The sequence below is a fragment of the Phocoena phocoena genome, chromosome 11 (assembly GCF_963924675.1).
Source record: "Phocoena phocoena chromosome 11, mPhoPho1.1, whole genome shotgun sequence".
NCBI lineage: Eukaryota > Metazoa > Chordata > Mammalia > Artiodactyla > Phocoenidae > Phocoena > Phocoena phocoena.
Genome location: NC_089229.1, coordinates 14,772,084 through 14,843,961, shown reverse-complemented (window position 1 = coordinate 14,843,961; position 71,878 = coordinate 14,772,084). Strand labels below are relative to the sequence as shown.

The 71,878-nt window shown below is 42.6% G+C and overlaps 2 protein-coding genes and 1 pseudogene across 2 annotated transcripts; all 3 read right to left on the bottom strand.

Annotated features, from left to right (window-relative positions):
- Positions 1–12,871: 12,871 nt before the first annotated feature.
- Positions 12,872–33,060, bottom strand: RTCB (RNA 2',3'-cyclic phosphate and 5'-OH ligase). Its single transcript, XM_065886761.1, has 12 exons — positions 32,882–33,060; positions 30,087–30,165; positions 28,858–28,925; positions 27,640–27,739; positions 25,401–25,557; positions 23,451–23,607; positions 22,062–22,221; positions 20,601–20,776; positions 19,909–20,097; positions 19,109–19,219; positions 17,589–17,708; positions 12,872–13,969 (listed from the first exon to the last, which is right to left on the bottom strand). Exons 1-12 carry the CDS (start codon positions 32,972–32,974, stop codon positions 13,862–13,864), a joined length of 1,518 nt encoding a protein of 505 aa, XP_065742833.1. The 5' UTR covers positions 32,975–33,060; the 3' UTR covers positions 12,872–13,861.
- Positions 33,061–34,381: 1,321 nt separating this feature from the next.
- On the bottom strand, positions 34,382–70,232 carry BPIFC (BPI fold containing family C). The gene is made up of 15 exons (XM_065887665.1): positions 70,109–70,232; positions 68,325–68,445; positions 63,325–63,453; positions 62,044–62,199; positions 61,860–61,923; positions 59,609–59,669; positions 57,172–57,263; positions 55,251–55,427; positions 54,002–54,055; positions 53,029–53,199; positions 52,328–52,395; positions 38,216–38,258; positions 36,686–36,749; positions 35,845–35,921; positions 34,382–34,977 (listed from the first exon to the last, which is right to left on the bottom strand). The coding sequence occupies exons 1-15, from the start codon at positions 70,230–70,232 to the stop codon at positions 34,813–34,815; spliced, it is 1,566 nt and encodes a 521-aa protein (XP_065743737.1). The 3' UTR covers positions 34,382–34,812.
- Positions 42,701–50,599, bottom strand: LOC136130645 (pleckstrin homology domain-containing family B member 2-like; annotated as a pseudogene).
- Positions 70,233–71,878: the final 1,646 nt, after the last annotated feature.

Below are 71,878 nucleotides of genomic sequence, written 5' to 3'. Positions count from 1 at the left end.
TCCCTTGGGGAGAAGAGAGGAGAAGAAGATTCTTTTATAAAGGAGAGGAGAAAATTGGGAGGGGCTGTTATAAACAAAGAATCCTCTGGAGGAAACTGGGAGTTCCAAGGATAGTAGCTTTTCATTAGCTGAGCCGTGACTGTCTCTCATTGGCTGGGCTGTCACTGGGCCGGGACAAATTCTTCTTTCCTCCTGCTGGGTAGTAAAGTAGTAACCTTCTTGCTGTTGGGGTCTGCAGTTGATGGCAAGTGGTGGGCGTGAGAGCTCCCTCTTCTGGCCTCCTGACTCCATTTAAATGAGGTTTCTGTTTTCTTATTATTTTTTTTTAACATCTTTATTGGAGTATAATTGCTTTCCAATGTTGTGTTAGTTTCTGCTGTATAACAAAGTGAATTACCTATACGTATACATATATCCCCTCCCTCTTGCGTCTCCCTCCCACCCCTCTAGGTGGTCACAAAGCACCGAGCTGATCTCCCAGTGCTATGTGGCTGCTTCCCACCAGCTATCTGTTTTACATTTGGTAGTGTATGTATGTCCATGCCACTCTCTCACTTTGTCCCAGCTTAACCTTCGCCCTCCCCGTGTCCTCAAGCCCATTCTCTACGTCTGCGTCTTTAGGTTCTTCAGAACCTTTTTTTTTTTTTTAGATTCCATATATATATGTTAGCATAAGGCATTTTTTTTTCTCTTACTTCACTCTGTATGACAGAATCTAGGTCCATCCACCTCACTACAAATAACGCAATTTCTTTTTACGGCTGAGTAATATTCCCTTGTGTTTATGTGCTACATCTTTATCCATTCATCTATCAGTGGACACTTAGGTTGCTTCCATGTCCTGGCTATTGTAAATAGTGCTGCAGTGAACATTGTGGCACATACTTCTTCTTGAATTATGGTGTTCTCAGGGTATATGCCCAGTAGTGGGATTGCTTGGTCATATGGTAGTTCTATTCTTAGTTTTTTTAAGGAACCTGCACACTGTTCTCCATAGCGGCTGTATCAATTCACATTCCCACCAACAGTGCAAGAGGGTTCCCTATTCTCCACACTGTCTCCAGCATTTATTGTTTGTAGATTTTTTTTTTTTTTCTGTACGTGGGCCTCTCACTGTTGCGGCCTCTCCCACTGCGGAGCACAGGCTCCGGACGCGCAGGCTCAGTGGCCATGGCTCACAGGCCCAGCCCCTCTGCGGCATGTGGGATCCTCCCGGACCGGGGCACGAACCCGTGTCCCCTGCATCGGCAGGCGGACTCTCAACCACTGCGCCACCAGGGAAGCCCAACTGTTTGTAGATTTTTTCATGATGGCCATTCTGAACAGTGCCAGGTGATTATTTCATTGTAGCTTTTTGTTGTTGTTTATTTTTATTTATTTATTGGTTGCTCTGGATCTTCATTGCCCCACATGGGCTTTCTCTAGTTGGACTGAGCGGGGGCTACTTTTTGTTGCGGTGTGTGGGCTTCTCATTGCAGTGGTTTCTCTTGCTGCAGAGCTCAGGCTTTAGGCGCGTGGGCTTCAGTAGTTGTGGCGCATGGGCTTAGTTGCTCCGCGGCATGTGGGATTTTCCCAGACCAGGGCTCGAACCCGTCCCCTGCATTGGCAGGTGGATTCTTAACCACTGCACCACCAGGGAAGTCCCTCTGGAGGGTTTTTATCATAAACGGGTGTTGAATTTTGTCGAAAGCTTTCTCTGCATCTATTATCATATGGTTTTTCTCCTTCAATTTATTAATATGTTGTTTCACATTGATAGATTTGTGTATATTGAAGAATCCTTGCATTCCTGGGATAAACCCCACTTAATCATGGTGTATGATCCTTTTAATGTGCTGTTGGATTCTGTTTGCTAGTATTTTGTTGAGGATTTTTGCATCTATGTTCATCAGTGATATTGGCCTATAGTTTTCTTTTTTTGTGACATCTTTGTCTGGTTTTGGTATCAGGATGATGGTGGCCTCATAGAATGAGTTTGGGAGTGTTCCTCCCTCTGCTATATTTTGGAAGAGTTTGAGAAGGATAGGTGTTAGCTTTTCTCTAAATGTTTGACAGAATTCGCCTGTGAAGCCATCTGGTCCTGGGCTTTTGTTTGTTGGAAGATTTTTAATCACAGTTTCAATTTCAGTGCTTGTGACTGGTCTGTTTATATTTTCTATTCCTTCCTGGTTCAGCCTCATAATGTTGTGCTTTTCTAAGAATTTGTCCATTTCTCCCAGGTTGTCCATTTTATTGGCATATAGTTGCTTGTAGTAATCTCTCATGATCCTTTGTATTTCTGCAGTGTCAGTTGTTACTTCTCCTTTTTCATTTCTAATTCTGTTGATTTGAGTCTTCTCCCTTTTTTTCTTGATGAGTCTGGCTAATGGTTTATCAATTTTGTTTATCTTCTCAAAGAACCAGCTTTTAGTTTTATTGATCTTTGTTATCGTTTCCTTCATTTCTTTTTCATTTATTTCTGATCTGATCTTTACGATTTCTTTCCTTCTGCTAACTTTGGGTTTTTTTTTTTTTTTTTTTTTTTTTTTTTGTCTTTCTCTAATTGCTGTAGGTGTAAGGTTAGGTTGTTTGAGATTTTTCTTGTTTCTTGAGGTAGGATTGTATTGCTATAAACTTCCCTCTTAGAACTGCTTTTGCTGCATCCCATAGGTTTTGGGTCGTGTTTTGTCATTTGCTTCTAGGTATTTTTTGATTTCATCTTTGATTTCTTCAGTAATCAAATTATTTAGTAGTGCCTTGTTTAGCTTCCATGTGTTTGTATGTTTTACAGTTGTTTTTTTTTCCTGTAATTGGTATCTAGTCTCATAGTGTTGTGGTTGGAAAAGATACCTGATACGATTTCAATTTTCTTAAATTTACCAAGGCTTGATTTGTGACCCAAGATATGATCTATCCTGGAGAATGTTCCATGAGCACCTGAGAAGAAAGCGTATTCTGTTGTTTTGGGGTGGAATGTCATATAAATATCAATAAAGTCCATCTTGTTTAATGTGTCATTTAAAGCTTGTGTTTCCTTATTTATTTTCATTTTGGATGATCTGTCCATTGGTGAAAGTGGGGTGTTATAGTCCCCTACTGTGATTGTGCTACTGTCGATTTCCCCTTTTATGGCTGTTAGCATTTGCTTTATGTATTGAGGTGCTCCTATGTTGGGTGCATAAATATTCACAATTGTTATATCTTCTTCTTGGATCGATCCCTTGTTCATTATGTAGTGGCCTTCTATGTCTCTTATAACAGTCTTTATTTTAAAGTCTATTTTATCTGATATGAGAATTGCTACTCCAGCTTTCTTTTGATTTCCATTTGAATGGAATATCTTTTTCCATCCCCTCACTTTCAGTCTGTATGTGTCCCTAGGTCTGAAGTGGGTCTCTTGTAGACAGCATATATACAGGTCTTGTTTTTGTATCCATTCAGTCAGTCTATGTCTTTTGGTTGAGGCATTTAATCCACTTACATTTAAGGTAATTATCAATATGCATGTTCCTATTACCATTTTCTTGTTTTGGGTTTGTTATTGTAGGTCTTTTCCTTCTCTTGTGTTTCCTGCCTAGAGAAGTTCCTTTAGCATTTGCTGTAAAGCTGGTTTGGTGGTGCTGAATTCTCTTAGCTTTTGCTTTCTGTAAAGGTTTTAATTTCTCCATTGAATCTGAATGAGACCCTTGCTGGGTACAGTAATCTTGGTTGTAGGTTTTTCCCTTTCCTCACTTAAAATATGTCCTGCCACTCCCTTCTGGCTTGCAGAGTTTCTGCTGAAGGATCAGCTGTTAACCTTATGGGGATTCCCTTGTATGTTATTTGTTGCTTTTCCCTTGCTTTTAATATTTTTTCTTTGTATTTAACTTTTGATGGTTTGATTAATATGTGTCTTGGCATGTTTCTCTTTGGGTTTATCCTGTGTGAGACCCTCTGTGCTTCCTGGACTTGATTGACTATTTCCTTTCCCATATTAAGGAAGTTTTCAACTATAATCTCTTCAAATATTTTCTCAGATCCTTTCTTTTTCTCTTCTCCTTCTGGGACCCCTATAATTCAAATGTTGGTGCATTTAATGTTGTCCCAGAGGTCTCTGAGACTTTCCTCAGTTCTTTCCATTCTTTTTTCTTTATGCTGCTCTGTGGTAGTTATTTCCACTATTTTATCTTCCAGGTCACTTATCCGTTCTTCTGCCTCAGTTATTCTGCTATTGATTCCTTCTAGAGAATTTTTAATTTCATTTATTGTGCTGCTCATCATTGTTTGTTTGCTCTTTAGTTCTTCAAAGTCCTTCTTAAACGTTTCTTATATTTTCTCCATTCTATTTCCAAGATTTTGGATCATCTTTACTATCATTACTCTGAATTCTTCTTTGGGTAGACTGCCTATTTTCTCTTCATTTGTTTGGTCTGGTGGGTCTTTACCTTGCTCCTTCATCTGCTGTGTATTTCTCTGTCTTCTCATTTTGCTTAACTTACTGTGTTTGGGGTCTCCTTTTCGCAGACTGCAGGTTCGTAGTTCCCACTGTTTTTGGTGTCTGCCCTCAGTGGGTAAGGTTGGTTCAGTGGGTTGTGTAGGCTTCCTGGTGGAGGGCACTGGTGCCTGTGCTCTGGTGGATGAGGCTGGATCTTGTCTTTTTGATGGCAGGACTGCGTCCGGTGGTGTGTTTTGGGGTGTCTGTGAACTTATTATGATTTTAGGCAGCCTCTCTGCTAATGGGTGGGGTTTTGTTCCTGTCCTGCTAGCTGTTTGGCATGGGGTGTCCAGCACTGGAGCTTGCTGGTTGTTGAATGGAGTTGGGTCTTAACGTTGAGATGGAGATCTCTGGGAGAGCTCTCACCGGTTGATGTTACGTGGGGCCAGGAGGTCTGGTGGTTCAATATCCTGAACTCGGCTCTCCCACCTCAGAGGTTCACGCCTGACACCCAGCCGGAGCACCAAGACCCTGTCAGCCACACAGCTCGGGCAGCCATCCTGTCATGGAGTCACCTGAGGGTCGGGCGTCCTGTTGGGGGCTCCTCTCCTCGGGCCCCAGAGACTCCTGAGGGGCAGCCTCCTGTCAGGGGCTTCCTGGTCAGGTGCAGTTGCCTGAGGGACGGGTGTCAGGTCTGAGTCATGTGGGGTGTTGGGCACTCGCCTTCTCTGCTCCAGAGTGCGGCATCGGGGGGTTTGGCCGGCGTCTTAGCTCTGTTAATTTTCATTCACACTCCCAAACAAGGTCGAGGTCTGTGTTTTCCAACACCACCAAGTAATTCTCTAATTCTCAGTGGACACTGGTTGTCCTACAAATATAACTCAATTCTGACACTATGTACCTGGAGACAGCATCAGATCCCACAGGTTAGGGGCTCTGTCCACAGGTCTTCCCCCACTTCAGATGCCAGTCACAAGTCCGGGTTGTCACCTGTGCTTCTGACCCACTGGCTATAAATCAGAGGTTCCCATGACCCCCTTCCTTGGGTTTGATTAATTTACTAGGGTGGTTCACATAACCCAGGAAACCAGTTTACTTACTAGATTACTGGTTTGTTACAAAGAATATTAAAGGGTGCAAATGAACAGCGAGATGAGGATACAAAGGGAGAGGTCCAGAAAGGTCCTGAACACAGGAGCTTCTGTCCTCGTGGAGTTTCAGGTGTGCTACCCTATTGGTACGTGGATGTGTTCTGTTTCACCAACGTGGAAGCTCTCTGAACCCCTTCTGGGTCTTTGGAGGCTTCATTACACAGGTATGATTGATTAAACTACTGGCCATTGGTGATTGAAGTCCATATCCAGCTCCTCACATTCCCCTGGAGGTCCAGGGTTGGGGCTGAAAGTTCCAACCGTCTAATCACGTGGTTGGCTCCCCTGGCAACCAGCCCCCCTCCTTAGGGGTTTTCCAAAAGTTATCTCATTGGTATAAACTCTGATGTGGTTGAAAGGGGCTTGTTATGAATAACAAGACACCTTTATCACTCATCACTTAGGAAATTCCAAGGGTTTAAGAGCTCTGTGCCAAAAGCCAGGGGTGAAGACCAAATTTATGTTAGTTGTTATAGATCACAATATCACACAAAGACACCACCCTGCATAACCAATGAATCAAGAAATCAACGTTGGTATATCCCTACTGGCCAGTTTATAGATTTTATTCAAATTTCACCAACTGTCCCAACAATGTCAGTGTTTCCTTTTTGGTCCAGGATCCTATCCAGGAATATACATTGCCTTTAGTTGTCATGTCTTTTCAGACTCCTTCCGTCTGAAACAGTTTGTCAGCCTCTCCCTGTCTTTCATTTCCTTGATGGTTTTGAGTGCATAGGCTTTCGTTCTGTAGGATGACCTTCAACTTGGGTGTTTTCAATGTTTGCTCATGACCAGATTCAGGCCATGCGTTCTTGACAGGAACATCTCAGAGATGGTGCTGTGTTCCTCTCTGCCTCACACCAGGAGATGTGAGTCATCCCACCATTGGCCATGTTAACCTTGATCAATCTGCCAGGTTTCTCTACCTTAAATTCACCTTTGTAATTGATTAGTCTTTGAGGGAGGGAGAGGTATTCTCATATTATGCCAATATCCTGTTCATCAAACTTCCACCAACTCGCCTTCATGTTTATTGACGACTCCTATCTGCATCAGTCACCTCCACAGTGGTTGCCAAATGTTGATTCTCTATCTCCATTAGTCCTTCCGTATTTATTAGTTGGCATTCTCCTATAAGGAAGAGCTTCCTCTACTTTCTCAATTAATTTATTCATTTATTTTTATCAGTATCGACTCATTCAGTAGGTTGTCACCTATTAATATTATTTTTGATAAATACTGTTCCTGAGTGTTCAGATTGTTTCTAACTTGACTGGGGGTAGAGAAACCCCTTCAAGCTGGTTCCTTTTACATGTCCCCATTATTCATTGAGCTTTTCCTTATTTTCTGGCACAAGAAGATGTTCCAGTCTTTATCCCTCTCTCTCTCTCTCGCACACACATCCTTGTGATTTGACAAAGATGACCTCGGTAAACCTTATGAGTTATATGCAAACTTTTGTGTGATTGATTGTACATTTTTCTGGGGAGAGATCTAGCTTAGCTTTTACTGGATTCTCAAAGAACGTCCCTGACCTCCACAAGTTTAAGGACCACAACTAACATCTCAAGAAATGCCTATTGAGTCTTTCAGATCTACCATTTTTCAGGTTCCTTATTATTGGGTAGCTTGGAGGGGTGTTATTTCCTTTTGCTATCTCAATTACGTCCGCCCTAAAACAATCTCCAGCTCATAGGAAATGCTCAATAAATGTTAACTATTAAGATTATTAGGGAGGATTCTCATGCTCTGGTGCTAGATTTCCTCAGTCTGAGTTCTGAAAAATCTCTTTCTCCGAAATCCAACAATCCATTTAGAGTCTCCCTTCTCAGCCCCTGTAATACATCTTCAGTTGCCTCCTCCATGGTCTGAAGCACCTTAAATTCAATGTGTCTAATGCCAAACTCACGACCCTCTTGAAATCAGTTTTCCTCAGCAATCTCTGTTTCTGAGAGGGGAGCCATCCTTCTTTCAGTACGTCAGGTGCGAAACTGTGGATTCAGCTGACTCCTTTCTTCCTGCCTACTTCCATCATCTGATCACTGTGCCAGCCAGGAATCTTATTGTAAGAAAATTCAACTCAAACTGACCTAAGCACAAAGGTACACTTTTTTCCTCTCACATAACTGAAAAGTCCAAGGGTATCCTGCTTTTGGGAAAGGGTAAGTCCAGTTCAAATCTGCTTTTTGAGCTCTGCTTTCCCTTATGTGGGTTCCAGTTCTCAGGCAAGTTTGCTCAAATGGCAAGATGGCCAGCAAGAGGCCCAGGCCTACATCATATCCTCTTAGCAACACCAGGGGAAAAAGGGCACCTTGCTCTTGGGTAACAGAAAAAACTCCCAGTTAGCTTTTATTCTAACTGGATCATGTGCCAATTCCTCAACCAATTCCTGGGGCTGGGGGCTTGGGGTGGAGGAAGTGATGCAGGTACCCAGGTGTGAGTCTAGGGGTGGAGTCAGTCCACCCAACAAACCACATGAACTGAGAATGGAGGCGGAATAGTTCGCTAAGAAACATATGGGTTCTATTACCGGAAGAAAAGAGGATTTATGTGGGGCAGGCTACCAGCTAATGCATAGTCTCAGAGATGGCAGATAAGCATCTGAACAGGTAAGTGATGTAGGCACTGAAAATGAAGAGAGGAAAGCATTTTAGAGATAGCCAAGCATTAGAATAAGAGAGGTGAGAATCAAAGAAGACACTAATTTCTGGCTTAAGTGATCGGCTGGTGGTAGTGTCTTCCCTGAGACTGGGAACAGATCTTGAAAGAAGGAAAAATGATGAGTTGAATTTACGTGTTGATTTTGAGGTGTCTATGGGATCTTTAGGTGGAGCTGTGCAGCAGGTGTGGGTTGGAGAGGTGAACGTGGGGTCACCAGCCATGGGAGTGGTTGACAATGAGCCATGAAGTATGTGCACAGTGGGAAGAGGGCCAGGATGTAGCCCAGTGAGAACACTTTTTTGTTTTAAATAAAATTTTTATATTTTTTGGCTGCACTGTGTGGCTTGTGGGATCTTAGTTCCCTGACCAGGGATCAAACCCGTGTCTCCTGCAATGGAAATGCAGAGTCCTAACCACTGGACTGCCAGGGAATTCCTCCAGTGAAAACGTTTTAAGGGAGTGTTCCAAGAGTGATTAATAGTACCAAATACTACACAAGGCAAATACAAACAAAAATTGGTCCATCTAACTAGCAACCAACTGGTGACGTTGGTGAGTAGTTTCCTTGGAGTTGTAAGGGCACAGCCAGGATTAAGAAGAATCAAGGACAGCATGGGAGAAGAGGAAGTGGAGGCTTAGAGCACACACACCCCTCTGAAGTAGCGTGGCTGTGTACAACGATGGGCTGGAATTCAGTGTCTTTTCCCTACAACACGTATTCTTCACACTTATCAGTCAATGCTTAAATTGCTTTGAGTTGCTTTTGTTTGAAAAGTATGCACATCTGTTCCACATTCTCAACTAGACTCTAAGTTCTTGAAGGTAGAATATGACAATCTTTGTGAACTTCCTTAGGATCTAGCACAGTGCTCTGTTCACGGTTAAGAATAAAACTATTGTTGATTAATAAATACTGATTTAGAATCGAGAGCAAAGGGGTCTCCTTCCCCCAGTAACTTGGGCAAGTGTCTTGGTGCCTGATTATACACAAATTTTTCTCCCATTCTGGGAAAGAAACATGTAGCAACAGAGGGCAAATGTTTACAGGGTCCTGGGGTCCCTAGAGATGCTGTGTTTTGAGGGCTACCTGACATTTGCTGATTTGTGGGCTAGGACACAAAGCAAAAGGAGAGGCCTGTTTTATACACATTCATCAAGCAGAATAAAACCTTCATAGTCCACACAGAATCCTTAATGGTGGTCAAGATCTCTGACCTGCCTCAACAAGGCCAAGCAAGAAGACTAATCCCATTTGAAAGAAATTTCTGTGAGTGCTCCATGTTAAAAGTTCCAGACTGGTCTTGGCTGGTTCTTGTACTGATTAGAAAAAGCAGGACAAAGTGGTTAAATGAGGCAGTGTGACATCAAGAAAACAGGGGCAATTCCCTCACTGTCCAGTGCTTAAGACTCCGCATTTCCATTGCAGGGGGCACGGGTTTGATCCCTGGTTGGGGAACTAAGATCTCACATGCTGTGTGGTGCAAACAGAAATTTAAAAAAAGAAAAAAAAAATTAAACTTGGGAGTCAAAACACCTGGCTCTCTATGCCTGGCTTTGTCATTAGTTGGTGCCCTTGGGCAAGCTTGCCCTTGAGCAAACTGTTTGATTTTTTTTTTAAGTTTTATTTTTGGGTCTTCCCTAGTTGCAGAGAGCGGGGGCTACTCTTTGTTGTGGTGCGTGGGGTTCTCATTGTGATGGCTTCTCTTGTTGCGGAGCATGGGCTCTAGGCACACAGGCTTCAGTAGTTGTGGCACACGGGCTCAGTAGCTGTGGCACATGGACTTAGTTGCTCCGTGGCATGTGGGATCTTCCCGGACCAGGGATCAAACCCGTGTCCTCTGCATTGGCAGGCGGATTCTTAACCACTGCACCACCAGGGAGGTCCCCAAGCTGCTTGATCTTTGAGGCTTCGTTCTAATTTGTAATGATGCGATAATACCTATCTTGCCAACTTCATTAAATTCCAGTGAATGGCTCACACAATCCTCCCTCCTTCCTTTTAGATAAGAAGTGAACTTTTTAGAGAGATACACATTCCACATACAGAATGCAGTCCATCTCAAAAGGCTAGAGGCCCTGGAATATGGGGTTGTTAGTTTTTATGGGCTGGGTAATTTCATAGGCTAATGAGTGGGAGGATTATTCCAACTATTTTGGAGAAGGGGTGGAGATTTCCAGAAATTGGGCCACCACTCACTTTTTGACCTTTGATGGTCAGCTTAGGAACTGTCATGACACCTGCGGGTGTCATGTCATTTAGCATATGCTAATGTATTACAATGAGCATATAATGAGGCTCAAAGGTCCACTGGAAGTTGAATCTTTCGCCATCTTGGATCTAGTTGGTTCTAACCAGTTTTTGTCATGTCCTATGGCTATGTCATTCTTTTAAAGGTTGTGTCCTGACCCCTCCCCTCCTGTTTCATCCCCCGCTCAGAGATTTTACTCCCACATTCTAATGGGAAGCAAGGGGCAATGGTCAGTCTTCTGTAACTGCTTCAAGGCTGAGTAGGGGCGTCGACCCTGCCTGTCAGTCCTCCCTCATTTATTAAGGACTAAAACCATATGTAAAAATGTTGGGTAAACTGCAAAGCAGGAATGGTGATTTTTTTTTTTTCTCTGACCCCTCACCCCAGGAATGATGATTTTTAATGTGTTAAGCACCTACTATATGCTTGGTACTTTGTTCATTTACAACATGTCTGTCCGCAAGGTACAACTTCAATCACTACTCAGTTCTCTATGACATGTTCCCCTTATAACATTATCTTCTCTTCGGATCACTGGTGTTTCAGATATTAGTTTTAAAGCAAGATCTTTTTTTTTTTTTTTTTTTTTGTGGTATGCAGGCCTCTCACCGTTGTGGTCTCTCCCGTTGCAGAGCACAGGCTCCGGACGTGCAGGCTCAGCAGCCATGGCTCACGGGCCCAGCCGCTCCGCGGCATGTGGGATCTTCCCAGACCGGGGCACGAACCCGTGTCCCCTGCATCGGCAGGCGGACTCTCAACCACTGTGCCACCAGGGAAGCCCTAAAGCAAGATCTTTTAAAGATCAGAATCTATCATAACAACTTTGCATACTCCAAGGTGCTTGATTAATAATTAACAGCATCTTCGAACTCAACTGATCCAGATAGACCCAAATCATGCTCTCTGGACAACATGAAAATCCCACATAGTCAAGCAATGGAGCAGATGTAACAATAAGGACATAGGTGAGAAGTACGGACAGAGAGGCTATGTTAGTTGTGTATTGGAATAGCAGGCACAGAGAGTTGCAAACACTCCAGCAATATAGGTGATGCTTAAAGGCAATTTTCAGAAATAGGAGAAAGAAACTTTAAAATGAACATGAGGGGAAAAAAGCAGTGTTATGCAAACAAAATAGGAAAACCTAAAAAAAACCCCTTCAGTTCCTGAATCTTCAGTTCCTTGTTGCTCCACAAAATATTCACAAAATTAGAAAACTAGTGAATGTTCATATTTTGTTTATATCTCATGAACTGGTTTTCCCAACCATATGCTGATGACAGGAATGATACAGCCCATCATCAATGTGTGAACGGCAGTGCTTTTGAAATATTAATGATAAACCTACTGACTTTAGAGGCCTGAAAAAGGGACCAATATGTGCATAGTAATAAGACTCATCTTCATGCCTGAGAAAACCAGACAGTGCCTTATCAAAGGGCTTTCCCAGCTGCGTCCATGTGCCCAGGCATGGGGTTCTTTTGCTCAGGGCAGTAAAAACAGTCCGTTACATCAGCTTCATTTGAACATTCACTTTTAAGTGGCTTTTTGCCTCAAATGGGAAAATAACATCTTTACAACAAGGAAAACAATGTTTGTAGTTTTCTTTTTGAACTCAAAATATTAACCATTACTTTCCAAGGCCATTAATAGGGTCAAGTTTGGTAGAAATGCTACATATAAGAAAAGCTTGTAATACAGAAATGCCATGGCACAAACCATCCTTCTCTATTTCTCCTCCTCACCTGCTCCCCTCTTCCCTTCCCAAAGAGTGACTTTCAAAGCATCCAATAAAACGCAACCTATGTATTTAAGACGACCTGCAGCATTTCTTGCACTGACATCAGTTAGTTTTGGGAGAGGACTTTGCTATGAATCAGTTTCAAACAACATCATTGGGAAAGCCCAGTTAGAGGACGTCCGCTCAGACACTCAGTGTTGCCTCATCTCTAGAGAATCTAGCACTTGCCAGAAGCCTGTTTCTCATCTTTAAATGCCCTCCAGCGTTCACAGGTAACCTACATCCTTAAGTCATCTGTGCACAACAGTTGCTGGTCCAATCTGGAGGCATAACTAATGCATAATTATCGCATTACGATTACTAACTTACTGATAACTTTCAAACTCTACCATCAAAACCATTAAAGTTACCGAGTGCTCAGAGTCAAGACATGCTATTCATATCATACATTTTTCAGAGGAAGTCTGCTTTTCTCTAGCCTTCCAAACAGCATTTAGAAGACACTCCAATGGGGGGTTTTATTATATGTTGAGAGATAAGTGTTAGAAAAGAATATCTTTTAGGGTGCATCTCTGAAAGCAACCAAGGAGAAAATCAGAAAACAGAAACACTGTCCAAAGTGAACCAAGAAAAAATACTAATTATCCTAAGCCATAAAACATTCAGCACAAAATATAAACAACGTATTACAACTTTATTAGATTCTTCTATTTTACTGGCTATTTAGACTCAACTATGGCCTTAGTGACCTATAACATTAACATCTTTGGGTGTCACAGTATGTATAATACCTAATCTGATTAGGTGGCACAAGGACTAGCCAACCTGTCAACACAGAGTAACCATTAACATCACAGCTGCGGCCTTTTGATGCTTTTATAATAATTCAATCATAAATGTGAAGATATCTGTATTATCTGAGGGTTCTCTGCTGCTGCCATGCAAGTTATTATTCAAGAAAAGTCTGCCAGACTAGGCCTAATTAGAGATACACACGGAAGTCAGAAGTCCGCCTTACAGTTAGAATGACAAAGGCAGCAAGTCTATGATGAATTACTTTCTCTTTTGGGTCCCTATCCCTACGCCTCCACACATAACTCCTCCATAACGTGTCTCATTACCCATCTAACATCTTGCTATGACCCTTTTATATGCTCCAAGTAAGAATGGTATTTAGGGTTTTGCTCAGTGCAGGGGAAGGGGGTATATGAGTGGCTAAATGGATAAACTGACAAACGGAGGGCAAAAAGAAACATTCCCAAACCTTCCTATTTAATACAATGTTCTTCATGACACCCCTCAGGCTGGAAACAAAGGTTGGTGTAAAGAACTTCATTCTGATGATTAAAGACTTGTATGACTGAGTAAGGCAGTTTCTTGACTTACCCCCACCCCCTAACAGACTTTCCTAAAAACCTGTGGGATAATCAGGGAGGAAGCATATACATCCCTTTCCAAATGGAGGCATTGTGACTCCTCCCAGAAGGAAAGTTTACAACATTGGTTCCTGAATCAGGAGCCTCCCCACCAGCCATTCTGGAACAGGCAGCTACACCTGCACACCCTGGAACCTGTCAGGTCTTGAGTCTGATGTCTGAAGAGCATTTCAGTCCACGTCCACTTCAGTGAGGGTCAGTGGTGTCCAGTGGCTGCGGTCAGGGTTCTATCCTTTGATAACAGCAATCGGTGTCAGTTTAATGGCCTTCTTGCTGATTCCGGCATCATGGCAGGTGTTCACCACATCAGTCACATTCTTATAAGACTCAGGTGCCTGCAGGGGAGGAAAAGTCTACTTAAAATGGAATCTTTAAAAGCATTAATGTTCACTTGTAATTTAAAAAATGCACATTCAAATAGCACTGAGTTGGTTTTGTTTTTTCTTTTTTTGCCTATCAAATAGGCAAAGGTTTAAAAAAAGATTAAGCTCAGTGTTGGTAAGGGAGTAGTATGATAATACTCTCATCTTGTTTTATATTTTTTTCTGTATTTCTCTAAATTTCCCCAAAGAACATGTATCACTTGCGTAAGTAGGAAAAGCAGTAAATGTAACTGAATAAAGCATATACACTAATACCCAAATGGAAGGAAATGTACCAAATCATCCTATTAGTGGTAACTGTCTTTGGATGGTGGAGTTATTGGCAGTTTTGATTTTCTTTTATTAGATATTTCTACAGTTGTCAAAATTCCTGGAATGACCATGTATAACCTTAACAATAAGGAAGGGTTATTACATTCATATATATAACTAACACTACATATGTGCATGCATACATGGGTATACATACATACACATATAATTTATTTCTGTGAGTTTCTAGTAAGACCTCCCCCCTTCCTTCTGTCTTGCCACCATTAGAACAAATATCACCACACACACCCTTTATCTCCATTCATGTCAACACAGCAAGCTTAGGCCTCTCAGACTGATTCCCGTGGGGGCTCTGTACACACCCCTTTCTAGCCCATCTCCTATTCCCTTCCAGTTTCTGAAACATTTCCACTGTGGCCTCTGAACTCCTTCCATTGAGTCAAAGGCAAAGAACTTCTTCCTTTCTTCTTTAAACATTCCCTTCACTTTCTTGTTCTTGCTGAAACATGGACCTCCGCTGAGGATATTACTTCTGCTTCCAACTTTCTGAAGTGGTAGCTGTTTTCTCTCCCAAACTGGGTCATGCCATTAGGTTCAGAGGTGGGACAGGTGTCCTTACTCTTCATGGTTCCTTTCAGACCATTCTCCCTCCTTTCTCCCAGTTTTGAATGTTGCAGTCACCATTTATACCACCCACTACTCTTGTTGCTGCAATCATCTGCTAGAGTCTGATCCCCATTGTTACTTGAAGTTTTGTAGCTCCTGGGTCACCCTCACCCTCTCCTGCTATAATTCAGAACGATTTCAATATCCAGGAAGAGGATTCTTTCAGTAACTTGGCTTCCTAGTTTCTTGATTCCCTCTCCTTCAATGCTTACCTCTGCCATTCTCTCCCAGAGTCATCCCCAAGAACTCGTCATTACCAATGATTACAACTCCTCCACAGTCTCAGCTCCCAGCACCCCAGACAGCCTAGGTTTCCACCTCCAACAATCCTTTAACCCCACGAGACCCACAATCCCTTTGCAACACCCTTCAACAACCTTGCTTCTCCTTTACTGTGCTGTACTTGCAACTCTGGTTAAAGGAAACTCAATATCTATTTCATGCCTGAACCTATACAGTTGGATGTAGCTGAAAAACACCCAACCACTGAATTTAAGCTCAAGTGGGCCCTTGACGCTGTCCTGGCAATCACCCAAAATTTCACTAGGCCAATCACTTTCTTAGATGATGATTTTATACCTTCTCCTGCATCCTCACTCTCAGTTGCTGGCCCTACTTCCTATTACACTGAAAAAAACAGAAACAACCAGAACAGAATCTCCATAAACTCTCTTACCATATCTTCCCTGACTACCAGCATCTGTACCTTCTCTCCTTTTATTAAGGATGAATTACCTAAGCTCCTAGCAAAGACCAACCCCACCAGATCCCATCTCCTTTCATCTACTCAAGGACACTTCTCTAGTAATTCCCCACTCTTTCCTCCATCTTCGATTTCTCTTCTAGATTCTTCTCAACAGCATGCAAACACATCAGTTAGATCATGTTATTCTTCTGCTCAAAATTCTCCCAAGTCTTCCCCTCATCTCACTCAGAGGAAGAGCAAAAATCCACTTGTAAAGGAAAAAACAAGGACCCACACGATCTGGTGCCCCTACCTCTCTAACCTCCTCTCCCTCTTGCTCGCTCCAGTCACGCTGGCCTCCACACCGTTTCTTGAACCTCCAAGTGTGATCTGGCCTCAGAGTTTCTGCACTTGCCATCCTCCCTGCCTGGAAAGCTTACCCCTAGATACCCACATAGCCTGTTCCCTTACCCCTCTCAGGTCTTCACTCAAATACCACCTCACTACACCCTATCTAAAACTGCACCCACTCCCAGTCTCTCCCTATCCCCCTTCCCATTTTTACTTTGTAGCACTTACCATCATTCTACACACTATACATTTTACTATTTGGTAAGTTTCACAGGAAAGGATTTATGTTTGTTTTGTTCACTGCAATATCCCTAGCACCTAGAACAGTTCCTAACTATAGCAGATGTTTAATAAGTATTAGCTGGATGAGTGAAAAAAATCATATGTAAAATGTGCAACTAAAAAGTATACCAAATGTTAATAGTGGTTATCTCTGGTTGGTGGAATTCGAGATGTTTTCTTCTTGGTATTTTCTAAAACCTCTTAATTAAAATCAGGTGAAAAATTAAGTTGTTAAAAAATAAAGCTTTGGGGCTTCCCTGGTGGCGCAGTGGTTGAGAGTCCGCCTGCTGATGCAGGGGATGCGGGTTCATGCCCCGGTCCGGGAAGAACCCACATGCCGCGGAACGGCTGGGCCCGTGAGCCATGGCCGCTGAGCCCGCGCGTCCGGAGCCTGTGCTCTGCAACAGGAGAGGCCACAGCAGTGAGAGGCCCGCGTACCACAAAAAAAAACCCAAAAAAACAAACAAACAAAAAATAAAGTTTTGTCATACTCTTTAACGCAGTAATTCTGCTTTTGAGATTTCACTCTAATTATTAAAACATCTGGAGGAAAGATTCAGGCATGAAGACACATAGTACAACTTAATTTAGAGTAGCAAAGATGTGGAAACTACTTGAATATCCACTATGGGCAGAAACTTACAGTACTTAGCTAGCAGAATATTTCTCAGTCGTTAAAAATGACGTAAACAATATTATAATAATGTGTTAAATTTTAAAAAGGACTATAAAACGTTTGTAAACTATTTTATAACCAGTTTAAAAAAAGCATTTAGGGAAAAAAATGGCAATAAGCATCTTAAAAAAAGGAGGTAATAGTTATGTCATGGCACAGAATTTCTGGATGACAATTTTTCTTTTCTCTTAAACTTTTAAAAGGAAATTATGTTGCTTCTAATTTAAATATGTACATATGTGTACATATACATACATGTAATTTAAACAAAATCTTTGCTCCCTTATGAATCAAAAAAACCCATTTTCTCAAACATTTCCCCCCCACCTTTTCAAATTTGCTTTCAAATTTAACTGTTAAGTATACAGTTGTGCAAAAGAAAGGTTAAGATGAGTCAGCTCAAACTAAACTTAAAGCTTGTAATATGCAGACAAAGACTATACATGAATAGTAAAAATCATTCTTGTGGACCCAGCTCGTAATTAACCTCCAAACAAAAGAGAAGACAATGATAGACTGTAACTGAGGTTATTTTTTAAAAAACCATTTCTATTAGCAATACTAAAAATTGCTGTCTCTGGGTACTGGCATAAATTATAAACAGTTTTATGCTGAATACTTATCAAAATTTCACTTACCTCTTCCATAACCAGCTTGGGTGAGGCAACACGGATTGCAATTCCCATGTCTGCCAATTTGTCTAGGACGTCCTGGAAATCTAAATTACGCCTTGACTTTGCTCGGGACAGTGCACGGCCCTAGATTGGGAAAGTAATGAACTTCATTTATAAATTCTGAGCTCCAATTTATGTTCAATCCCAGCAATTATTTAAACCCTTAGGATCATATGCCTTTTCCCTGACTTCTTTTTAAACTAAAAGAAGAAATAAGAGAGTCTTTTTCTATTTAATCAACACTGTAATGTGCTTTTTGTTTTAAGACTCATCCTTTTGGAAGACAAATTTACATCTACAAAGCATTTAGTATTTAAAGACTTAGTTTTGTGTATCTAATCACTACTAATTATCAATTACATATAAATATGTTAATTTAAAATTGTAATCAGTATGTCTATCATCACAAAAACTTTGTGCTCTTTGTGGTTTAAAACAGTTTCTCCACCTTAGCACTTACTGACATCTTGGGTGAGGTAACTGTTGTGGGGACTGTCCCATACGTTATAAGATGTTTAGCAGCATCCTTGCCCTCTACCCACTAGATGCCAATAGCACAATTCCCCTCCCCCACTGCGACAACAGAAAATGCCCTGAGACACTGCTAATGTGTGTGGGGAGATGGTTTTGATCACTGGGTTAAAGTTAGGAGTTGGGAGGCAACTGAAAACGAGAAAGGATCAGAGGAAAAAAAGTAGGGTTAATATATACGAGAGGGTCTGTCCTACTGAGAAGGTATCATAGACAGTTTCTATTTTCCACTCCATCACCAGCTAAGAACTTTGATGGCTTAGAAGAGCAGCTGGATAACTGGTTTGTGGGCCAAATCTGGCCTATTACCCGTTTTTGTAAATACAGTTTTATTAGTACACAGCAATGCCTATTTGTTTATGTACTGTCTATGGCTGCTTTTCTACTAAAATGGCACAATAGAATAGCTGCTACAAAGATCTTATGGCCCCCAAAGCCTAAAATATTTACTGTCTGGTGCTTTATAGAAAGTTTACCAACCCCTGGCTTAGAAGAGGCAATATATTGAAATAGGTATGCAGTCTACACATGGGTCCTGATTTGCAAAATGGGGCATATCCTCCAAATCTCGAGTAGACCCACCCAGTAAGGAACAAATTATGCTAATGGCTAGGTCTGTGAATCATTGAGATACATTTTGATGTAAATTTGCATCAGGTAAAGTTTTATCAGTTACGGTAGTGTGATAATTTCTCAATCTGGATTTTGTGGACTCACAGAGTTGAGGAACAGTCCCTGGCCGTACAATGACCCCACTAAGGTCGAGATACTTGGTGACCTCAGTTAGTTCACTAGACAGTATATATTACGGGGAAAAATTCAGGTAGAAGACAAGACAAACCCAAACCTCAACTTTGTTAATGCTCAACCAAGTACATTTACCTGTCAAAATGCAAAACAATGACTACACTGAAGAGAACATTTCTAAGTAATTTTCTGTTTTCATAACTCACCGCTCCATGACAAGTTGTTCCAAAGGTCTCGGTCATGCCCTGCTCAGTGCCAGTGAGAACATAGCTACAGGTTCCCATGGTGCCGCCAATGAGCACAGGTTGTCCAGTGAGCTGAGGAAGCACACAAATCAAACATGTTAAAATTTAGAAAAGCAGGAGCTTCCTATGTCTGAGATTTAAATTTCCTCTTGCATTGGAGGACTGTGGAGAAACCAGGCCCTTTAAATGCACTGCGCTCACAACTATATTAAGATATTATTCTGATTGTTTGATAGTTGAGAGGGAAGGGAAGAGGATGGAAGGAAAAATGTGAGGACCAGGAAGGCAGCAGAAGACAGCCTGAAGGTAAGAGCAAAGCAAAAACTCAAATTTGTAGTGAAGTGTTTTTAGGAAGAACCATCCCGAGCAAGGCATCTTCCCTCTCAGGCTTGTTTCCTCATCTGTGAAATGGTAGGTTAAGGGTCTTTCTAACTCTATCACAGCCAGACACCAAAAGGATAAGAGGAATGAAACAGACTGAGTTTAATCTTAATCCTGTCTTCTAATCATTCAAAGGCCTTAAAAAGATAATCTTAGTGCATCTTAATGCAGTAGAATATTCTCCATGCAGCACTACAGCACACTGCAAGCACAGATGATGGGGGGAGTCATGCTTCAGAGAAGACTGGAAATCACTGTTCTCATGGATGACAGACTGTTTTCTTTTCACAATTGCTGCTTTCCTGTTTAAATTCTTACGTATTTAGAACTGTCTAAATCATGCCCCCACTGCTTAAAACCACAAATGGCTCAGTACGTACTTGGTAATCAACCGCAATAAGGGGATGGTGAGGAGGGAAAGCTCGGGTGGATCCCTTCCTGTGTACTAACAGAGTCCGTTCCTTTCCATCCACCACATGCTGTTCTACTTTGGCAATATTGTGAGAAACATCATAGATCACATGTAGGTCCAAGTCATCAGGGGTTGTGTTGAAGACCTTGGCAAAAGCCTAAGAGAAAAAAAGCTTATGTTAAAAGTGGCAGAACCAGCTCTTCAGAACTTATCTTATTGATTCTGGAAGGTCTGTTGGAAGGGAGTGAGGGATTTAAGAGTTCAAAAATAGCAGAATTATTAACCTTCATGTAAAGGACAAAAACTGTCTTTAGACCACAGAGCAAACTCCACTCCATAAACTCCAACTAGTCTTGACCAAACCCATCAGAGGTGCTTCTTCTTCAGCCTTCTGAATCTCAGTGAACGGCACTTCTACCCTCTCCGCTGCTCAAGGCAAATTCTAGGAATAATTCTGGCTTCTCTTCTCCCCTCTCCTGATACCCTGCTGAGTTAGCTTAAGGACACACCGAAAGCTTGGACACTTCACCAATATTTTGAATATCTATTACATACATTTCCAAAACCAAATCCTACAGGCTTAGATTTGAATACACTATGTTTTAAATTACTTAATTTCATCATGTATAACTGGGAACAGACAAGCAACCTCAACTGTACCTGACGGGTTAAGAAGGTCATGGAAGAGCGGTTGACCCAGGCATAGTTCCCAGCCGCTGCCATTCCCTTCAGGTAGTCCTGACCCTCTGCGGAAGCGATTCGAGCACAAGCCAACTGACGGTCATTGACTATAATCTTGTCTCTCTTCATGGCTTTTTCCATAGCTACCAGTGCATCTGAAAGGAGAGAGCGCAACAAGTCCAAACCAGCCAGCTTTCCCTTTATAATTCAGATTTATTGCAGAAAGGTGGGCTAGATTCAAAACCATTCTACAAAGAAACAAGTAAAATACCATTTTCCCTTTAAAGTGTTTCTGAGCTCATCTATTTATTGGTCAAGATATATTTACTGAGAATATTCTGTCAGAGCTATGTGACACAATATATGCAGGCTCCAAAGAGAACACCTGCCCTCGCGGACTTGCAAGGGGAATGCAAGGTGGTCTGAGTTACTTACTCTCTTCCTGGCATGTGCATGAATGAGAAGTAATAAAATACGTTTTATTGCCATCACGGTTTTTAAAAATAATTTTTAGTGACTTAACTTAAAAGAACTGGAGATAAGTTGCTAGACCTTCTGCATGCAAATCAAATCCATGATAAAGTGTAAAGCAGAACTCAGTAGAAAGTTCAGAAATACTAGTCAATGCTCCATATATTTGCTAGACAAAATATTCTAACAGGCCAGGCTGGCACAAATTTTTAGATTCCCATAAAATTAAATGTACATACAAGGATGAACCATAATTGCAATTTAGAGTTTACAGTAATTCCCATGTGTCTATATAACTTTTCCTATATTCATAAATCCTTTCACTCATCATACAAACGGTCCAAAGTGACCTTTCTATTATTTCCCTGCCTCCTGCTTTTGTTCACACTGTCTTTTGGTCATGAATGTTCTGCGTGTGTGATTGTTCAAACCGCACATGTTATGTGTCCATGAAGTCATCTCTAAAATCTTTTCCCTGAACACTTTATTTTGTCTCTTCCACACTATCTTATCAATTACTATACCTTCTGTCTTTACTTTTTCTTCTTAATGAACATGACATCTCTCTCATGAGACAATTTGAGGGCGGAGCCCTTGCTATTTCATCTCTGAATCCACTATAACACTTAATCTTGCCATACAGGTAGGTGTCTAAGACATATTCCCGCATATATCATAAACTCTACAATTTGAAGTCTTTACTGCTCTTTCTTGGTCAGACAGTAATAGTAACCTGTAAGAGTAAATATGGTAACTGGAGCCTTTGACAACACCATATGAAATAATTATTATTCCCATTTTTTTCGGACAAGTAAGTTAAGGCCCAGTGCAGTTAATTTCTGCTAGTTAGGAAAACCAGGGTAAAAACCCGCACAGTACAGTTCCAGCACTTTCTCCCTTTAGTCTCTATATGGTTCCCCACAAAATGTACATTTTAGCACCAAGCCAAAAATTTGATCCAGAAAATACCTGTGGCTACTTGGTGGCCCAAGCCTCTGCTTCCACTGTGGATCATCACACACACCTGTCCCTTATGGTCGATGCCCATTTTCTTAGCAGCATACTCATTGAAAATCTCATCCACAACCTGGATTTCTGCATAGTGGTTGCCTGCTCCCAGAGTCCCCAACTGCAAATGTGAGAATGTCTGATAAAATAGCTGCTATTCAGGTTTGAAAAAATCCATTTGCAAAGCAAATAGGTAAAAAAACCCAATAAAAATAAAAAGATAACCACACATATAGCGTTAACAAAAAAACTTCTAAGCTTAGAAACGCTTCATTCACTTAAAGTAATATTCCACACAACTAAAATAATGTAGACCAGTTCCTGCGTTTATTATATCATTATCTGCTTGAGGCACAGCACATTAAAAGCATCATAAACGAAAACTCAAACCACCAAATAGCTCACAGGACAATTTAAACATCACGGAGAGAAGGGTCAAATTTTGGGGTGAACTCTGGTGAATGCTGACTCTTACACAAAGTCCAAGTTCAAATGATTTTTGAAATATCTGTGAGTTCACTGACACCTACCACTATCCATCACTGGAAGAATATATCCCATAACTGGAGCTAACAGATGCTTTACGGACCCAAAGAATGGCAGTGTTGGAACAGTCTTAGAGACTGCCTAGTTTTAACTATCTCAATTTTTGGATGAGAAAATGAGACCCAGACAGGCAAAAGAGACTTGCCCAAGGTCACAGTGAATTAGTGGCAAAGCCATCACAATTTGCTGTAAATTTCAAACATCTGGTATATTTTTATTTCATGGACACCATGAACCGACAAGGTATCTGCTGTCATCTTGGATGCTAGAAAACTTTCAGCCAAATCTGTAGATTGTCCAAGTTTGTACATATGCAATTTTGGTATACATTTTTTTTTTTTTTTTTTGCGGTACGCGGGCCTCTCACTGTTGTGGCCTCTCCTGTTGCGGAGCACAGGCTCCGGACGTGCAGGCTCAGTGGCCATGGCTCACGGGCCCAGCTGCTCCACGGCATGTGGGATCTTCCCGGAATGGGGCACGAACCCGTGTCCCCTGTGTTGGCAGGTGGACTCTCAACCACTGCGCCACCAGGGAAGCCCTGGTATACATTTTAAGCCTTATAATCATATCCCATTTTCCTCCCATCCACTTCTAATTCATGATATCTTGTTTTATTTTATGAATATCTACAAGCTCCTGATAGCTTTTTAAAAGATTAACAATGAAGCATAAACAAATCTGTGTTCCTTTTGATGTGAAAAAAGCTGGGGTATATTTACTACATGGAAGACAGATTTTTTTCTTCCTCCCAACAAAAACAAAATATGAAAAAAATGAACATTTCCCCTGCAAAGTGAGCGCTACCTGGGGAAGGCCTCTCTTTTTGGCCCTGGCAGAGACCTTACTGGGGTCGGCTTGCAGCATCCTTCCGTACTCCTCGCAGTGCTCCTTGTCTTCAGCCCAGGCATAGCCTTCCCTTAGGGACCAGTCCACACCCATCTCCAAGGCCTCCTCCAAGTCTCTGAGTGAGTAACAAGGTGCAGGTCATTTCACAGCCAAGGCAGATCAAAATCTAAAGATGACCACATCTCAAAGGGCAAAAGAAAGAACTATATTGACTACTGCCTGTGTATCAGGCATCGTGCTAGATGTAGTTCATGCTCTCAGCAACTCTAGTTTTTTGAGGAAAAGCGGTTACATAAATAATTGAATATTAAAACTATAAATGCCAATGTTCTTGATATTTACACAGCCCCTCATACTTTTCAAATCTTATTTATCTCTCTGATCCTGAATTCTATGAGGCAGTGATTAAGCAGCCACAGAAAATTTATAACCATAATCAAGTATCATTATCTGCCACCAACTTTACTACAGCTACACTAACTTTTCATAGTAACTTATGAAAAATTACAACTAACAAACAAAGCTATCTCAATGTCCTCAGGCAACACAGGTTAAATTTTTTTTTGCGGTACGCGGGCCTCTCACCGTTGTGGAGCACAGGCTCTGGATGCGCAGGCTCAGTGGCCATGGCTCACGGGGCCAGCTGCTCCGTGGCATGTGGGATCTTCCCGGACCAGGGCATGAACCCGTGTCCCCTGCATCAGCAGGTGGACTCTCAACCACTGCGCCACCAGGGAAGCCCAACACAGGTTAAATTTTAAGGTCTATTCCCACCTTCACAGAAGTACTACATCGCTTTACTGCACCCGCACTTTGAAGCTGAGGTGCACAACGTTAAACCCTTAGAAGGAAAAAGCTCTGATCTTCACCTAAGGTCTAGCCCTCTTACAAAATACCATCCGGAGAGATTACAATGATCAATAGGCCCTCCCACAACAGCCCATTTCAAACATTACTTATTAGGACAAAATTCCTACCTAAAATATTTGTAAAGATGCTTGGAATTTATTTAGATGTTCCAGGTATGCTTTTCAAAGTGGGACTGCATTCAGGGACCACATAAAGTCACAGAATAAGCATCTTCCAAATGTATCAATTTTACTCCAAGTTTTTTTGTTTTGTTTTTTGGTAAAGGGATGTTGTATAACAGATAATAGCTAAAGACATTTTAATATTAATGTCTGTACATATATTTGAATAGAATGCAAAATTCACATGAACTTTTAGATAAAACAGAAGATATTAATGATACATACTTATGAAGCACACCTTTCTGCAAAGTGTAAGGTGCACAGCTTTACACGAGCTATGACAGTACATCAACGGCCATGTAAAAGGCCACTGTGCTGTAGCTGTACATTGAATTTTCTACTTTGGAAATACACAACATCTTAGGTGAAGAACACACTCAGTGCTATCATCCAAAAAGGAAGGTTGTCAATACAGGTTCACTGACAAAGGACAGTGGGGTTCAGAATACAGCCTCTGAAGCCAAAGGATCCTTGGTTTGAATCCTGACTTTACTTACTAGCTTATTTATTATTATCTCTTTAAACTTCAGTTTCCTTTCTTGTGAACTAGGAATGATATTAGGGTTATTATCTACACAAAATGATACACACCTACACTACAGCACAGTGCTCTGCACATAGGAAGTGCTCAGTAATCATCAGTGGATATTATTCTATTATGAATTCTACCATATGTCAAAGGCTGTCATGATGAACATGAGTTGACTAATGTCTCTAATGAACGTTACAGACCTCATGCTTAAAAAAACAATTCATTACCACTTCTTCAACAGTGACTGAACAATCCCCATCTCCTAAGTGTCCTACACTGGAAATGAACGTGAGGGTCGTGTGATTATTATCGCTCACTCCCTTTACTGGCAGCTTTCGTTCTTACTTGGCATTCATTGGGATGACGCCTTTCGACCCCACCCCAACAGGAATGTGGTCGAACATAGCTTGGGCAAGTTGCTCCTTCACAGGCTGGACATCACTTTCGTCTAAATTGGTTCTTAGCAAGCGGACACCACAGTTGATGTCAAATCCGACGCCACCTACAAAATAGAGAAAAGTTAGTCAAATATTAGCAAAACCAGGTAGTTAGGCTTTGTTACCTGTGGTTTCCCACTATTAATAAAGGGTTTAAAAGACAGCCACTCTTTTAAAAATAGTTATGTTTTAAAGGAGTCAACAAAGTGGTTCTCTGTGGGTCAAGTCTGAGGACAACAAAATTTAAAGTAAATACATACTAAAGGTACTTTGTGGGTCAAGGAGGCAGTGATGAACAAGTAACATCTAGACTAGAGATTAAAATTTGAATTACATGCTTCTCTTTTTTTCTTGATCACTCTTGTCAGGGGTTTATGAATTCTATTGTCTTTTCAAAGAACCAACTTTTGGCTTTGTTGATCCTTACCACTGTATATTGTTTCATTAATCTTGCTCAATTATTTCCACCTATCTACATTTTCTGGGTTTAATCAGTTGTTCTTTTTCTAACTTTTTGAGATGGATGCTTAGACCATTGACACTGCAGCCTTTCTTCTTTTCTAATTTGTGCACTGAAGGCTATATACTTCTATCCAAGTATGGCGTTAACAGTAACCCACAATTTTTAGACAGGTATTTTTTAAATTAACATCAGTTACAATTATTCTGTAGTTTCCATTACGATTTTTTGTTTTTGACCCATGGGTTATTTAAATGCATTGCTTAACTCATAAACATAGTTTTTTTTTCCCCCCAGGTTTGTATTGTTATTAGTGATTTCTAACTTAATTCTGCTGTGGTAGGATAGTATCCTCTATATCAGTGGTTCTTAGGTGTGACCCAAGAATTCTTTCAGGCCTTTAGGATTAATTGTATAACAATACTAAGACATTATTAGCCTTTTAAACATATTCTCTCTACTGTACAGTGAAGTTTTCCAAAGGCTACATGACATGTAGATAACATGCTTGCTCTGAGGGGTAATGAGACATGTCCTTGTGTATTACTGTTTCTAAACTTTCTCAGTTTTAATTTCCAGTAAGGTAAACATTGATAAAAGCCTTCGAGATCAACCCTCAATAATTTTAAGAACGTAAAGGGGTCTTGAGCCCAAAGTTTGAGAACTGCTGATATATGATTTCAATGCTTTGAAACTTGAGACATGCTTTACGGCTCAGTATATGGTCAGTTTTGGTAAACATTCTGTGTGCACTTGAAAAGAATGTGTACTCCACAGTTCTTGGATGTACTGTAATGTGGATGCATGCACAACCACACATGTATATGAGAGATCAAGGTGTCAAGTTTGTAACAGGATTGTTCAAATCATGTGTCCTTACTGATTGAAATCTGCCATTTCCTCAAGAGAAAAATAGTGCTAAATGTTGGGCTCACGTATCTGCACTTTTCCTCTGGATCTTAGCCTCACAAATTCTTACTACCTCTGTAGATTTTTATGGTTTCAACAGATGCATTTTTGGCTCTGTTTTAAAATTTTCACGCAGCTTTTCTCGTTGTTCTCGGCAAAGGATTGCCTGAAATGACCTTGTCCACTGCTGCTGGAGGCAGAACTCTCAAGACACAATTCAACCTTTCATCTTTTCATCAGCCTCTGAACGCAAAGATATTACTTCAAGTGTGAAACATTTTCAGTGAAAGCACACCACAGCAGAAAAGAAGTATACAAGTGACTAATAATGATGCTAGTGAGTAAAAACTCATCAAGTACTTCCTATGTGTCCAGCATTGTTCTGAGTATTTTAACAAAGCTTAATGAATTTAATCCTCACAATAATGCTATGTAGTAAATAACATTATTAACTACAATTTGCCTAAGAGATAACTGGGACACAAAGAAGATGTATAATTTGCCAGGGAAGTATTTTAGTTTCTTTTGTAGGCCATGTCTGAATAGTGCCTGGCACACAGTAGGAGCCCAAATAACTTTAAATAAATATATGCTTTACTTGGTATTTTAATAGCCTCTGAGTGTCCACAATTAATTCTCTCAGTAAATGGGGAAAAGAAATGACAGAATATGATGAGGCTGACATTCACACACCAAGTGCAGCCGTGCTCTATTTTAGAAAGGCTACGATTCTGAGAGAAGCTACACACCTGACAGCAGACATGCACAGTGACCTTACCTGGGGATACCACTGCTTCAGGGTCATTCATATCAAAAGCTGCCATATTCCCAATAGCAAACCCATAACCTGAATGGACATCAGGAAGCCCAATGGATCGCTGAAAGAGAATTAGAAAATAAAATACAGTTTTCTCACTGGCACTCTGGCTGCCTGATAGACCTGACACTAACTCTCAAATAGGCTGGGGGGCTGAAGCCTTCCCTAAATCAAGATTCTGTTTTCATGAAATCTTCTCTATTGGTGGAAATTAGGTGTAAAAAATTCCTAATCATAAAGCCAAATATAGCAGGAAAAACTTTTTTACCAAGTCTGACATTAACTAAGAAAATTGAAAAGAGGAAAAACCTTAGTACTACATGATACAGGAGGACCACATACTAACTTTAACGCATTATTACATTTTAAAGATGATTGACATATTGTGGTCATGTCAGGCTGACAGGAGGAAAATACCTGATTTACACAGGTCCTCAGTGTTTAAGCAATCAGAGACAAATGTAATCCATTTGATGGTATGAAAACTGTACAATTTCTACATCTGGGGCCTAGAAAAGGATACTGACCCAGGAAGAATGGAGGTCAAAACATGGTAGGAATACAAGCAGACACCTGGACACTTACGAGTTCCTTAAATGCACGAGCCATGTCTTTTCACTTCTCCTCCCAAGTGCCCAGCAGAGAAACTGGCATAAAGACCTCAAAAAATGTCTGTTGAATGGATTTAACATCTAGCTCTAATGGTGGAATCTGAATGTAGACTCGGGTGAGGGCCCCACTTGTACCATCCAGTTCTATCCCCACCATCGCCACCACCCTCCTTTTCCAATCATATCCACAACAGCTATATTGCCCTTTGTCCCTCCCCTCAGTCCTAACCCTTACAATTCTTGCCAGTCTTTCTCCAATCAACCTCTTAAATGAGGCCACCGTGAAACTTTCACTGGTGGCAAACTGATATAAGAATAATGTGTACAACAAGAAAACAAAATCTACTTCAAAGGTTCTCAAACACTTATAGATTCTGGCTAAAGGCAACCAGAAACTGAGATGTTACCCAGACTCAGTTAATTCTTTAAATTCCATGGTTATTTCTAGATGTTTGAAGGTCACCGTCTAAATGACACCACTATCAGTTAGGCATGGCCATTCATCCATTCAACAAACTTTCAGGCTAAAAAAAAATATGAGTGATTAAAACTGTAAACATAGACTCACATGAACAATCCCAGGCAGGGCGGCCACATTGCCAATTTGTTTCATGGCTGGCAGGAAGCCACCAACACCTGAAAACAAAATGTCAATATTAGAAAAGAGGACATATTTAATTTTTAGCTGAAGTGTATTCACACTTTTCTAGATTGCGTTAATGAAGGGGTAGTGGTTAGGACTGCTAAAACAGCAAAGCATAAAAGGGTGTCTGAGATGAAGTGGAAAAGAAGGCAGCACATGCACAGGAAGGTAGTGAGGGCAACCAGAATAATTACAAACATGCTGTCAGTATTCTGTGCATACCATGGAGGACTGCTTGCAAATACTGTACAGGGAGATGTAAAACATAATCATTATACCTTATGTTGTCAGTATAAAAAAAGGGTTCTTTTAACTGTTCATAATATATATCCAAAAAAAGTACTGGTTGTATTCTAAGTGACAAAGAAGAGCAATTTGGAAGAGTTGGGAAAACACTGGATGGAGAGTCAGGGGATCTGGAGTTCTAATCTCAGCTCTGTCACTGGCTGTGTGTCATTTCAGCCAAGTCAGCACACCCTGGTGGGGGGCAGGATGAGACTTATTTATTTTAGGTTTGTTGACTAAAAAAATAAAAGGGTTAAAACTAGATTTCTATTCTACCATCACCACTAGAACATTATATTACAGTTTTATACATTTATCTCTAAACCTCCCTGTAGTCTTGCAAGATAGGTGTTATAAACTCTCTTTTACAGATGAGAAAACTGAAGTTCAGTGAGGCTAATCAGTGCACTGACTTTGTAATCAGACACTCCTGGATCTGAATTCTGATTCTGTCACTGAGAGACTGTGCAACCTTGGACAAATTAAAATGACTTAACTTCACTCAGCCTTGACTTAAACATCTGTAAAATGGAGATATCCTCTTAGAGTTACTTTAAGAATTACATGAGATAACCTATGTAAAGTGCCTGGCACATAGTAAGTGCACAATAAATGGTAGCTCTTGTTATTACTGTCCGAGGTTAGGTGCAAAACCAATCAGGTCCATCCAGCTCCAAGTGCTTTCTACAAGGCCAGGTGGCTAACAATGCGATCATGAATAAGTAACGGGTTCTCACCTCATTTGAAGTCTTGATCATTCCTTGACAACACTTTTGTATTTTTAAATTATAATTACTTGAGTTACCATTTTTCAGGCCACAAGGGAGACACTACTTGTACTGCCACATGTCAAACTCTAATTTACTTACCACCACCTCGACAGGCATTCCTTAATTCTTCAAACATTAATTTTTCCAGAGCATCATTCACATAGAAAACTCCTTCAACCTGGTACCAAAGAAAAGGAAGAATTATGTCTGAGCACATGGACCTGATGTATATAAGTACAGGATAGAATACAAACACTGTAGGCAATATTTATTTTGCTTTACTCTTTGTAAAACACTTTCACGCTACCTTAAACAAGCAGAAAACTTCTTACAAGATGTTCCCATCTTTATATCTTAAAAGTGTATTTTACAATGTTCACAAATCATTTTGTTTATTCTCCTACTCTCATAGGCCACATTTAAAAGTTCAACAGGTAAAATATTTTGTGTGTGTGTGTGTGATAAAGAAACGTCTTCCAACAATGCTCTAAGGCCAAAGGTCTCAGTATTCTTGTGCTTCTAAAATATCAGTAGGTTTTGAAAAAAATAAATGAATCAAAAACTCAGATCTAAACATAAAAATGCAGTCATCTGACCTAAGTGTACTTTTTCTAGGTCTAAGACAACAGCACACTACACTTTACTGTGTCCTATTCTGCTTTACATATCTGTACTTAGGTAAACAGTGAGTAAAAAAATTTTAACAGGTAGCTATATAGCTGTGTGCTTAGTTTTACCATCTATGTAATTTTAAGGGGATAAAAAAGCTTGACAATAGAGGCACACAAAGGGCAATGGAAGACATGATTATGTAACACCAAAGGACAGAACATTTTAATCAGAGATCAAATATTATGAAGGATCTGCCTAGCATTGAAGAACCAAAGATTTAACAATCATCTGGACAAGGAAATTTATTTATCAGAAAGATGACTTCTGCACCTTACCACCGCATGAATAACAATACCAGTTATGGAAAATGTCTCAATTTTCCAAAGGGCCACATTTATTAGTTCACCAAACACTTGCTGAGGACTCATTATGTGCCAGGCACTGTACTGTGCAGTAGGGGAGATACAGAGAATATGCAAGATCGTGATGTTGTGGAACTTCTAGTCTAGCGTGAAGCTCAGACTAGAAAATGTAGAGTGCAACGAGGCAGGTGCTGTAATAGAAGCACAGAGTACTACGGAAGAATCTGATGAAGAAGGGGCTCAACAGTCTAGGGAGGCGGTAGCCGGGGTGGGGGTGCGCTTCACAGTTTGTTAATTTTTTGTGAACACTGAGCTGGCTCTTTAAAGACAAGAGACATTACTGGAGCAGCAGCAACACATTTAGGAGCTGAATGGAAAGATGACGTAAAGATGGGAGAGAAGTATTTTTAAGGAACAAAGGAATTTTTAGTGCAGCACACGGTTCTTACAGGAGGGATGGAGATTAAGCAAGAGAGAGAGGGAATCGTAAGTGAGAAGTTCACTACTCTCATGAGACTGGGAATACAACACAAGCCTACCATACAGGTCAGTAGCTTTTTAAGAGCAATATATCAAGATTTCAACTCTCCCTTCCCAAGGGAGGGGTGGTAGTAAAGTGTTGTTCAAATAGTTAAACTGGAACTGCCTAGCAAAAATCAGACTTGTCCCCCAGCTGAATAAGCAGGAGTGTGTACATCAAAAGTTAAGCCAGAATTGCTGACGGAACATAACAGTGTGTGTTACAATCCTCTTAGGATGGTCATACGCTTTTTATTTTCTACTTCATGCAGGGAACTGGATTCCATAAAAAGAAACTAGTCAAAGGAAAAAACAGAGCAAAAGGGAGGTTTGCGACTATGGGCTTTTTCTCCGCTCAGCGTCTAGCTAAGTGCTTTGCTCATAGGGGGCGCTCAATAAGTTTTAATATTGAGTAAAAGGGTGGAGCGGCTATCAGGAACTTTTACCAAGACGCAGGATCACAAACCTTCAATACACTTGCAAGGCACCTAAAGGGATTTCAAAAGCCGTCTAACAACATATGCACCAAAACCTCACAAATGCCTTCTTCTTCACTTTAATGGAAGACCATAAGCACAAATGACAAGGAAGCCCAAGAGATACAGAGACCTGGCTTTCAAATTCTCTGGTATCGGGCTCCCAAGTCTCCATCGGGAATACGTCATCCTGTCAGAGGAAAAATAAGCGAACTGGACATCACGTCTTAGCTGAGCTTCTACTGGGTGAGTAGTAAAGGAAGCCGTTTAACCGACTCACGCTCAAAGCCCTACTAAAAAGTGCATATTAAAAAGAAAAAACCTGCCCTGTGAACTTTCTAGGTTGCCACGAGAAGCAAGATCGTTGTATTAAAACCCCGCGCGTGTCAATTAAAAAAACAACAACAAACCCAACACAGAGCAGTGAATGCTAGAAACTTGGTTCAGGGAACACAGGTCAGTAAACGTTATGTAAATGACTGGTATGACTCAGAGAAGCGGAGTTCAGTCCCAGCAACTGCACCCCGGACTGGCTGTGCCACCTAGTAAAAGCCCACTAATGTCTCTAAGGCTCAGGGACGTAACACATCTCACGGTGCGTTCATGAGACTTCTGTGTGAAGACGCTTTGCAAAGGCCAATTTCGTATTTACTGGGATTCCCTGGACGCACTCCGGTTTGCTGGTCCTCGCGGTTCGGGGACCTCTCCATCCGTGAGGTGGGGCCGGCATAGGCTGGGCAGCCCCGGAGGCGGGAGGAGTGGGTGGGGTGGGAGTTGGGGGATGGGAACTTTGCTGTGGGCGGGGGCCTCTCCGGCGCGCGAGAGGTCGGGAGGGCTCCGAGGAGACCGGGCCGGGTGGGTAGAGGCGCGCCGCGGGCCCCCAGCCGGGAAGGCCCCGACACCGGGTCCTGCTCCCCCGCCTCACCTGCATGTTGGGCACGAAGCCCTTCTTGATTCTCCAGCAGCTTTTATTGACCTTTTCCAAGAACTGCAGTTCATCGTTATAACTGCGGCTCATGGCGTCGACAAGAGTGGCGAAAACTCCCGGCTTCGCTTTGAAGAGCCGCTGCCGCGTTGTCCCGCTGACCGAAACACCAACTTCCGGAACTCAACGCGCAGGCGCGGCCAGCTCCGCGGCAGGATGGGCGACGGCTAGCGCCGAGGCTCAAAACTCGTCGCACCAATCGCTCTTTTTTTGTTTTTTTTTTAAGTTAGACTGTCCTCTAGCGTTTACCTTTTTGGATGTTAACTAGTCATTTTCTTCTAGGCTAAAGCTAAGCTAAATGCAGTGCAGTAGTTTTTAGTATGATCTAGTTATCCTTCGTTTTGGAAGTGTTTTCCAGCACTGAAAAACACACTGAATCGGTATCAGGTCCAGTTGTTCTAAAGAATCCATCTGCTTGGAGTTTACATCCCTAGTAGTGAGGGGGAAGAAATGTCTGCAGCCGAGAAAGAGAAACATGTTTAAATAAATACCACAACGGAAATTTTGTAATGTTTCAGAACGAATTTGTGAACACATTAAATAACTTTTCTTTCAGAAAAGGGCATTCCAAAGAATGAAACGTGACAGCTTATCATTTATTCCAACAACACTGACAGGGGCTTCTATTACGGGGGTATCTATTGCTATTTTATGAGCAATACGAAGATGGGTAAATGGCAGTCCCTATGGATAGCCAGAGCTTCCCAGTCCAGCCCTCTGTGATGACTAAGTACTCCGTGATCGCGCTTTTATCCAGTGTCGCTTCTTCACAGCTTTAAGTGCCTTCGGTTTCTAATCCTACCTCACGTAAAGAACAGCGACTTTGAAATCAGAAAGGCTTCGATTGAATTTTTACCTCTGCTGTTTACTGGTTTTGTGTGATTCATCTCTTTTAACCTTTGTTTCCTTATCTATAAAATGGGATCATAATTCTTCACAGAGTGGCTGTGAGGATTAAATGAAATGACACTTGGTAAGCCCTCCAGTAAACAGCTCTCTTCCATTCCCCCACTGGATTGTCAGCACCACAAATGCAAAGTGTGGTTTCTATTCATTTCCTACATTATCCATACGGGTTCCCCTTTCCTCCTCTTCTGCCCCAATTTCGCCCCATTGATTGGTTGCTTTAACTTAACCTACTGTGATTTATCTAGGTTTAGTACTCTTCACTGCCATTTCATTTAATTTGAAAGGGAAAACAGCCTAAAACTTAAACAAGTGATACAACTTCTAGAGTTTCCTGTGTTCACTCTGTTTCTCTCTGGAAACATCTAAAGAGACAACATATTCCCTTTTTAAATCAAGGACTTAAAATTCTTGAATTCTGTACAAGCTCAGTTTGTGTTAACGTTAAGGACACTAAATTTTCTTCTTACCAGTCTTATTTTATTAAAAAAAAATCTGGGGCAAGAAAATCTGCAAATAAAAAGGCAAAATTGACATTGATAGCAAACAATTTTAATTAAATACAGGGGACAGTAACAGTAAATATAAAACATAAAATCCAATATGCAGGGAGGGGGGAACCCTAGAGAGTTGAAGAGGTTGAAGGGATCTCCGCTGATAACAACTGATGCAAATCTGTATTTAAGAGTTTCTCATGCACCTCCTTAGAAGTACATGTCTCATTCTTGGCCCCAGAATCTCACAGACACAGGAACATACAACATGCACTCAAACATGAACACACATTCAAACATATACCCCTCCACACACATGGGAACACACACATCCTGACTGAGCTCTTTCACCCAGTTTGCCTCCCTCTACATCCATGAGGGCTTGAAAAAGAAAACTTCCAGCAATTCTCAGTGGCTTTACAATTCCTGTGTGTACCATCTTCCCACTCTGGCTTTACAGAAGCTGTGGGATTAAGGACGATTTACTTCCTGGAGTGGACTCCAAACAGGCAACCAAGGGGCTGGCTTCCCCCTCCACTGTCCACTTATCAGGTTCAGAGCTTCCCAACCATGGAAACCTGGCTGCTGCTTTAAGGACGTTTTATACTTCAGGTCAGTAGAAATCAAAAGGAAACCCTGAAAAGGATGCAACAATGAAGATGATATCAAACTTGGGGCACCTGGAGCCATAGGATGTCTGAGTTTGCCTGAGGGGTTGGGGAGATGTGGTTTCTTTACCAGGTCCTACTGTGCAATACCCTTCCTAACCCCTGTCCTCCTTGTGAGGGCCTCAGACATAGGAACAGGCCATTTTGGATTCTTGTCACCTTATGTGACTTAAGCAGTTATAGAAAGGGACATGGGGAGGGAAGAGGGAGTGCAGGGTAGTATATAGGATTGGAGAACTCTGTCAGAATCTTATGTTCACCTCCCCAAACCAAAAAGCCCCAGAAAGGAAGAAACAAGGTATTCTGAAGTTTGTTAATAATGATTAACCAGGAAACAGCTCACAACAGATCCCTGAACCCAGAGGAGGGTCTTTGGTTCAGGCAAAAGTTTACTGACTGAGAGAATCAGAAGAGTCAGTCTAGTCTCAGATATGCCCTTTTCCAGGACACAAGCCACTTCACCTCTCTGGATCTTACTTTCCTCATCTATAAAATGGGATTAATAATCCCAGCCTTACAAGTTGTCTTGTGGAACAAATGAAATAACAGTGCACTAGTGCATCTTCTTGTAGTGTGGTGTGAATAAACTTGGCTTCAAAGGGAAATCAGACTTGGTCTGACGGGGTTTTTTTCCATTTTGATCTGATTTTTAAACTCAAGTTTAAGTGCTTTTCATTGTTAATTATGGGCTTTAAGAGCTAAACATCTTATTTATGAAATTCCTCGGGCTGGGAAAAAACAAAGCAAAACAAAATAAAACAAAAAGTAAGCAAAATAGGAAGAGGTATATTTTACTATGAAAAGAAATGGGGCAATTAACATTGACAATTCTTACCTCAAGAACTTCAATATCTGAATTGACGAGTGAGATTTTGTGTGGATTGGGCAGAGGAAATCCTTGCTGCAATTTTGCTAAAATATAGAACAAGATGTAAAATAATTGGGCATGGGCATGGAAGATTTAGTAAACCTTTTAGTAAGAGAATAACAAGAAACTTTTAGATAATTTATCTTTCCATTCTTCCTGGTTCTGTGTCTTCATTCTCTCTGATATGTCCCTAGCATTTCCCTGAAAGAATGGCTAATTAATCTGTGCTTAATAAAAATGCACCTGCAACTATGGGCATTTGGATGGCAGAAAAATGCTGGCAACTTGTCCAATTTGTATTTTGAAAATACCTTAACTAGTGGGTCCTGAGAATATTTTGATCTCCAGTACAAAGCATATTTTAACCAAGCCAAACTCAAGATGCTACAGTTTGTGAACAATTGCTGTGTAGGGAGAAGGCCTAGGATTGTCATTCATTGAAACTGTGTCTGTCCAGATGGTGGTCTTTGCATAAGAACCACAGAGACACCTTCTAAGGATCATCATCTCATTTCTGGTTGACCCGAAGGAGACTCTTGACTGCCTAAGGAGAGTGGTTTTAATCTCCTTAACTCAAACAGAGTTAGCTGTTCTTGCTGAGTCTGCAAGTAAGAGTTGCTAACAAGGCCTGGACCTGGAATATCTAACTTCAAAACTGTATCGTTGTTGGTACAAACTCTGTCAATTCTGGTGCTGGCCTCGATTCATAAGAACACATTAGAAGTACAAGCTTCAGGATGGAAAGTCCCAGACAATCACCAACACTTAGCCAATGTCAGTGTCACATTGTTTCCCAAGAATCCCTTACCATTGGCCAGTGGGAGGACTCCGAAGTGGAGAATGGAAGACAGAATATTCTCAAACCTCAAGACCTAAAATGAAAGGGGAAACTGAATCAGTTGTCAAATCAGGGCATTTTGAAAGCACCACACCTGGTTTGGACATGTACTCTCCCAGTCTTTATCAGGACTGAAAGCAATAATTAGCATCTCCCCATAGAGATACTCTAGCTTTCCGGACACTGAAAGCTATTTTGTGGGAAGCCATTTTACAGGGTTTCCTAATCTTTTTTCCTCTTTGAGGATGGACATTTTGGTTCCTCTCTACAGTAGATCATGGTGACAACAAATGCAGAGGGACCACATGGTGGCAGCAAACATAACAGCTTAGATACTTATCAGGTAAGATAATCTTGAATGACTAATAGATATTCCAATTAGTAGTCTTCCATTAATTTATTGGGAACCCTGGCCACAGGAGTTTCCTTGGATTATATTATGCTCTATAGCTAATAGCAGCACCAGAACATGCAATTTATCTTTAATAAACATGGTAGTTGTATAATCTTAGCAAACTGCTGGTTCCTGGGAAGATTTAGGTATTAAAAACAAATGCACTATGATGAATATCAGTTCATTCAGTGAATATTTTTTAAGCATCCTATATGCTTAGCAATAATAAGAACCTCTTTGAAGCTTAGCAAGGGTGGCTCTGAAGCAGATGTCCTAGGTTTATCTCTTGTTTTCACCATTTTACTGTGTGATGTTGGGAAACATCTGTCTGTGCCTCAATTTCTCAACTGTAAAATGAAGATAATAGTACTAATCTCAGGGGGTTGTTATCAGGATTAAACAAATTAATATTATGTAAAATGCCCAGTATATAGCATTGTCATTTTTCAGAGATGTCTACAAACGCTGCCAAACGCCTGTGGAGGGGAAAATTGACCCTCGTTGAGAACCAGCGCTCTAGAACATAAGCGTTGAGAACCAGCGCTCTAGAACATAAGTGACATGAGGGTAGGGGCACCAATTAGTGATCTGGCTGATCTTCCTGAAGCTTGGGGAGGGGGGTTTCCAAGTCGAATGTTGGGATGACCTCTTCCAGTCAGGAGGTCACCAGGCTAGACCCTCCGAAGAGGCACCTACACAACCTCCTAAAATCAGGCACCTTGACCTAATTTTAGGAGATGGGTAGATATCCTTTTAAGAGCAAACCTAATCGTAGTCTAATAATCATATAGAGCATCATCCTTTGGTAGTCTGAATCTTAAGTTTAACTCTAAAGGATTATTTTATCCAAAAAATGAAATGTCTGGGTCCTTCTCCCCAGTATTACACAGTCTTAACAGTCTTTTGAGTTCTTTTGGAAGTCTTTTTGAAGAGATAAAAGTAAATTGGAGAGTTTAGTAGTTAACAGGCTTGGTGGATGAGTAGCTACATAAAGAATTTTAAAGTTAAAACCTACAATCAGAGGCAAAGAAAACAATCATCCAGCTACTATATAGGAAAATTCTCATTTTTCCCTGTACGGGGACTCTGAGAGCTCTGATTCCTACCTCAATATGGCTGCGAAGGGACTCTGGCAAAGAGAGGCGGAATCTGAAAACAAAACAAAGCAACAAAAACCAATGGGAAAAAGTTAAAGGAGGGAAGACTTAAAAACAACCGTATCGGAAGAAAGAAACAAAAAGGAAAGGGAACTTTTTTTTTTCTTTAGTTCAATAAGCCGTTATTCAAAAAACTACACAAACTTTTAAGAACATAGTGTTCTAGTACATCTTTACCCCTATATTTGCTGCTTAAGAAGAAGAGCAGGGGTAACAGAAAGCTTGGATTTGTAACCAGGATGGGTTGCCCAAGTGCATTTGCTATATGCAACTTACCGTTGGCCACTTGGAATGCAGAACATTCTTAAGAAACAGTGTTTAGGTCTTCTTGCTCTGAACTCAACCATGTACCTTCCCCGAGTGAGGCCGGTCCCTTATTAATAAATATGACAATGATGATGATGATGGTGGTAGTGCCACTGCAGGACGTGGACTATTCTGGGAGCTTTGTAAACATTCAAAAATTTAATATTCATAATGACCCTGTAAGAAATGCTACTATTACTGTCCCTTTGGCAGACAAGAAAACTGATGATCAGAGAGGGAAAGTAAATTTCCCAAGTCACAGAGTCAGCAACTGATAGGTGCAGGTGACAAATCTCACTCTGTTTGACTCTTAAGGTCTATGCTCTGTCTAGGCCACACCCCTCTGAAGGAGGTATTACATGTATAATTTTTTTAGCGGCTCAGTCAGGACACATAAGGGAAACGTTAGCTGTGATGGCTACCTGATATGAAAGGCAGTATAGTATAATTGTTAAAGAATAGGGACTCTGTAGAATGCCAGAGTTTGAATCCCATGTCTGCCTCTTACTACATAGAATTACTTACTCTCTCTGGATCTTAGTTTTCTCATCTACAAAATATGAATAAGAATGGTCCCTACCTTATAGGACTATAGTGAAGACTGAATGAAATAATGCACATAAAATGCCTAGAACTGTGCCTAGCATATCCTTAGCACTCGATCAATGCTGTTATTATAACTAGGAGAAATGCTAACAGTTAGGCCAGCACATAATGCCCTTGATATTCTTTGTCAAATACAGAACCTTTGCTATAGGTCCCATTAGCAGGGAGTCCCTCACCTCCCCAACACAGCCTGTCCTGATGTTTGATATTTTGTAATTTTCATGATAAAGCTAAAGGCCAACATTGCCTCTTTCCCCATTTTTCCAAGGACCGATCCACAGGTAGTCCTCCCAACATACACACTCGATGTTCAATGCAATAGTAATAGTAATATGAAACAATAGTAATCAATAGAATTGTACTATGGAGCAATAGTAATCCACAGGGAGCATTCCTTCATTTTACACGTGGGAAAACTGAGGTCCAAAGAGGGGAATATTAATGGCAGATTTGGGACTGGAACACAGATCTCTTGATGCCACCCCAAAGCTCCCTTCCATTATACGATGTTGACTCATCTTGTTTTCCCTATTTAGCTTCCTATGGCTCACTTTTGCCCAGGTCTAGAGTCTTACTTCTGTATCATCCCTTCAGTGGAACTCCCTGTTTTCAGTCTCGATTCTCTCCAATCCACCTTCCACACCATCCCCAGAGTGAGCTACATTTACACGCATGTCTGACGAGGACGTTCTCCGGCTCAATATTCTTTCCTGGTTATGATAAAGTCCTAGTAATTCATACAGCACAGGAGGCTTTCTGTATCCTGACTCCCAGCTGCCTCTCTGTTCTCATCTTTCATTCTCTACCTTGAATTTTTTTTTAAGTTTAGCAATCATTTAATGTATTAACATTTTCACTTATAAACATACAATTTGCATATACAGGGAAAAATAGGTTCTGAGGACACAACAGAATACTAGAGACTGGCAAGCAATCAGAAAAAAAGATCAACCTAGGGGAAAAAAATGGAACTGCATCCCATGCTGGTGTCTACATAAACTTGGGAAGCAGAGAGATAGATCACACGGTATCACAGTTAATGCAGAAAATAAATGTGGGTCATTTTGTCTCAATGACAGGAACTTCTCCCATGATCCAGATCTTGGGTCCCGGTCTGGCCCGTTTCATGAATGATGATCTGAAACAAAATCACGGGTCTCTCCCCTCTCTTTACATCTAAGACCCTGAAGTTAACTCAAGGAATTAAAAGAACAGAGCTAAGAAACAAGCAGACTGGCATGTGTGCAATGTCAAAGTCCAACTAGTTAAAAGTACACACGGAAGTAAAATACTGACTAAACCTGAACAAGTTCCTTCCAACTCACCTAACTTCTTGATTTAGGATTACCTAAGTGTTGGCATCTATGAGAGTTGGGGCCAGGGAAATGAAGTATCTCAGCCCATCTTTATACCGAGCATGCATTTCCTCTCAGGATCAAGTCACTAGTGACATTGAACTTCCAGACTCAACTATAGTTGCCCAGTGGGGCTGGCCCCACTGGGGACAGGGACTGGAGATGCGAGGGAATACGTGTGCCCAAGCTCCAGTCCATAGCTCTCCCCCTTCTGACAGAGGGAAGCCAGGGGAACACAGGGAGACCATCTGCTTCAAGGGCATTTCACTGACATAACTCAGTATCTGTGGTTCCGGTAACTCCAAGTTCAAAATTAATACCCTGATGTAACATTAAAAACTGAGTTTAGTGTTTTGTAAGTAAAGCATACAGCTCAAATAATGATTACCATCTGAACAAAACCATTCTTATTACATACGATGTAAAATAACTAAAGTAACATTTTTAACCATCAAAACCAGTGTTGTCACACATCACATCTGGCAACTTTCCACCATGTCAAACATCCAAAGAGATGACAGCCAAGTATACTTCTTTTCAGCTGGAAACAGACTCTCCAGAGTCAACAAGTGCAACAGAATTGACTAGGAAAACAGACCTGTGGTCACCACAAAGTTCATTTGGCATCTGGTTTCGTATGGAGGTAGATCTATTTAAGTCTGCCTTAGAGGTGGAGTGCGTTGATCAGTGGAACAAAAGACTATGTATGTAACTGGCCACATAGAATACAAACAGAATTTGTGCTACTAGGAGTGTATTTTATGGAAAATAGGGCCACATGGAATACAGGGGCAGAGACCTTCAATGTGCTAAACTGCCTTTGTAAAAGTACATTTTTTAAAGCATGCAGGACAGAAAACTGGAATAATTGAAGTTTTAAAATTTACATAAATAAAGAAATAACAGAAATGCACGACTCTCAGTTTTCCAGAGCTTCACACATAGTTGGGGCTCAAATTAAATGGTTTAAGCTTCTCTGTAACATTTGAGTCAAGAATAAAAACAAGGCCGGTGTCCTGATCAGGTGGAGTAATACCTTGAGCAGGTTATTCATGTCCTTAGGCCGCAATCCCCATCTGTAACCTGAGTCTCCCCAACCATGCCACCCATGGGGGCTGCACGCACCCCAGTGCTTGGGGACAGCCACAGAGCCCCAGTCCTGCACAGGACAGGAAACGGGCTCTTTAACAGCCTTCAGAAGGGTGGAAAAGAGGATCCTCAGTGCAGCCCAATCCCCTGAAACGGTAACACTGTAACGATGGCTCTCATTCCACTTTCCTCACCATTCTCTTAATATTACTTTCTCAACAAGTAGAAAAATAAGCTATAAGTAGGCTGAAGTGGCAATAAAAATAGTCAAAGTAAACACTAAAAACACGATGCCTCTGGATAAAGCAAATCTACCTCCACATACTTGTTTGTAATTGTTTTGCCTTGTTCAAGTTTTAAATGATAAAGCCCTAAAACGCTGAGACTCAAGTCTACTCCTAATTTGAGATGTTTTCCAAGGATCGCTACCAAAAACAAACTAGTAAAAATAAAATGAAAAGGCATCATTTTAAAGGGGGGGATCTGCCATCCCGCCCATCATCCTGAGCAGTCAGCTTTGCTGGGAGCCCACAGAGCCCCAGATATGCTGTGGGCATATCACACCGCTGCCTCAGGAAGGTTCCAGCCTACAACTCCTGAAGTAACGTGCAGCCGGTTCTGGTCTGAGGTTTCAAAGTCTGGCATTAAAACAAAACAGCTGCAGTTCTTCTTGCCCTAATCACTCACTCACTCATACATCACCATGTTACTAGTGTAATACTAAAATAAACTATCCCTTAAGCACTAAGGCCTAACTGTAAAAGGAAAATGGCCTTTCCAAACAGGTGTGTTCAAATAAGGTATTCTGAGAGTGCCATAAAAAACTCCTAGAATGAGCCAGTGCCCCCTATTAAATAGTCCACATTTTAGCTAAACAGCAGTCCAAAGTCTTCTCTGTGGTATTTATATGGATTAGTTATAAGTATGATGTCACTACTTTCAAAAGAACTACTAAAACTATTATTAAAAACATTTATAACAAACAGAAATGCCCTGCAAAGTATATTATTGCACACAGGGTATCAGAAGCTATGCACATCCAGGTTCCAAGGACTCTAGGAGACCCAGAACAGAGACCCTAAGGCCATGCCTGTGGCTGCTGCAGCCAGCATGCCCAGCGCCAGGTCACTGTCATTGTCTCAATACCGCTCACAAATGATGACTTGGTTGGCGGGCTGCTGTCCATAAAGTCCTGCATATGGGTACTGATAGGGTACAGCATAAGCCTGCCTGTTTGCAGCATAGAAAACTTGAGCTCCCGGCAGGTATGCACCACGGCATGGACCATAGCCATCTGCATCAGGGGTTGGTGCCACCTAGGCTGTGTAAGGAGGTGGGGAGGAAGCCATGGCAGTCTCATCATACATGACTTCTGAGCCAACGTGAGCTGTGTTTGTCCTGGAATCCTGAAGTGTAAATTTCCAGGCCAAACAATCATCTGTGCTTCCTGCACAAAGACCGATGGTTTTCCCGTCTCGGCAAACAACCTGCAGCAGTCTTTTGCCTTCCCATCTGGAGGCCGAATATCCTGACATTCACGTCCCATGCGGACGTTGATGCAGTCCACTGGCATGTGCATCTTATCCTCTACACTCTGCCGAGTTTGGTAATCATAATAGGTCAGGTGACCATCTGACCACAGGTCCAACCAATTCTCCTTCCAGCGCTTCAAAATAGTACTCTGTCTCAGCAACCATCCACTCTTCACAAACGCTGTCTTCTCACCTGCAAATCCTCTGGCCGCAGTCGTGCACCGAAGCAGGGCGGGAGCGCAAGGTCACTGCCGGGCCCCTCAGCTCCGACTGCCTCACGCCCTCTACCTTGAACTTTACACTCAGTAACTCCAAACTGCTTAGCGCTATGCTGTCTTTTTCATCAGGTACTACATACCTGAGTTTAAAGTATATTGGCTTCAAAACACATACCAAAAACTCCTGAAAAATTAAAATTAATAAATGTCTACAACAAGTAACATTATGGCCGCTAGTCACGTTAACTCAACCTGACTCATAGTTAAATATAAATTATATTTACTGTGGAATGCATTTGAATATGTGCAATATATATTGGGATGGAGTCTCCAAAAATTAGAGTGGGTAAGGCCATAAAGACCTTCAAACGACCTTGAGGTGTTTCCTTGCATATTCCATGATATTTCTGGTCTCTGTGCTTTTTGCTCATGTGGCTCCCTCTTTCTAGAATTGCCCTTCTCCTTTCTCTTTGGCTGGTTAACTCCTTTTATTTGCTTAAGATTTAACTCAGGTGTGACCTCTTCCGGGACTCTTTCTGTTATTTCATTTAAGGAGCAGATATTCACAGAGGAGGTAAGTTTGCTTATTATCAGCCAATATCATGTTAGCATGAATTAGCTTTTGAGATTTATTCAAAGTGACAGCTAGGAGTAAAAACCAGAAAGACTGTTAATTCTGACAAGGATCAGAAATGGTATCAGAGGCACTGTGGCTCAAATTGATCTTAGTAGAAAGTGAGGACCAGAATCATTGGGGCATCTTTGAAGGAAGTAAGCTGAGCAGTTGAACAAACATTTGCAGGCACTGCTGCGGAAATGTGGGTGCCTCCCCCTGGTCACCCTGCCTCTTACAATGGGCAATCTAGAGCAATTTAGAAATTAGGTCTACATAAAATGGAACACACTTGTGAGTTTCCTTTCTTTTCTTTCATCACAACCCTAAGCCATGATTGGTTATCTTAAGACCACCTGAGCTTCCCGCAAACCAACTATCCTTTCCTACTAGGGCCGTATGACTTTTATCTATTTACTAGTCTCTAGGCATATTTACTAGGTTAGTTTACTAAGAGACAAGTCTAACTGCAGAGAAACAGGTGGAGCAAAGAGCAAACTCTTCCCGTCCAGGTTCTGAAAAACACACAAGCTCAACTCAGACCACTAGGTGGCGAACAACTTCACTCCTTTGACATTTTATCCTTCACCTGGCACCTAACCTGTTACTTAAAGCCCTGCTACTAGCAGCTAATTTTTATTACAGCACCACAGAGTAGCTGAGGAGATAGGGAGCTCAAATATGTCTACCTGGCATATAAAAGTGTAGTTTATTTTTAAAGCTTTGGAGAAGGTTTACTGCTCTGATTGAAAACCAGAGCTAAAGTGCAAACTTTTAAGCATGGCAAAAAGCCCTTCATAATCTGAGTCAATATAGCAACTATGATATAATGAAGGCCAAGTGGACCAAATCACAGGCATTCACAATGCCATTCCTCCAACCCTGTGGCCACGGCAGACATTGAAAATCAATCCTTGCACTTAATCCCCTATAATGATTGCTTATCTCTTTGCCCTATGACTATAAACTCTTTGTGGGTTGAGATACAGTCTTAATTCCCTCTGTATTCGTGGGATTGAGTACAGAGCATGGCACACTTACTGCTTAGTGTTCATTCGTTCACTCATTGATTCTTCCAGCAGATATCTATTGAATACCCAGTATACAGCAGCTCTGGGACAGGTACCAGAGATACAAGTGTGAGAAAAACCAAACACACTCACTGCTCCATGTAGCTTACAGCCTAGTGGGAAGGCAGACATTAACCAAATAACTGCACTGATGAACGTTTAACTACAGGTTAGATCAATAGTCTGAAGGAAAGAAATACATTCATTTGCTCATTGAGGCAAATGACTAAGGAATCTGATCTAACTTGGTAGATGCAGGAAGGTTTCCCAGAAAGGGCTGTGTCCTTGAACTGACATATGAAGGATGAGCAGAATTAAAAAGGCAAAATGGGGAAGGAAGAGTGGAAGGGTCTGGGCAGAGGCCAAAGGCCCAGTGGAGGGAACAGAGAGTTATGGAGAGAGCACAGCGAGACGATGCTAGACAGACAGACAGCGGCTGACCGGGCTGGGTTTCTCAGGTCATGTTGGAATTTTGATGTTTACCCAAAAAGGAATCTGTGGCAGGTTTCTAAGAAGGGGGAGGAGGTCAGTGTTTTGTAAAGATCACTCTGGCTGCAGTATGGAGAAAAGATTGGCAGGCTGAGAGGTTCCCAGGTGCTTCTTCTATGCTTGGTAATGTGCTAGGCAATGTGAAGAATTTGATTTATATCTATATTTATGAGGGATGGGGAGAAACTTTATGTACAGGAAGAAATTAGAGAACAATACAAAGCAGCCTGTATTCAGGTGCTCTTTTGTGGGCTTACACATTACTTGTTGCAGGAATTCTGAGAAGGTGTGAAAAGGTGATGAGACCAGCGAGGGTCGTGTGTGTGTAATACGAGGGCAAGAGCAGAAGTAAATTGCCCTTTGAGAGAAGCACTCTGTATACTACCATGTACAGGCACCCTACCTTGTCCATTAGCATGTGGTACATATATACAAAATGGAATATTACTCAGCCATATAAAGGAATGAAATTGGGTCATTTGTAGCGATGTGGATGGACCTAGAGACTGTCATAGAGAGTGAAGTAAGTCAGAAAGAGAAAAACAAATGTCGTATATTAACACATATATGTGAAATCTAGAAAAATGGCATGGATGATATTATTTGCAAAGCAGAAATAGAGACAAAGACACAGAGAACAAAGTATGGATACCAAGGGGGAAGGGGGGTGGGATGAATTGGGAGATTGGGATTGACATATATACACTACTGATACCATGTATAAAATAGATAACTAATGAGAACCTACTGTATAGCACAGGAAACTCTACACAATGCTCTGTGGTGACCTAAATGGGAAGGAAATCCAAAAAAGAGGGGATATATGCATACGTATAGCTGATTCACTTTGCTGTACAGTAGAAACTAACACATTGTAAACCAACTATACTCCAATAAAAATTAATTTAAAAAAATCTGAGTGTTACCCTCACCAGGCTGTGGACCTGGAAGGTAGAAACCATTGTTCTTCTCTCAACTCTTTGTATCAGGAACAGTGCAGAACACGTAATAGGTGCTCAATAAATTCTCATTGAATGGATGTATGGATAAACAAGCAGATAAAGGATGGGTGGGAAAGTATCTATTAGAATTGAGGTCACCTTGAGGGTGAAGCACCTAAAGCAAAATGTTCATTTAGGGAGTTATGGGAGGTTAGACTGGCTGTCTGGAAAGGTAGGACCAGACATTGAAGAGCTTGAAAACCCTAGGCTGTAGATTTAATCCAATGATGAAAAGTCTTGAGGGGAGGAAGGTGTTGAGCCCACTCCAGAATTAAAGGACCCTCTTTATGAGGCAGAGCTCCCCAGTATTTTAACTCCATTGCCTTCTGCAGTCTAGAAATTCCCTAAGTGAGTCTGGGAGAAAGCTAAGAAGTCATTTGGGGTTCCACCTCCGATAGGGGCTCCCCACTGTGGCCTTCCTCTACCCTAGCCTCAACAGTAGTTCAGGGGGAGGATGGAGATGGAGATCAGCACGGTTGCCAAGACTGAGCTCTGCTGGCCAGTCCAAGCACCATTCCAACAGAAACTGAATCCATTCTTCCCAGACTTGTTTCCCTTTCTATTTCTCACCAGATGGCTCACGCTAGGAAATGTTTATCTGCCCAGCTGTGAGAAATGGAGTTGGGTGGTGATACTATCTGCTTGTAGCCAGCTATATTTGCATTCTCTCATGGTGTTGCATGGGAGGGGTTGCAGGGCAGGTAGGTAGGTGTGTGTGTGTGTGTGTGTGTGTGTGGTAGTGGGGTGGGGTGCAGTTTGGGAGTATCCAAATCCTCAATCATGGGAATGTAAAAAAAAAGTGTTCCAAGCTCTAAATGGTTGAACAATGATGTGCGTTTGATTGCCCTGAGCTTTGCATGCGATTAAGAAAAAGGGTTAGAATTAAGTCACGTGTATGAAGACCATCAAAAGGAAAGTGTTGTTTAATTTGGTCCCTGAATTAGTCTCAAAAATGTCTACATGGACATTTGGATTGAAGTTACCTCCAAATAGACCAATCTGGATTGGAGTTACCTCCAAACAGAACTGTTTGGAACAAAAGCCTCAAATATAGAAAGAGCTGTAAGAATCTGGTTTATGGGCCACTCCACAGCTTTTAAGACCCTTGTCATGTCTCTTGGGACCAAGTTCTCCCTCTTACTTGGCCAAACTTTGATACTAGAATAAGGAAAGAGAATAAAGTACTACTAGTAGCAGTAACGGATGTTTCTTGAGCACTGATTATGGGCTGGGCGCTGTGCTTTTCATACATTCTCATCTCTACCAATACAACATTCTACACAGGGGCTCTGTTTTGCTGAGGAGGAAAGTTAACTTGTGCAAGGTCACACAGCTAGCAAATGGCTGAGGTAGAATTCAAAATGAGACATGCTTGACTCCAGAGCCTGTGCTTTTAATTGGACATACACAAAGAGGTCAAGTTTATTACTAGTACTTCCAGCTTTCTCTTTCTTTATTCTTTCCTTCACTCAGTTCCTTAATGCAATGAGAAAAGGGCTGTGTGCTTTTTCCATTTCAGGACACACAATGCCAGTGTCTTCTCTTTTTTCATCAATACTTAGCACTGAGAAAGGACATCCTGTTTCACTTTAACCTGACTCCATGCTTCTGGTTTTCTCCTCTAGGCAAAGGTATTTATTTTATAAATTGTAGGTCTAAGTCTCATTTTCTAAGACTTAGCTATTCACCACATCAAAGGCAGTACAATGTAGTAAGTAAACAAACACTCATGGCGTTGAAGACTCACTCAGGTTCAAGTTCTAGCTCTGCCATTCAATAGCTCTGTGACTTGCATAAAAAATTACTAATAAATAGAAAGCTCAGTTCAATAGAGTCTGGAGACCAGCAGGGGGAGTTCTCACACCCTGTGACGACAGCAGAACCCAACAGGAAGAAGGAAGCCTCCTCTTGTTTCCTGGCAAGGACTTAGCTAAAGAAAAGCCATGGACTCTTTGTTTACTACAGCCCTCCCAACTTCCTTTTCTCTCTATAAAAGGGTTCTCCTTCTCTTGCCATGTGGGGACTTGCACAGGGCTCACCATGGTTATAGACCCCAAACTGCAGTTCTCTGCTCATCCCAAATACACACATCTTTGCTGGGGAGAAATATCCGGCAGTCCATTTATTTTGGTCAACACTTGAGTAAGTTATTTGACCTCTATAAGCTGGAAAATGGGGATGATAAGCTACTTCCAGGATTATTCATTCAATCTACAGACACTTATGGAGCGCTGTGCTGGATCCTGGAGATACAGGGCTGTGAGGTTTAAATAAAGTAATATATGTGTGGTGCTTGGTACAGGACCAGCAGATAGTAAAGGCTCAATGATAAAGTGTATTTATAAATGGTAGAACAAAAGGCAATTTCTCTAATAGCCATCACTGGACAGGAGACAGGGGAGTGAGGTGTTTTCTGAATAGAGCTCTTGGAATGATCTTGTATAATTGAGTCCTTCCTTCCCCTGGCTGAGGTCAGTCCCCATAATTTTAGATAATAGCCATAGCCATCATTTTTTTTAACACTTAACATGCACTTTACACGTATTACCTCAGGTACTCCTCACAACAACTCCCTGAAGTGGGTTTTATTGTATCATTTTATAGAGGAGAAAATGTAGGCCCAGAGAGGTTAAGAAACTTGCCTGAGATCCCACAGCTAATGATCCGGGCTGGGACCTGAACCAGCTAGTCTGATTCCAAAGCCCATGATCTCCCCACCTCTCTAAACTCACCACCCTGGATTCGCCTCTGATTTCTGCATCTCGTGTCTAGGTAGCCAGCCCTGAGCAGCTCCAGAGAGAGACGCCCTCAGACAGGGGACAGTTAGGAAGGCCGTGGTGTTCTGGGGAGACGTATTCGGAGACCCTGTGTTCCCTGGCTCTCCTCAGGGGTGTTTCACTGATCCCCGTCCACTTTACACCTTTTCCTGCTGTGTCTCTATGACGTCACTTAAGACCAAACCAGCTCACCCTGAAAAGTAGCTCTGTGGAGCCCGGGAGCGGAGGCATTGGCTGCAGTGGCCCGTGTGGGAGGCGGGGCTACTGCTCTTGCTGCAAAGGCTCAGGCTGCTCTTTCAGCACAGCCTCTGCTCCTTTGTGGTCTTGCTTCTGGGTTTGACTGCCTGAGGCCTGAGTGATGCCAGGCCCACCTGCTTTGCCCCTAGTCTGCTCGCTGCCTGAGGTTTGCTATAGTACCCGCTGCAGGAGCCCCACTCAGACTCAGTGCACGTGACCTGCACGGTGCTCAGAAGGGTTCTGTGCTCGGTTTAACGCCCTGCCGTCTCCATCTTGAAATTCTTCATAATTTTTGAACAGGGGTTCTGCACTTTCATTTTGCACCAAGCCTCACAAACTATGTAGGTGGTCTTGTTCAGACCCTACTAAGGCCTCAGGGCACAGGCAGCCTCCCCAGCATGTGAATCTAAAGGAGATCACAGGGGTGTTCGGAAGAGACTTCAAGCAGGCAGGAGTTCTAATTTCAGGTTTGTGTTCACAAGGTCAAAGAAGGCTTGTGGACCGCCGGAAGCTGGAGAATGAATTCAAACATTCCTTTGGATGATGTGAATTTAGCAGGTTACCATCAGTTTTCCCAGTTACTCCCATAAATAAACGTAATGCCCACTGTACATGCAGTTTCTTACTGGTAGAATGTTGGAGGTGAGTGTCAAGCCCAATTAAGCAGAGAAGCAAACCTGGTCTCTGCAACTTAAGATCTTTCCTACCTGCCTGCCACAGCCTGAAATCCCCTTCTTATTAAATCCTTCCTTCAGATCCTGCCAGTAAACCAGAACCCCGCTCAAGTGCAAATGTTTCTACCTTCTCAGAGCTTGCTGCCTCAATTAGCAGCCCTGCCCGCATACTCCCCTATCACTCCAGATTGCCAGCTCCCCTTTCCTATAGCCCTTTCTTCTCAGTCTCCAGATAGAGGCCTCCCAGTCCTGCGGCTCAGGCAAACCGCCTTTCAAATTCTCTCCTTTCTCTCGGCCTAGCTCAGATACCGCCAGCTCTTCACCTTTGGTCCTTTCCCTCCTCATCTCCTGCTCTCTGGCTTCCATCCTCTCAACCATTAAAACTGCCATCTCAAACACCACCCATCAAGGTTCAGAGTTTCATCAGCTTTGATCCTCTAGAAACAGGGCCACATTATGAATTCTGGTAGCCTGAAGCCTTCAGGAGCCCTTCCTCCATAAAAAAACATTAAAAATTATCTTCGAAGACTGTGTTGGTATAAAGATAAGTATAATCCAGTCTGGATTGTATTTATTTTAAAATTCTTTTTTTTTTTTTTTTTTTTTTGCGGTACACGGGCCTCTCACTGTTGTGGCCTCTCCCGTTGCGGAGCACAGGCTCCGGACGCGCAGGCTCAGCGGCCATGGCTCACGGGCCCAGCTGCTCCGCGGCATGTGGTATCCTCCCGGACCAAGGCACGAACCCGTGTCCCCTGCAGCGGCAGGCGGACTCTCAACCACTGCGCCACCAGGGAAGCCCCTAAGATTCTCATTTTAAAATATATTAAAACATTTTCATGGGTCCCTGAAGTCTCATAGGCTCTGGGCACTGTGCCTTTAGAATTTAATGGAGAAATTAGTCCTTCTTTGAAGGCCTGGGTAAAGTTGAGGAGAAAGCCTTCATGAAGTCTTTTATTTCTGGGAAGCCATATTACTTTTTGCTTTTATTGTTCCTTTTATTGGGAAAACAACATAGTTATAAAGAAAATTTTGACGAAACAACCGACTCATAATCTCATAGTCTAACACAACCCTTCATCTGTAACTCACTTCCTTATCCAGATGGAAAGCTAGTTTACATGGCTGACTGTTGTGTTTATGCAGTTCTGTATTCTGCTTATTCCATTTCATATTATTTTATTGAAAACATTTTCCATGTTTCTACAATAGTCTTCCTAACCGTCAATTTGACTTATGGTGATTGACTTACTTTTTCTCTCTGTTGGTTTCCCAATCTTTTCAGACTAGGATTTCTTTGTCTGTTTTATTGCTTCCTTTTTGTCCTTTCATGGATTTAGTCTGGGCCACCTGATTATTCTGTATATCCTCCCCTGCCTCCCTCCGCCCCAGGTAGTCTGATTCATGACTTCAGCTATGGGCTTTATTGGGCTGAGGAGAACGGGCTTTGCAGGTGGTTCTTCCCAGTGGTAATTAGTGTTCAATGATCTGTGTACATGACCTGCTCAAGCCCTTTCACACGGCATGGTTTGTGTTTGAGAGCCAGCCAGGCCGTGGGGCATGGTCTTGTTAAATTCTCCACTTTAGTAAAGGGATCAGAGTGTCAGAGCCTGAAGGTAACTCAGAGATGATTTTGTCCAACTTCATTATTTTACAGATAAGGAAACTGAGGTTCAGAGAGGTTAACAGACTTGATCACGGTTCTGGAACCAGGGAGCAGGGATTTGAAACTTCATTCCTTGACCTCAAAGTTTCATGCTCTTTCTTCAATAGCATCCATTCTAAATTTGTTGAAGAGGAGCTTTATTTTACACTGCTGTACCATTAGAATGAGAATTTACATTGTGGAATTAAATTTACAATAATTTTGTTGCCAAATTTATCTGAATATTGTCTAATGGGAAGAAAAAAGAAAAACTTCATAATTTTCAGTTAGGTGCATATTCTGAAATTATCTGGACTATTATAGGAGAAATGTTTAAGTGATTCACGTTCTATTGAATGGTAACTTCACCTGTTTTGTTACTGTTCACTTGTCTCTAAGGTCTGTTGATTCACTTAGTACTACCATCCAACAGTCACATCAACTGAGCTTACCTGTTCAGAGATAAAGAGCAGATCAATCTTTGTCCCAAAATAGCCAGGGCAACATTGGTACTAGCAACCTGCAGAGAACAAAAGCGTACATTAGTAAGATGAGTGAATGTATCCAGTTTGGCCATGAATATCATTACCTATAGTAGAAACATAAACTTCACTTTCACTCTCATCTCAAAAAATATTGGAAAGAAATAGCTCTAAAAATATTGTCTTGCAGGTAGGGAAACTAACTATAAAGACTTTTTGTTTGAAGATCTCCTTTAAATTATTTTTCCTTGTCTTCTAATCTCTCTTTTGCGTGTGTGGGGGGCAGTAGGGGGAGAGAGAGGGAGAGGGAGATGTCTCACTTAGGTTCATTGTTCAGTCATTTTCTCTCAGATTTTATTTGGCCTTCATCTACTCAAATAAACTTGAATTCCACCTTGACTGACTTATTTCAAAAAAAAAAGAAATTTGGTTATCAATGTAACTGAAGCAGAGGGAAGGGCACACAGGACGTGGAGAAGCGGGGAGAGCTATTTTACAACGTTTGGGGGTATGAGCACTGGCCTCCCATACCTACCCCCACCCTGTCCTCTCTCCTAATCGATGGATCACATCCCATCCCGCCAAACATTTAGTAGACCCTGCTGGCCAGTGGTCTACTGCACGAACAGGACTGGTATCCGTAGGCTGCCCTCCTGTCCCCGCAGACTTACAAAGTCCATGGAAATGATGGTTTCTGCAGTCGAGTTCTTGGACTGGGTGAGTATCACGAAGGAGGCAGGGATGTCTAGGGTGAAGTTACCTGGTAATAAATTGACCACGGGAGGCTCTCTTGCCAAGACCTGTACCATGAAGGGCTGGGACAAGATGTACAGCTCTGCAATCTGCCCACATTCAGGGAGAGAAACAGAGATTGGGAGTCATGAGTTGAAGAGGGGAAATCACAAATTTGGGGTGGCCTGTGGTGATTAAATCTTACATCATACAGGTAGAACAGAAAAAAGCTCTTTAATAATTATACCAATAACAACAAGATAATAATAATAACAGCTGCCATTTATTGAACACATACTGTGTGTCAGGCACCATGTCAGGACTTTCAGTATCATTGCATCTAATCTCCAAAAAATCCCTCTGAGGCAGGTTCTATCGGAATTCCCATTTCACAACTAAAGAAAGTGAGTCTCAGAGAAGTTAAGTAATTTTCTCAAGGTTCCAGATGAGTAAGTTATAGAACTGGGATTCAAATCTAGGTCTGTCTGACTCAAGATCCTTGCTCTAAACCCAGGATGCTACACGAGCATCTCTCTGTCCTCCAGGGCAAACCTGAGCCTTTCAATATACTGTGTCCAATACTCAGATCCCATGACAGCATGATATTAATAGTTGTTTTACTAAAGTCACAATGTGGCACTATTCCTTCCTTTCCCATTTAAGCTAATTATTTAAAGTGTGGTGGAACCTTATGGAAGGAACAAATGATTTATTCTGTGTACAATGTCTTTCCTAGTAACTTGTACTGTTCAGTTAATATTTGTGGATATCTGATTAAAAGAAAAACTCTTAAGAATGGAAATATGGATGCAAGCTTGGACCAGAAAGGAACATAAAGAAACAAAAAGTCTTCCGGAAGTAATTGCAGTGAAACCAAATACACCATGAAGGAGTCAAACCCTGAGCACTCACCCAGGAGAGCATGTTGCCAAGGCCTTGAGAGTTGCGAATCAAATGGTTGAAAATCTGGGAAATGAAGACCATCATGTCACTGTAAGGTTTTTACCTGGGTTGTATTTCCAGGGAAAAATGCAGCATTCCCTATCATTTTTATGAATCATGAAGCTGTTGCACCAAAAATGCCTAGTGTTTGAAGGTGACTGATTATTTTATAGCCCAACCACAGGAAATCTGAGGCCCAGAGAAGTAAGGTGACTTGTCCTAGGTCACATAGGAAGTTACATTGCTTTTGAGTAAGGGCCTTTTAGCCTTAGGAACACAGTGTATATCGTATGGTTACGATCCACGTGTAAACATTTTACAGTGGTTAACCATGTCTTGTGTTGTTGTCCTCTTTTTCAGAGGTTACGGAGACGTATGATACGTAAGCAATTTACCTTCACAGATGAATGGTTTTCAAGTCTGAAGCTAGAAGTGCCTAATTCTCAGTACTGTATGGCAGCTGGTGTTGCCACCAGCATTTTGAACACAAGATTTATAATTATTTGTATAATTAAGGCCTAGAGAATGAAAAGATACATAAGGAATGCTCAATAGAAGTTGTTAGTTGACTGGTAGAAGAGAGAGTTCTCATTATAAAAGGGAGGGGCATGACAAAGAGGATCAATGAATATCTGCGCTATTTACTGGTCATTGTAGATGTCAGTTGTAATTACTAACAGGAGAAACCTTTATGTTGGCATAACACAAATAATAAAATAATAATGGTGATGATGATGATGATAATCAACACTCAGAGAGCATGTAGTCTGTGCTAGGCATTGGTCTGAATGCTTTACGTATATTTAAACCTCTTTAATGCCCATAACAACCGTATGAGTATGGAACATTATTATTCCCATTTTCCAAATGATGAAATCTGGCACAGAGAAGTTAAGTACATTGAAATTACCAAATTTTCATAGGTATTTGTCACAGGTAATAAGTAGTGGAGGGGCTTCTTGGTATTATTGAAGATCAGTCTAGAAGAACAGTGGCCCAGTATCATAAAAAGCTGAAATTAGCAGAACTGGAAACCCAACAACTCCCCAACTAGTATCAACATTCATTCCACAATCCCTTCATTCATTGTCCTGCTAGGAGTGATAGTGTCTACAAAGGCCCAGGAATAGAAACTATGACACAAAACCCCCCATAATGGGATACTTATAACAAGATTAAATGTTGGTGTCGATTGTCATCATCCGTTAACTCTCCTAACCTTTTCTGTGGTGAGAGTGACGTTGAAAGCCCCAGCTGTAAAATAAGCATAGGACGCAGATTTAAAGAAATACTCGGAGATTCCAATGTAGATCATAGAGTCACTGTGTTCCGGGAGCACAAAAGGAACTGATGAGAAGGGGGGATCTGTGAGGTTTTCCAGGGGGTAGAATACGCCCTGTGGGGAAACAGAGAGAAAGACCAGTGTTATCAGGGGAAGACTCGAATGTGCAGGACTAAAGAAGGTGGACCCACTCAAGTCAGAATAAGGAATATTCCAGAAACTCAGTAGGGTTGAAAAAACCACGAGTCCTCTGATGACTTCTTGAGCATATCTGAGTGTGTCTGTCCACCCTGGGGTGTAATCCAGTGAGAAGTTCCTTGTTAGTCCTCTTCTCAGAGACAGGAAGGCAGGTGAATGTAGCTGGAGGGGACAGCTCTGAATAGTTCCTGAAGTGTCATGTAGAGATGTCAAACTTCTGACCTTCAAAATCCATAACTTCTGAGCATCTGGGGCATCACAGAAAGACTCAGAAGGACCCAGGATTCTAAATGGCTCAAAGCATTTTTGTGGCATTTTTACTGCTGCCTTCATAAGGTATAGGCTGTTATTACAAAATGGTGTCTTGTGTAATATTTAACTGAGTTGAATGACTCTGATTGAAACATAAGCCAACATACATTTAAAAAAAAAAACCAACGGGGGCTTCCCTGGTGGCGCAGTGGTTAAGAATTCGCCTACTTGGGCTTCCCTGGTGGCGCAGTGGTTGAGAGTCTGCCTGCCAATGCAGGGGACACGGGTTCGTGACCTGGTCCGGGAAGATCCCACATGCCGCAGAGCGGTTAGGCCCGTGATCCATGGCTGCTGGGCCTATGCGTCCGGAGCCTGTGCTCTGCAACGGGAGAGGCCACAACAGTGAGAGGCCTGCGTACGGCAAAAAAAAAAAGAAAAAAGAATTCGCCTGCCAATGCAGGAGACACGGGTTCGAGCCCTGGTACGGGAAAATCCCACATGCCGCGGAGCAACTAAGCCTGTGCGCCACAACTACGGAGCCTGAGCTCTAGAGCCTTCAAGCCACAACTACTGAGCCCACTTGCTACAGCTACTGAAGCCCGCGTGCCTAGAGCCCATACTCTGCAACAAGAGAAGCCACCACAATGAGAAGTCCGCGCACCACAACGAGGAGTAGCCCCCCAACAAAAAATAAATAAATTTTAAAATAAATTATATTTACTTTGGGACAAAAGCACAGTTAATCACTTTTCCAGAATCAGCAAACACTATTTTTTTTTTTTTTTTTTTTTTTGCGGTACGTGGGCCTCTCCCTGCTGTGGCCTCTCCCGTTGCGGAGCACAGGCTCCAGACGCGCAGGCTCAGTGGCCATGGTTCATGGGCCCAGCCGCTCCGCGGCATGTGGGATCTTCCCGGACCGGGGCATGAACCCGTGTCCCCTGCATCAGCAGGCGGACTCTCAACGACTGCGCCACCAGGGAAGCCCAGCAAACAGTATTATCATGTGTTAATGGCCCTGACAGAGTTCAGCAGCCCTCAGTTAGATCGACTAACCTGAGAGCTAGGAATAGAACTATCAATATTTATAGTCTACTGATCTGTTGAGCCCTAATAAATGCAGACTATTCTACTTGCTGCCCTTAGTCTTCAGCCTTACTCCCAGAGGCAGAGACGTCACGATACTTTTCTTGAAGAAGGCAGGCATATGCTGTGCAATCCAAGCAATCATTTACCAGTCCAGAAGATGTTCAAGAGTCTTTTAAAGGAGCATAAACATGAGAGAACTGCTTGAAAGAAAATTAAACTGTTGGAAGAGAATGTAGTTATATTTCCCTCTGCACGTAATATTTGTTCCTTGAATAGTGGCTATTGATAGCCAAGCTTAGGACTCTGATGATGATAAAATTACCTTCAAATTCAGATCAATGTAATTCTCAGTAATTTCTGGAGAACTGATTAGGGAATAATCCAGCAGGGTATAGTTGTCAATGCTTCTTAAAACTAAATAACAAGGAAAAAAGAAAATTTACATTTATTAAAGGTATAGTATAACACATGGTTAATATTTATCCAGAACAAGTTTTTAATCCTCTGTTATTTAAAACAAAAATTAACCCTTACCCTGTTTCATAAATAATACTTGCTCACTTTTCAAAACCCAGGAAAAGTAGATAAATCAAAAGAAGAAAGTAAAAACTCTTCTTTATCACATTTCCCTGAGAGAACCATCAGTAAAATTTTGGCACATAGCCTTTTATGCATGCTCCCAGAAGTAAAGAAATTTGCCCACAGCAACCTAGGACATGGCAATCCTCCACTGGTTCTTTCCTCATCTTTTCTACATCTTCTTTCTCTTTCCCTACCTCTCCAATCTGTTCTTTTTTATTCATCTATCTGCATCCACTCATCAATCCATCTGTCCAGCCATCATCTCCTTTCATCCCTTTATCAAGCTAATATTTATGAACCTAGTGTGAGTTAGGCACTGTGCTCGGTGTTGAGAACACGGAGAAGAGTCAACGTCCCTGCCCTCAGTGAACTCACAGTCTGGAGGAGGAGACAGACATATAAACAGGAAATTATAATACAGCGTAATAAGAGCAGATCTGTAACTGAGCTCCAGAGGGCCTACTACAAACATAGTCATAGTCTGCCCCATCTTGGTATCGGTAATTCCACTCTTCCAATTTTCTAGTTGCTTAGAGTAAACCCTGGCCTCATGCCTGACTCCCCTCATGACCCACATTCAATGTGTCAGCAAATACCACTGTCCCTACCCTCCAGGTACATCCGAAACCTGAACATATCTCACCATCTTCGTCACTCCATCCAGGTCACTGCCTTCCTTGCTCGTATAGGTCACTGCACTAGCCTCTTAAGTGGTCTCCCTTCTTTCACCCCTGAATCCTGTCCTATTATCAATAGACAGAAACCAGAGTGATCTCCTTAAAATATAAGTCAGTTCATGAAAGCTGTGCTCAGAACTCTCTCAAGACTTCCCATCTCAGACTAAGAGCCAGGCTTTGTAGTGACCTACAGAGCCCTGAAGGTCTAGCCATCTGCTTTCCCACTCTCTGACCTCACCTCCTGCTGTTTTCCCTTCCTTCCCTCTGCTCTCAGGATGGACTCCTCAAAATTCCTCCAATGCACTCGGCATGCTCCCACATGGGCCTTTGAGCCTGCAGTTCTCTCTGCCTGGAATGTTCTTCATCCAGATCTAGGAGTGGCTTACTCCCTACTTCATTCAGGTCTTTACTCTAATGCCAGCTGCTCAGTGGTGCCTTTCCTGGCCATGCTATTTTAAACAAAAACCCCTCGTCAGCTCCTTCCCTGCTTTATTTTTCTTCTTACCACTTATCGCAACGATACCATAGATTTATTTATTATCTTGCTGGCTGGCTGTCTCCTCTCATCAGCCCCATGAGGGCAGGGATTTCTGTCTCACAGGCTTACTGCTGCATCCCCAGCACCAAGAACAGCACCCAGCCTATTACAGGGGCTCAGCATACCATGGCAGGGCGCGGGGGTGGGGGGGGGGCGGTAAGTGGATGAAGTGCAAAGAGAGATCTGCCCGAAGTGTCATGTGAGCGTTGAGGAGGCGGGACTTTGGGGTGTGGGCTGTCAGGTAGGATTTCCTGGGAGAGACTATACCTGAGCTGAGCCTTCAGAGCTAAAGAGGAGTGAACAGGACAAGGGATGCCTGCGGGGTAGGGAGCAGAAGGGGCTGCATCCCTCGGGGCTTAGCACAGTGCTGGCGAAGAAACTGGTGCCCTGTAAGTATCTCTCAAGTGAATAGATGGATGGAGGGGAGGAAGAGAAAGCTCTTCTAGGCAGAGAGGACAGCATGACTGGAGGCAAGGTGTGAGGCGGTAGAAGCAGTTTGATTGCTGGAGCAGACAAAGGTGCAAGATGAAGCCCAGAGAGGTGAGAGGGAGCCAGAGCACGGCAGGTGGGTCTTGTAGTCCATGTTAAGGTATTTGGACTTGATCCTGAAGGCAGCTATAGGAGCCACTGGAGGGGTTCGAACCAGGGGATAACTGGTCAGGGTGAGCATTCATCATTCTGAAGAGGATGGATTTAGCGCCAGAGCTGGGATTCAGGCTCACGACAGTTTAATTCTTTGCCTTGTGTCTAGTTTCCTGAAGTCACCCCCACCTGCAGTGAAGCTGGTTAGCAGCAGAAAAGAGCGGGCCCTGCACACGGGCGGGTCCTCCCATGCACCTTCCTGCAGTGCTAGTTTGCAGAGGGGAAAGCAGATGGGGGAGCTGGAGCAAAGCACACCTGGAGAGCACCTGCGTGTGAAGGTGGGAGGAGAAACACCCAGAAGAGACAGTTCTGGGACTCACCCTCCAGCATGCTGAGGTTGGCATTCAGTGCCTCCACCTCACTTGTGATAATGGGACAGAGCTGGCCATAAAAGGAATAAAAAAAAAATGCAGGTTATCACATTGTACTGGAAACCACTGTTTAAGGGCCTAGACCCCAACAAAGGCCTTCCAGTGAGGAGACATTCTCCCTTTGGACTCTCCCTTAAATTAGTTGATGCCTATGGGCCTCAGGTTCCGTATGTATGGGTGGCATGACATTGAATGCTGGCTCAACTTCATAGCAACCGGGACCACACCCACTCAGCCCCATAAAAGAACAAGCCCTTGGCTTTCATCTCTGCAGCATGACAGGGCATGTGCCCCAGCCCATGTTAGTGCTACGACACCTGGGGAACCTGCTGCCTGCACGGCTGAGCCTCTCCCAACAGCAGGGATGCCCCTGCCTGCCACCTCTGCCATCAGCATGCCAGGCCCTGCCAGGGAGAGTTAGAGCAGGGCCTTTATTTCCTTGCTGGGCTGCTCGGAGAGCCCATTAGATCAGACATCTATTTAGATCAGAGCCCCTTTTGGAATTAGAAAATCAATTTTGAAGCAGACCCAAGCACATCTGTAGGAAGCAGGAAGAGTATCAAGCTCGATGCCGTGTGCCAGGAGCGTGCTGAGCACGCAGTGTGGTGGTTACCAGCAGAGGCTCAGGAGCCTGGCTGCCTGGGGTTGAATGCCTTGGCAAGTTACTTGTACTCTCTGGCCTCAGTTTCCTCATCTGCAACGTGGGGATGATAGCTGTATCTACTGCGTCAGGTTATTGTGAGTAGAAATTGAGGCAATCCACGTGAGATTGCCCAGCTCAGAGTAAGCATTCAGTAAATGTTAGCTGTTGCCAACCTCATTTCATCCTCACTACAGTCCTGAGAGGCAGGCTCTACTGGCCCCTATTTACAGATGGAAAACAGAAGCTTGGAGAGGGTAAGCGAGTTGCCAGGAGTTAGATCAGTAGGATTTGAAATCTGGCCTGACATGGCTAGACAGCTGTGGTCTGAGCACCCTTGGCCTTTTCTAGTGGCACAGAGGGAACCCTAGAAGCAAAGCATCTATGATCTCTAAGTCATACACAAGCTCCAGGCAAACTTAACTATTGGCTTCTTGTCGGAGGCCAAAGGACCATGCCTTGTTTTGAACAAAGGAATGATCAAGTGTGGGGTCCCTGAAAGCAACAGCACTGTTTCCCAGGCACTCCTCAATATGCACATCCACTGGCACTCAGCACCTTTCAGGTGAGGACGGGAAAGGCTGCGAAGCGTCAGTGTCCCCTGACCAGCCGGACAACCTTGTTAGACAAGCTGCTTAGCGTCTCTGTGTGTTGATTTCCTCGCTGACATTCATTATGCACCTACTGCCTTCCAAGTGCTGAACTGAACACAAGGGGGCTGGAGACAGCCAGACACCATCCTTGTCCCTCTTTTCCAGAAAGGAATCTCCCTTCTTTTCCCGTCCTCCTCACCTCTCTCTTTGTCTCCCCAGAAATGTGGGTAAAGCGTTCAGGGAAGATATTGTCAGGAATGGAAACAGGGCACATGGCCAATTCCATCTTTCCCTTCCTCGGACACTGACTTCTGGCATCAAGATACTTGGATGCCATCTTAACTTATACTGTTTCACTTGGCTGGGAATATTCTTTCTTCTTTCCCATTCCTTACTTATTCAATTCCTACCTATATTTGAAGGCTCAGTTCAAGTCCTGCACTCTCCGAAAATATCTCCCAGGATAGGATACTCCTAGGCTCTATTTACTTAATTTTTCCAGTTCTCTGAACCCCCTCAGTCCAACCTAATGACCGTGTAAGTATGTACGAAATTCAAATACTTATTCGGTTGCAGTTTCACAAGTCTGAGTTGGTTTTTCCCAAACAGATAAGTTTATTCCTTTTCCATATCCTCAACAGACTCTAGCCTAGAGTGCTGGGCATGTAGTAGGTACACAATAAACGAACTCTTTTTGATTGTTTGCCCACCCTGGGGCGAGGACTTGAGGGAGGGAATGCTGTATTATTTACCTCTGCATCCCTAGCACCTACCATTACGTTTGGCACATAGTAGGCACTTGAGAAACTATTAAGTTGCAAAGGATAATGTGTGTGAAAGTGCCTTGGATGGCGCTTAGCACACGGTAGGTGCTCAGGCAAGTTTTATTGACCAAAAGCTAATCAAAGCATGGCAGAACTGCTGCTGATGGCATGTTACTATGGCTGTATAGCCTCTAAAGACTTACCATTTTATTTAAGTTCTTTAAAATGGCTTTCTCCATGGGCCCAGCAAAGGAGTTATATAGGACACTAGGAAAAAAAAGATTACAAAAGGGCTTACACAGGATCATATCTGCCAGTTCATAACTGCCCCTAGGTGCCACATGAGAACCCAGCTCCAGACTGTCCACTGCCCACCAGGGTGCTCACCTGAGCTCTCCAGAAAACGAGATGTCATTGTGGCTCACTTGGGCATTGCAGTCTTGGAGCTTCAGGATTGGGTGACCAAAGTCATTCCGGGCCAGGACAACTATACCGGTGAAGTAGACCCCAGAGAGAAGCAAGTTAGCTCCTCCTGTGTCTTGGCTGTTGAGAGAAGAAGTGCAAGGTTACCCAAGCCTGGGCAGGGGTGCAGATGGATCTTGTTTCTCTGATTAACCATAGAATCTAAGCCCCAGGAGGGCAGGAACTTCATCACCTCTGGATTCCTGGCACCTACAACAGGTAGGGGTGAATATTTACTGAACAAACGAAGTAACAAATATGTGAATGGTGACAGCTCTAGGAACCTTGCGTTTATTTCATCTTGAGTGCGCTGGCCCCCATAGTGGTTGAGCATGTATTAGGCACCATTCATATACGATGCTTGTTTGGAGGAAGAACATAGGGGTCAAGGTGGCCACACCTTATTTAGGAGGGGCATAGATGGGGAGGTGACACTTAGATGTCATCTGTGAACTCCTTGAGGGAGTGGTGCTATTCATCTCCATGCCCCAGGATTTAGCTCATGGCCTGACACAGAATAAGCACTCAATCTATGGTTGATGAGTCAGCAAAGAAATGAATAATACATGAATCTATGTTTCTTATGGGGGAACATATTATATCCCTACCGTCTACGAGACTGGAGTTCTTGAGACAGGGATGAATGGTACTCAGTACCATTTATAAATGGATACAGTCAGTAGGTACTCAATAAATGGATATTGAATGACCAAATGGATGAATGAATGTGTCATCCTGGGCCATCAACCAAGGCAGACCTAAACATTACAACCACACAGTGACTTATACATAGTAGGTGGTTTGTAACCGTACCATGAATTTGATCCTTTCTTTTTATCTTCTTTTCTGCCCGCAGCCCACGGCATGTGGGATCTTAGTTCTCTGACCAGGGATCAAACCTGTACCCCCTGCAGTGGAAGCGGGGAGTCTTAACCGCTGGACTGCCAGGGAAGTCCCAGGAAATCTTAAATGACATGTTGATCAGTGGCTCTGCCTTTAAGGGAAGGATGCTTTTCAGCCCCCTCCTCCCTGCCCTCAGTAGAGATATTCTGATTTAAATCTCTCCTGGAAAGATGCTCTTGAGAAAGATGGTTAATGGCTGAGGGAAAGAAGCCTAACGTCAAACACATTGGCAACTTTATCTACTTCTGATTTCTTGCTCCGTCTCCCCCAGAACAGCAGTAGGCTTCTCAGTGGAATACTCACAAAAGTGGAGACTTGATTTCCCAGTCTGTGCTGATGTTGGCAGTGCCGTGCTTGATCAGGGCCCTGATTCCCACCCCAGGCACAAAGGCTAGTGAAGTATTTGGAAGTGAAAAGGCATTGATTTTTATGCTGTAAAACAGGAAACAGAGGAGTTAGTGCAACTCAGCCAGCACATCTCTAAGTAAGGCAAAATCGGAAATGCAGTGGTAGAACTCCCAAGATGGGCAATTGTGAATTCCTATAGAGCAGGGGTCCCCAACCCCCGGGCCACGGACCGGTACCGGTACACAGCCTGTTAGGAACCGGGCCGCACAGCGGGAGGTGAGTGGCAGGCAGGCGAGCGAGCCCTTCATCTGCCGCTCCGCATCGCTCCCCAGGAAACGGGTCCCTTGTGCCAAAAAGGTTTCGGACTGCTGCTATAGAGGAAGGACCCTTAGGTATGCAGTGCAGCCTCAGGGCACTGCCTTCTAATTCCTCTCACACCCTTGGCAGGAAGCCCCTTGTATCTAGCTGAGGGGAGAAATGAGCAAGTTTAGGAACAGATTTGCAAACAATCAATCGACTTCTTTAGTTTCTTTAAAGACAAAACACTGCCATCATTATTTTTCCCTTCAGCTGTTCCAGTGTTTCTCAATGCGGGAAACATTAACATTTTGTTTGTTTGTTTGTTTGTTTTTGTGGTACGCGGGCCTCTCACTGTTGTGGCCTCTCCCGTTGCCCAGGCTCCGGATGCGCAGGCTCAGCGGCCATGGCTCACGGGCCCAGCCGCTCCGCGGCATGTGGGATCCTCCCGGACCGGGTCACGAACCCGTGTCCCCTGCATCGGCAGGTGGACTCAACCACTGTGCCACCAGGGAAGCCTAACATTAACATTTTGGATGGGACAACTATTTTTTTGTAGAGGACTGTTGTACAAATTGCAGGATATTTGGCATATGTACCAAGTAAATGCCAATCGTGTCCCTCCCCCCACCCCTAAATCATCAGGACAATAAACAGCATGCCTTGCTCCCAAATGTCCTCTATGTGGACAGTATCTTCCCTAGTTGAGAAATTTATTTTAGAGCATTAACTCCCCCTAGGATTCTCTGAGCTGTCACACAGGTCACTAGAGGCAGTAGGTGGCATGCAACATACATAGGTAGATGGCCACGTGCATTATGTTAAGTTATTAGTATGACCATCTATTGAGCAATTACTACCTGCTAGACACTGGAGTAAGCACTTCACATGTGTTACCTCATTTTAACCCTCACCATAATCCTATGAGGCTGCTGCTGATTTTGCAATCTGCAATTCAGAGATGAGAACATTAGAAACTTGGCTGAAGTCACAGATAAGTGGTAGAACCAGACCTGGAAGCCTCCTCAATCTGTCTTCAGGCTTCTTAACCAGGAGGCTACGGCGCTTCGTGCATCGTGCAAAGGGCACTCGGCTCGGAGCCAAGTTTTGTGCTAGCTGTACAACCTTGGGCAAGGCACTTAACCTCTTTCAGTCAGTCACTGAAAAGAAGTGTGACTCATGGGAAGGTTGAGAAGACAAAATGAAGCCATCTGTGTATAACTGTTGCACGGAAGAAAGCACTGTTACGAACTAGGGAAAATTTTAAAATGTGACAGCCAATAAGAAAGGATTATTTATTATTTCCTCTTTTCTGCATCCTTTCCTACCTATTCTCTGTCAAATATCCTGAGGATCACCGTGAAAAGAGGATGGTAGAGATTAATGTATCTTGGAAATATTTTCATTTTGATACGTATAGGTCTAACTCATTCTTTGTAATTACTGCAGAGTAATCTAAGCTATGGATTAAAAAAAATCATTGCTTCGTGGGTAGACATCTAGGTTGTTTCCAGTATTTCTGCATTATAAACAGTGCCACAGTGAACATCCCCATATATGCTGTTTGTGTAGATGTTTCTCTAGGGAGCGTGCTGAGAAGTGGAATTGTTGGGTCAAAAAGCATGCCTAAAAAAATCCTTAAAAATCACCTCCTAAAATAGCACTGTCTAGGGGCTTCCCCGGTGGTGCAGTGGTTGAGGGTCTGCCTGCCGATGCAGGGGACACGGGTTCGTGCCCTGGTCCGGGATGATCCCACATGCCGCGGAGTGGCTGGGCCCGTGAGCCATGGCCGCTGAGCCTGCGCGTCCGGAGCCTGTGCTCCGCAACGGGAGAGGCCACAACAGTGAGAGGCCCGCGTACCGCAAAAAACAAAAACAAAAAAAACACTGTCTAATAGAAATATAATGTGAACCATATATGTAATTTAACATTATCTAGTCACATTAAAAATGGGAAATATTATAATTTGAACATGTAATTAATATAAAAATTGTTAATGAGATATTTTATTTTCCTTTTTCAAAAATAAACAAAATACAGTATGTGTTTTATATTCATGATGTACCTCAATCTAGATATTGCATTTTCAACAGAAATTCTTGACCTGTATTTAGAGCTGATAAAATTTTCAATTGAAAGAGTAAACTTACATACTCAAATTGTTCCAGACTTAAAAGTTCTTCAGTAACTGAATCATGTGAGTTTTTAAATTAAAACTGAAATTAAAAAAATTAAAAATCCAGTACTCAGTTGCACTAATCATACCTCAAGTGCTCAATGGTGACATGAGGCTAGCAGCTCCTGTTTGAACAGCACAGGTCTGAAATTATTGTACCAGTTTATCTGCTCCCACCAGCAATGCATGGGAATACCTGCTTCTCCTCATCTTTCCCTTCACTTTATATTACAGGAATCACCCTGGTTTTTCTGCTGTGGCATTATCATCAGTGTAATTAAGTCATTAGATTTGTAAATATACATTTAATGTTCAGCTCTCTCACTGGACACTAAAGGCATATCTGTGTCATTCACTACACTATACCCTATGCCTAGAACAAAGCCTTAGTACACAGTAGGTGCTCAACAAATTCTTGTTGAATGGCTGACTGTATTATAATTAGAGCATCTGTCATATTAGACCATGAGGCAAACGAAGCCAGAGTTCGTTCCCTGCGCTATACAGAGTTAAGGATAGGGGAACAGAAAAATACAAGACAGTTGTATTCTGATGAAACTGTGGGGCTTCAATAGGATTCTTCAACTGTTTTTTGGGGGGGGGCATAGTTTCTTTACAATGTAGTGTTAGTTTCTGTTGTACAACGAAGTGAATCAGCTATATGTATACATATACCCCCACCCCGCTTGACCCTCCCTCCCACTACCCACCTCATTCCATCCATCTAGGTCTCCGCAGAGCACCGAGCTGAGTTCCCTGCGCTATACTGCAGGTTCCCACTAGCGAACTGTTTTACACGTGGCAGTGCACATATATCAATCCCAATCTCCCAATTCATCCTCCCCACTGTGTCCACACACCCATTCCCTATGTCTGTGTCTCTATTCCTGCCCTGAAAATAGGTTCATCTGTACAATTTTTCTTCAGAGCTTCTTATTTGTGAGACAAAAATGAACCCCTATTTCATCTAAGTCACACTAATTTTGTTATATTCGGCTGAACACTTTTCCTGGTTCGTACCATCACCCCTACATACCCCAGGGAGCTGAAAGATCTCTGCTTTAACCTATTTCTATTCTTGTTCCAAAACACCTGATGTTTGTCAAAGATGTTTATCAGTTACACCTCAAAGGAAACTCTACAGTCGTCCGCCCTGAATCAGTTCCAGCCTAAGTGCAAGAGCAGTGTCTGTGCCAAGGAAACGTAGAAGTGCCCAAAAGTTGCCTTTGTCTCATCACCGTGCTAAGATCTCCGCCCAAAGAGGGGACTTGTACTTTGCTAGGCACAATGAGTGCCGGGCGCAAGGGACTGTGCATGTAGCACTGTTCCTGGAAATCTCTGCCCTTTTCCCCAGTTTCTGATGATGCAGTGGCCTCTTACCCCTTAAACATCTCCCACTTGCCTCCCATGGGGAGAAGGTGTCTTTAGAGCATGAGCTCTCCCTTCTCCATTCCTTGATCAACGAATACAGTTTCTGCTCTGCTTTGCCGAACCTTGTCTCATTCATCTGGCGTGAGAAGGACCCAGTTGGGGTCCACCCAATCTGAGAGGGTGGGTAACAATATAAATATAATCTCAAAACCCTTGGCTTGGGTGAGACAAGGATCTGGATCAATGTGGCAATTCCGTTGTTCTTACACTGATGGTCTATGCTGTCACTAAGTATATCAGCCAATCCGCGTTCAGCAGCTCCAGTTTTATGAAGTATCTTCACATTTGTTACATCATCTGCTTTTTATTGTTTACTGATTCTGACATTTGATTTTATTGCTGTAACATGGTAGAAAAGATTATAGCTGCCACCAGAATTCTTCTTAGGAAGAGAAGTTTATTGGTGGGAAAATTACTTGGAAAAGTATTTAGGATGATCTTTTGGTACCCAGGAGTGGGCGGAACTGCTATGCATGGGCCCAGGGGAAGAAACTGACGTTGCTCCAGAGAAGGAGAGGAGGTCTAGATGGCAAGAGGGCAGAAAGCATGTGCCTTGCAATCCACTCCTATGACCTCTGAAGTCTTGACTAAACTTTACAAAATAAGACAAGATGTAGTGAGAGCAGATTTGTTTGTGAGACTGATATTGAACTCTGCATCTAAGTTTATGGGGGTAGGGGTAGCAATGGAATGAACAAGAATTTCATTCAGAATTCTGGGGGCAAGGTGCCCACAGCCGACATCTGCATCGAATTAGAACTCTCACTTTAGGAATGAGGAGAGGGCCCTGAGTCTCTGAGCAGGTGCGCCAGGTGCACACAACGAGTGTTCAGCAGAGATGTGACTTGGACCCACGCGTTCTGAGCCAAACACCACATGCCGGCTCCATGACCCCTTTTTCTTGGGTGATTTATCTGATAAGCCTTTCATCAAAGGTTGGTTAACTTCTACTCCATCCTGGTGTTACACCAGGACTCACGGTGGCATATCCACAACCCTGAGATTTTAAAGATTAATTTCACTGCTAAAAATGTTCTTCTCTTTTACTTACTTTATAAGCTTGTAGTTCATATAATCAATTTTCAGAAATTCAGGAGATTCAGAACCTTTTAAATCTGGGATGCTTCTTTCCTTGACCATTTGCTCAATCATCTCCACCCCAGCTTGAATGCCTGTGAAGCAACCAAAGAAAATGTTTATTGATAACAAAGATGATGATGGCATAATATCATTAAACACACAAGTTAAATTTATTAAGTAAGCCATGCTCTTAGATACTGAGAAAACAGGATTCTAACAAGGTGGTTATTATTGTCCCTACCTTGCAGAAGAAAACACTGGTCCTCAGAGAGGCTAGTGAAATTGTCCAAGAACCCAGAGCTAACAGCATGGGAGAATGTTAACACAGGACAGTGTTATAGGAAAAGTACAAAGTATCATCGTTATCCAATTTCACAGATGAAGAAACTGAGCCTCAAAGAGGTTAATTCTTGCCTAAGTCACACAGCTAAGAACTGGGGGAGCTAGTAGTCAAATCTGGGCAATTTGGCTCCAGAATCTATGCCTGATGGCCAGTTCCAGAAAGTTATTCTACATTGTCCTTTTTCCCTCCTAGATTCTTTAAATTCAGGAATTTTGGAATGGAGGTCCATGCACTGTTGGGAACGCTTGAAGCCCCCGAAATTCTAATGAAAGATTGTGAGTGGGTCATGTGTATGTGTATCTATCCCATTTTTTAGGGGAAAATTTTCCAGGGTTCACATTTTATTTTTTTATTTGCAGTACGCGGGCCTCTCACTGCTGTGGCCTCTCCCGTTGTGGAGCACAGGCTCTGGACGCGCAGGCTCAGCGGCCACGGCTCACGGGCCTAGCCGCTCCGTGACCTGTGGGATCCTCCCGGACCGGGGCACGAACCCGTGTCCCCTGCATTGGCAGGCAGACTCTCTACCACTGCGCCACAAGGGAAGCCCCAGGGTTCACATTTTAATCAGATTCTCAAAGGATCCCAGCACTCCAAAAAGGTTAGCAACCACTGCTTTTGTTTAATCCTGGAATAAACCCATCTTTATATAATAGCACCACAGAACACATTTCTCTGAGCTCGTGGAGAAACAGAGCCCTCTTCCACATTAAAGAGCTTGAGAAAAGTAACTTAGTAACGAAGAATGATCTTTTCATTTTTACCTTCTCAAGGAGGAAGTTTTGCTTATACCCCTTCCTTTACAGCTTAAGCTCACTTCCACTTATCCTATCCTTTTTGGAGATTAAGAAGAGCAGATTTTACCCTCTATAATACTGTGAATAATACTGTAATATGGAGATGTAAAGACAGAATATAAAGGATGGAACGATGGAACTGAAGGCACTATCAGACAGCCTAGGTTTGAATCCCAACACTCACTTACTAGCTGTGTGACTCTGCAAGTTACAAAATCTCTCTGTCCTTCACTTTCCCCATCTGTAACGTGGGGCCATTAGCAACTGTGGAGGTGTCTGTTCACATATGTGAAAATAACAGTAGGTAATATTTGTTGGGCATTTGCTATTGTGAGATTCTGTTCCAAGTACTTTATATGCTCCAAGATGTTCATTGTGTATGCATGTGCGGGGGAGTGAGAGAGGGAAAGTATGAATCTGTGATTATGTTTGGATATGCCTATTGTTGAGGTGATTACTTTTTAGACACCTTTCCCCCAGCCATCTTAGTAGCTCTGGATCACCCCACTGTAGAGCTTGTCTCAGTCATGAGACAGACCAATCTGAGCTTCTGGATTTGGGTCACAGACTACACCTGGGAGGTGAGTACAGCCTGGCTTTTGAAAGCATCCAACTCACCATAGTCCAGAGCTCTCCGAGTAGCCCTCGCCTTGATTCCAGGGTAAATGGTCTGAGCGGATGAGATGTAGAGATTCCACAGGAGGAAACATCCCCAGAGGACTTGGACCATCTTTGTACACATCTGCAATTAGTCAACATTTATAGTCCTTTTATTATTCTTAACTTTTTCATTGGCCAATTCCATCTAGCATTTCTAGGCTTTCTCACTTTCATTGCTTACTTCCAGAACTTGCTCCATCCATCCATCCATCCATCCATCCATCCAGTAATCATTTACTGAACACACTGGAACGTATTCTAGGTTCTGAGGATGTAGAGATGACCTACGTGTGGCCCCTGACCTTTGCTTCCCACAAAATAGTGGGTGAATCAGACATACACACACAGATGATTGTAACACAGTAAGATATAATGCAATGCAATACAAGAGCCTTACAAAAAATATAGCAATTTGGATATGCCTTGGGAAGGATAATGGGGGTGGGATGGGGGAATTCTTGAGTTTTAGAACAAATGAGTCAGTAGTTTGGAAAGGTGGCCTCAGTGGATGTGAGGCAACCACTTATCTGCTTAAAGATCCTTGATGACTCTCCTTGGCCCACAGGACAGACAGGTCTAAGCTCTTAGCGTGGCAATCAAGGCCGTTCACAACTGGCTCCAAACTTCTTCCAAGCTCCTATCTCTCCTCCTGTCTAAGTGGTAGTGTTCTGAGCTGGCCACACTGAGCTATTTGCTATTCTTCAATTTGTCGGTTCTCTCACGATTGAGGGCTTTTTTGATAACCCTCCCAATGTAAACACACATGCACATACATCTCTTTCTCTGTCTCTCTGCCTCTGGGTCACATACCCACATCTGTCTGGTGAATGCATCCTCCAGGGCCAGCTCCAATGTTCCCTCTGTGAAAGCTCCCCTTACCAGGCCATTCTGACACACGATGGACTTGGAGGCAGCCCCACCTCTTCCACCACTATCCCTCCAGCCACTACACCAGCCAGTATCACTTCATGTGGATGTTTACAACTGCCTCCTTACTGGTCTCTCAGGTTCCCTTGCCCCCTTCTGGCTGTTCTCCACACCAGAGTGGGCCTTGGAAAATGAAAGTCAGACCTCATCACCCAACCCCCTTTCCCGTTAAAACCCTCCAGTGGCTCCCCATCTTACTCAGCATAAAAGCCAAAGCCCTTCCATCAAATGCAAGGCCCTGCCCTGCCCACACCTCTACCTCCTCGATGACCTTCCTTAGCACACACGCCTGGCTCACCTGGCCCCAGCCTCACCGGCTGACTTGATCTTTCCTATCACTCTAAGCAGCCTGTACCCCAGGTCTCTGCACTTATTGTGCCCTCTGCCTGACCGAGTCACCCTCCAGATAACCACATGGCTGGGCCTTTCACTTTCTTCAGGTATCTTGAGTGTTGTCTCAGTGAAGCCTTTCCTAACCACTCTATACGAAACACCCTCCCCCATGACCTCGATATTCCCCATGCTTCCCTTGCTTTACTTTTCTCCAAAGTACTTGTCATCACCTAGTATAGTCTACAGGTCTTATTTATTGTCTGTCTCTCCTACTGGAATTTTTAGGCTTCATGGTGAAGGACTTCATCACTTCAGCATCTTGAACAGCGACTGGCACACAGTAGGCAATGGGTAAATTTTTATTTTTAATATCTTTATGTTAGTATAATTTACTAACATAAATTACTTACTATAAGATGTAGTATATACTACATCTTTTATGTAGTATAATTAATGGGTAAATATTGA

Bases quoted from the DNA above. Each gene is read 5' to 3' on its own strand.
- BPIFC (XM_065887665.1), bottom strand. From the start codon at position 70,232: ATGTGTACAAAGATGGTCCAAGTCCTCTGGGGATGTTTCCTCCTGTGG. The intron at 62,200-63,324 runs GTGAGTATTCCA...TTCTCTCAACAG, and splicing joins GAAATCAAGTCTCCACTTTT to CCAAGACACAGGAGGAGCTA. The intron at 52,396-53,028 runs GTAAGTCTGCGG...TGTTCTCTGCAG, and splicing joins CCATCATTTCCATGGACTTT to GTTGCTAGTACCAATGTTGC.
- RTCB (XM_065886761.1), bottom strand. From the start codon at position 32,974: ATGAGCCGCAGTTATAACGATGAACTGCAGTTCTTGGAAAAGGTCAAT. The intron at 23,608-25,400 runs GTAAGAACGAAA...TTACTCACTCAG, and splicing joins GTCATCCCAATGAATGCCAA to AGACTTGGAGGAGGCCTTGG. The intron at 20,098-20,600 runs GTACAGTTGAGG...TTTTTCTCTTAG, and splicing joins TGACCTTCTTAACCCGTCAG to GCTTTTGCCAAGGTCTTCAA.